The sequence below is a fragment of the Vigna unguiculata genome, chromosome 5 (genome assembly GCF_037176805.1).
Source record: "Vigna unguiculata cultivar grain cowpea cultivar isolate G323 ecotype 2 chromosome 5, ASM3717680v1, whole genome shotgun sequence".
NCBI lineage: Eukaryota > Viridiplantae > Streptophyta > Magnoliopsida > Fabales > Fabaceae > Vigna > Vigna unguiculata.
In genome coordinates, this window is record NC_140796.1 from 15,227,405 (window position 1) to 15,299,493 (window position 72,089).

The window sequence follows — 72,089 nt, forward strand, 5'->3', positions numbered from 1 at the left end:
AACCCAACAATCAATAACCAGAGCCCGCCTGCACTGGCATCACCCCTGCCGACCCCCCCTTACGAGGCACCATTAACACCATCTCTGGTGGTTTCGCAAGCGGAGGCTCCACCTCTTCTGCCAGAAAAAGACACCTCCGCCTTATACAATCCATCAACCACATCACCCATTCCCATCACAGACGTTGTATGCCTCCTATCGTATTCACAGACGATGACTTCCACGGCCTCGACCACTAACAAGACGACCCCATGGTCATCACTATCAAAATTGAGAATTATGCTGTTAAGAAAATCCTTGTTGATCAGGGCAGCTCTGTTGATATCCTCTATTGGGCCACTTACCAAAAACTCCAACCTCCTGAAACTGCCATGGTCCCATATGACGAGCCAATATATGGCTTTTCCGGCGAACAGGTATCCACCCGGGGCTACATAGACCTCCACACCGTCTTTCGGGATGGAACCCAAACCAAAACCATCCCCATCCGCTTCCTTATTGTCGATGCGCCAACATCTTACAACATCCTCCTAGGCCGTCCTTCCCTCAATACCCTTGGCGCAGTCGTCTCCACCCCTCACTTGGCCATGAAATTCCCTACCCCATCCGGCGACATCCTGACCATACACTGCGACCAGCGCTTAGCACGCGAATGCTACATGGCAAGCTTGCGACCACAACTCCCAATCCAAAGAACCAACCATATCTAACGACCCCCTGGTTCCAACATAGCCCTATTCGGCGAAGACCTTGACCCCAGAATAGGCCGGGATGTCCGCCTCGAACCAGTTGAAGACACCACTCCTCTAGAGCTTCCCAATGGTCACTCTATTAACTTAGGCACCGGTTTAAACTCTGACGAGCGTGCCACCATCACACCTATCCTCATCAACAACACAGATCTTTTCGCCTGGTCGGCCGCCGACCTCCCTGGAGTAGACCCCTAGGTGGCATCCCACAAGCTGTCCATATATAAAGAAGCCCGCTACGTATCCCAGAAAAAACGCAAGCTTGGTAAAGAGCATAGGCAAGCAGCCAAGGTCGAAGCCGACAAGTTACTAAGCGCAGGATTTATAGAAGAAGCTTAATACACCACTTGGCTTTCTAACGTTATATGGCGGATGTGCGTAGACTACACGGACTTGAACAACGCTTGTCCTCGCGACGCCTACCCCTTACCCAACATTGATCGACTCGTAGACGGCGCGGCAGGAAACAAGGTGCTTAGCTTTTTGGATGCGTATTCAAGGTATAACCAAATCCCCATGGCCGCAGCAGATATGCACAAAACCGCCTTCATCATGGACGATGCCAACTACTTCTATAGGGTCATGCCCTTTGGCCTCAAAAACGTCGGGACAACTTACCAACGGCTAATGGACAAGGTGTTCAGTCACCTAACGGGGCACTGTGTCGAAGTATACGTCGACGACATGGTTGTCAAGTCCCCAAGTCATCACCAACACGCTGAAGACCTATCAGCAGTGTTCTCCGCGCTGCGCCAATATAACCTCCGCCTCAATCCTGACAAATGCGTACTCGGCGTTGACCGGGGTAAATTTCTTGGTTTCATGTTAACCCAACGCGGCATGGAGGCTAACCCTGAAAAATGCAAGGCTATCATCGAAATGCGCAGCTCCACTACTGTCAAGGAGGTTCAACGTCTCATTGGCCGTCTCACAGCCATCTCTCGCTTCCTATTCAAACTAGCCGAACAAACCCAACCCATAATCCAACTCCTAAAGAAATCCACCTGGTTCACATGGATTGATGATTGTGAACAAATCTTCCAAAAAATCAAAACAACCTTAACCTCACCACCTATCCTCCACAAACCGGACACCAGCCAACCCCTGCTGGTATACATCACGGCCACCGACTACACCGTCAGCGCCGCGCTTGTTCAAGAAATAGAAGGCACACAACATCATGTGTATTTTGCGAGCAGAACATTGCAAGACCCCGAAACCAGATACCGAATGGTAGAAAAACTGGCCCTATCTTTGGTCCACGCGGCACGCCGTCTCCGCCCATATTTTCAGAACCACACCATAACCGTTAAGACCGACTACCCAATCCAAAAAATATTACAAAAACCAGATCTAGCCGGACGCATGTCGTCATGGGCCGTGGAACTATCAGAATTCAACATCTGCTACGAACCCCACGGCCCCATCAAAGCCCAATGTCTTTTGGACTTCGTCAACGACCTACAACAAACACCCATAGACGACCAGTGGACACTGCATGTAGATGGTTCCTCAAATCCAAGGGGTGTCGGCGCCGGCATCGTCTTAGAAGGGCCCAACGTCATCCTCATCGAAAAATCCCTTCATTTTGCTTTCAAAACGTCCAATAACCAAGCCGAATACGAAGCCATCCTCGCTGGCCTTTCCCTAGCTCGCGAAGTAGGCGTCAAAAAGTTAACGTGCAAAATCGACTCCAAACTCATTGTAGGTCATCTAAACGACGAGTTTCAGATCAAAGACCTCATTCTTCTACAATATTACCATCTGGTCCGTGCAGTCATTCAATCCGCCTTCGAACAAGTCCGCGTCGAACATATCCCAAGAACCGACAACGTCAGGGCCGACATCCTCTCCAAATTGGCCAGCACCAAGCTCAAAAGCCGCCACCGATCCTTACTACAGCAAACATTGTCCACACCTTCCATCACACACACTTGCCAAAACTTAACCCACACCCCAGCTAATAGCGTCACCCCCTCCCAAAGCTAAAACTAGACCACCCCCTACATTCAATACCTCAAAACCGGCAACCCCCCCCTCGACGCAGATAAAACTTGGCTGGCTAAGGCCGCCAGGTACATCATGATAGGCGATGACCGCTACAAACGCGGATACGGCCAACCCCTACTTAAGTGTGTCACGGCAGAGCAAGCCCAATATATCATCAAAGAGCTACACGAAGGAATTTGTGGTTATCATTCCGGTGCACGCACCATGGCTACAAGAGTTCTCAGAGCCGGATACTTCTGGCCCACTATAGAAGCAGACTGCTAGGATCATGTCAGGAAATGCAAGCCATGTCAGAAACATGACAACCTTATTCACCAGAAACAGGAACAACTACATCACATACTATCCCCATGGCCATTCGCTAAATGGAGAATGGACATCCTCGGTCCTTTCTCACCCGACAAGGGGCAGGTAAAATTCCTAATTGTAGCCGTCGATTATTTTACCAAATGGATCGAAGCCAAGCCGCTAACTACCATCACGGCCTAGCAAGTCCAGCAATTCGTGTGGAAGGACATTATATGCAGATATGGTTTACCACATACCATCATCACAGACAATGGCCGACAATTTATTGACAAAGAGTTAGCCAAATTCTACACCGGCCTAGGCATCAAGCACATCACAAGTTCTGTAGAACATCCACAAACTAATGGGCAAGCAGAGGCAGCAAATAAAGTCATCCTCGTAGAGCTGCGCAAGAGGTTGGATACCGCCAAAGGCCGATGGCCTGAAGAGTTAATAGAAGTACTATGGGCTTACAAATGCACCCCCCAATCATCAACAAACGAATCCCCATTCAGCTTAGTCTACGGCGCAGACGCCATGATACCAGTAGAAATTGGCGAACCATCCCTGCGCCGAGAACTATACGACCCAACCCACAACCACCAGAACATGGCCTTACATCTCGACCTCCTACCCAAACTCGGAGAAAAAGCCCAGATACGCAATCTAACTGCCAAACAACGAGCTGCCAGGAAATATAATGCAAATCTACACCCATGATCATTTGTCGTCAGAGACCTAGTATGGAGAATGGCCAGCAGTGCTAGAAAGAAGGATGGCAAGTTCTCCGCCAATTGGGACGGCCCATACCGCATACGAGAAGATGCAGGAGGAAGAGCTTATCGCCTAAAACAATTATCTGGGGAAGAGATTCCCAACACATGGAATGTATCCCACCTCAAGTTCTACTTCAGCTGAATGTGTATTGTAATCGAACCAATACTTGTAACCCCGGGTGTACTCTTTTTCCTCACTTGGTCTTTTTTCCCTAAGGAGGGTTTTGGCCAAGGAGGTTTTAACGAGGCACCCCTATTCGATAAATAAAAAGAAGGGTTCCCTACTTTACGACTCTCTATGTGTTTTTTCTCATGCTTAATTCGTTAAAGTTTCCCACCCTTACCACAAGTAAGCGGCCTGGGTCGAACACCCTCAACTTGTGCTTAATTCGTTAAAGTTCCCCACCCTTACCACAAGTAAGCGGCCTGGGTCGAACACCCTCAACTTGTACTTAATTCGTTTAAGTTCCCCACCCTTACCACAAGTAAGCGGCCTGGGTCGAACACCCTCAACTTGTGCTTAATTCGTTAAAGTTCCCCACCCTTACCACAAGTAAGCGGCCTGGGTCGAACATCCTTAACATGCAATCGATTGCATCACACATACACCACATATCATCAAAACCCGACATACACAATAACATACAGAACCTCAATCACATTTAAACATAAGTGCAACAATGTACCAATGTAACACAATGTACCAAATATTACAGACAGAGGATAAAATAATATTCCCGCATTAGTTACAACTGAGATCCTATTCCGCTGCATTAGGTGTCACCTCCTCGGCATCGCCCACCTTCTTCTCGTCCTCTACCATCTTCTCCTGTGCCTCCTCATTCCCACTCTCCTCATCCTCCTGGACTAGCTTCCCATCAATAACATCCTTATTACATCAAACCTCGAGTCCGTTACGTCAACATCTTGATGGAAAAAAGCCGTCTGCCGCAATCCCTTCTCAAAACCATTGATGTGCTCTTGTATGATGTTGTTCTTCAGATCATCAAGCTCACCGACAACTCCATCATACTTGTCCTTCAAATCATCGTAGTCCTCCTCCAATTCCCCTATACGTTTATTCAGCTTTTCCTCAGAGTCCAAGCAACGCACCCTCCATGTTGCCAACCTTTTCCTCTCCACTTCCCAACCTTCTTTTGCCTTTTCCAATGCACCCTTTTCCTCCTCCAGCTTATCCACCTTCCCCTGCAACTCCTCCCATTTTTCCCGACCACCCTCCTTCACTTCCCTCCTATAAAGCGACCCAACACGCCGGCTCAAAACTAAAGCCTTGCTCCCAAATTCCACCATTGTTCTCACAATATGCTCTGCGTCCATGTTGTCAATAGAGTTTACGATAGTGTTTGGGAGGGTAATCGAGATATCCTTCCTCACGGATATCTCCGGCAACTTGATCAGCCCAGCTTCCGGCCCCTTCTCCCCGCTAGCCGACCCCATTCCAAGCAGGGTCGCCCTTATTTTCTTCACATCTCTTCCCTTCCCGGGTCGAGGCGGAAGCTCAGCCTTCCTCTTTGTCCCGCTGTGGACGTGCACCTCCACCACCGATTCTTGTAAGTTGGGAACATCAGTCTTCCCAGCCGCCTTGGCCTTAGCAGCCATTTCTTTCCTCAATGTCTGAAAAAGCGCCAGATTCTTCTTTCCAGACTACGTCATATGCCCTACAATAACACATCACAACTCGGATCAAAACAACTTAGCATTATTAACACGAGCTTAAGTAATAAACAGATACCTTCGATATCTATTATCGGGTGCACCGAATTATAAACCCTAACTAGGCCCTTAGTGGGCAACTTATCGACAAACTTCAACAACATCCCCACCACCTCCTTATCACCAGCCGATAACTCCTCCACTCCCATGTCTTTATACCGGGAAGGATTGCTGGTCCAACTAAAGGGAAACTTGGTACTCCCATTCGCATTCAAAAAGTGAGCTTTGCCTCCTTCCTTGACGACGACCTTGAAGTACCCATCCTTGAAATGCTTGAAAGACTGGGAGAAGGCATCCAGTCTGTTGATGCTAGGGCGACTTATCAAGGATAACCAAGTAGCCTGCCGCCGAGGTCTGGTGTCGTAAAAATACAAGAAAGCGTAAGGAGTGGGCTCCAAGTATAAAGACTGGCACAAAAGGCGGAAGGCCTGCAGATAGGCCCAACTGTTCGGATGTAACTGTGGGTGCCACATTCAACGCCCGCAATACGCCCATAATAAAATCGTCTAGCGACAATCGCACATGAAGTTGAGAGAAGTGGCACATGTACATGTAGAAAAACTTTTCGGTAGCCCCCTCCTGCCCATGGCATACCCGATCGATAGCACTGACCCTCTCTAGAGAAACAATGTCCCCACTGACACCCTTGGAGATAAAAGGTGTGCAGTTCAACCAAGAGTTCAGTAGACGGGACCACCTGAACAAAGACGATTGATCGCGAACATCAGTAGCCACCCACCCGTAGCCGCCTTTCGCCGGCCAGTTGCTCTCCTCCAACTCTTCGGGGGATCCTCCCGAACCTCCCTCACAACCTCCATTGGCATCCCACTTGTAACAACCCCAGAACTCGTACCCTCGTCATCAAGTCGCCTATCTTTACTCCTCTCTGACTCGGTACTCTCGCTACTACTAGACATAGACATGCTATCGAGAAGATGTAGGTTGCAATTGGGAACTAGTCGGACAGTATAACGCGCACAAAATCTCTGAATTCAGGATTCTCACAAATGAAACAAGTAAGCCCTCATCTGTTTTCAAATCCATATTTATAGTCCACGATCCCAAACGACGAAAACTCTTCCCGCCAAAATAATGCCCCAGACCAATCGACACCATCATTGCGAAGGATATGACATTTAAAAACGACAACGCCAAAATTTTTTGGATTTGACCACTGACACCCCTTCACTTACCTCCTGACGGTTACCACTTTTTAGCCTTAACACTGTTCACCACACTTAAAGATTGGGGGACTGGTGTATCACACCTAGCCAGTTCCGCTAGCATACCAACACATATCACCCTTGACCGACAACCCATATCGGACAAGGCTGGGGGACTGGTGTATCACACCTAGCCAAACTCGACCAAATAAGTAAACAATGTGTATATCAAGACAGCCAAGTATCCAGCCTAGGCCGAGTTAGCCTAACCTGTACCGGTTTTAACCTATACATCTGAAGGAATGATTTGCACCTCGTATAACCAATATAGAAGTCGTCAAGGTAGGTAGCCGGTCCGGGCCGCCTACTCTAGGCCGACAGCTCTAAAAGACAGTAAAATAGAAGCTACCTTTAATAGGTCTTAAGGGCTTGGGTTAGGGTCCAGGCCCACTCATGGCCCAAGATAGGACCCAAGTCAAGGTCTGGCCGATGGGATAATCAAACATAATTAATGCTCTATAAATACAAATGGACCCCAGTAATTAAAGGTACGCATTCATTAATCACTGATTTGACTCTCTGAGAGCTTTGACTTACTTGAGCTTCGGAGACTCTTCTACAGGTAACCCCTCCTGGGTTCAAGCTGACATGTATCAATCGGGAAGAAGCCAACTGAAGAGATAGCGGACTACATGGTAAGGTGACACTTGTGCCTAACTTATCTTATTTGTTCTCTGCAGGAACAGGTGTATTCATAATTAATATCAAACTACAAGGAGGGAAACTAAACATTGATTAAATTATGTGCCAGAACGAATGACACAATTAGAGTTGTTAACCATCTGGCCTAGTATGACCCACGGGTTGGTCACTTAGTGAGTCATGTAATGTTCCTACTGAAAATTACTTAATTTAAATAAATAATAACAAGATATTTAAGTCTCGCATGAACCTATCTATTCATGGCACAATATCTCCTTATCCAAGTCTCGCATCACTACGTACAAACAACACACACAAACCATTGTCTGCAGCGCTATCGTCTGACACTGCCTAAGTATAACATCCCGGTCGGATATTACTATTTTAAATAAAATAAAATGAAGTTAAAATAAAATGCATTTAATAACCAAAGTTATTTCCCAAAATGCGGGAAAATTTCAAACTTTATTAAAAGCACTAAAAGACAAAATCAATAAATGCGTTCAACGCCTACAAATATAAAACAATTTATAGTAACTAATTACAAAAGTAATCCATAAAATCCATAAAATAATTTCATGTAAAAATTCCCATGTTGACCCCACTCCGACTCTAAGTATCCATATGCTCACCTGCATCAACATTAGAGATGGCAAATAAACCCGTTCCTATGGATTATAGGTAACTTAAGGAGAAGCAATTTAAGCATAAGGTGAATTAAATTTAAATGCATACATATTAATATGGTTTTGCTCCCAAACGGTTATATTTGATTAATTTGTTGGCTAATAGCTGAAATGATCATGTATTCATCATTCATCATCAGCAATGGTTTCCCTTTCTACGGGTAAGTGCACCAGTAGTGATGGTCATGCATCCAACAAGAGAATAAGGTCCTGCACTAATCTATCTCAGCCATTTAATCTAAGCATCAGTGATAACTTAAAGCGTTTATATATTATTAAATAAAGTAGGATGATAAAAGGAACAATGTTGATTCCAAATGCTGTCAAAATTAGTGAAAATAAGAAATGAATAGACTCTAATATCTTACGTTAGGTTGTGGCCTATATAGAGAAGTTAGTAGGTCGTTAAACCATGGATCAACAAGATGGAATGCAATATGAGCCTGAAAAGCAAATTATAAGAAAAGAGATTTGCAAACAATATCAGTTGTTGCCATTATTGATGAGTTACATACTCACCAACCTTGATTTCCTGCAAAATGATTTAGTCCATAAAACTAATCATGCATTTTCACTTTCATATTTACATTTAAGCTTAATGCAAACACTGGTTCAAAACCATTACCTTCTTCATGTACTTTTCTACAAGCCAAGGCACTTGTGATTGACTCTTGAAGCCACCAAAAGTTGTTCCCTTCCATACATGCCTAGTCACCAGCTGGAAAGGCCGAGTACATATTTCCTAACCTGATGTTGCAACCTCCACAATAACTTATGTCCCCCAACCCTGTAATTTTTAAACAACCTTGAACTTAGATCCTTAAACTTAACTTTTTTAATACTTTCTGCTATCAATGTTCAACTAACTTTGTTAATTTTAGATGTTTTAATACTGTCACTAATTTCAGTTTGATAATCTAAAGCTGTCAGCACTAAAATTGTTTCACCAAGCCCAAAATATGTGTCAGAAACATCTTTACTTTTTTAATTTCGGTTAACAACTCTAAAATCAACTTTGATTGTTAGGCAACTATCAGAAGTTATAATCAACAATTTTCTTGTAGTGGAAATGGGCATGCTATAAAATCTTAAAGAACTTTCAATAGAAGGGCAAATGAACAAGAAAAAAGATGTTAGGGACCAACCATCCATGATATGGAACAAGAACTGAGGAATGCCAGATGTGTCCCACCAGGTTGTTCAGCAAAGAGCTGTTTGAAAAGCTTCCATGGCTACTATTCAATGCAGAAAGAAAAACTTTACCATATAGAAAACACAAACATCCTAAACAATGTGTGAGACTCATAACAAAAGTAACACATCCTAAACAATGGACATTAGAACATTGTTAACAATCTTGTTGAAATGTTAGTCAGATAGAAAAATAGAATGTCCATGATCATATTTCGGTTTCCTTATGTTTTACTACATACGAAAATAATCTTGGCCAATAAAAAGTTAAAAGAGAACTAAAACTCTAATTTATCCTACATTTTTATATTGTTAACGTTGAAACATTTTGAGACATACATCATGGGATTTCCCATACAAGATTAAAAGGCATTAAAGATCTAGATTGTGTATCACTTAATTGCCTCAATAAATTGAAACCAAGAAACACAAATACTTAGTCTCCACTGTTGTATCTTGAAATTCATAAATTTATTACAACATAGAATATATAGGACTATACAATATAAGTAAAACAAAAACCATAATCTTTAAAAGACTCTGGATGCAAAATACATTTTGCATCCTAGACTTTAAATTCTGCTGAGGTACTCACCTGATAAATCCAAGAGCTAAATTTCTGATGAGCTTCATCAACTAGTGCTCTACAGATTGCCTTGGTGGGCACTTGTGCATCAAATAAATCAAAAAACAAATATAGAGACTATAAATGTAGTATTAGAAATATAAAAATCATAGAAGGAAATTGAAAGGTATGTAGTAAGACAACTAGAAAATAGCAAACCATGATACTTTGTTAGAAATTTTTGTGAATATCTCGTCCATTTAGAGTTCATATAAAGAATTCTATTTTATATAAAACTAATCTCAGATGTTTCTAGATTCATGGAAAGAACTTACTGATCTTGAAATGATAGCTGGAGGGGATCCATTAGGCCAGAATACATATGTAGTAGAAGCCCGTGGAAGAAATCATATCATTGACACATACATTGTACTAATTTAATTTGTTATTGGAATGAGTTATATGTGCAAATAAATCACACACCTGATCTAGAATACAGATAGCTTTGCTGAATAGGTATATCAACCTAGGAAAATTTTTAAAATAGCGAAATACTCTCCATCACACCCTTAGAAATATGTCAGGATATGAATAAAACTAAAATATAAGTGAGAAAATATATCAAAGAAACAACAAAGGATATAAGAAGAACCCCAGTCCATACCCACACTTCAATGGAAGAAAATGGAGATGGCTCTCCATAGGCTCAACTTCTATCAATTCTGTCTTCAGACCTTTCCTCACACCTATAGCTGTCAAACCAGTGACACAAAGTGTAGTTAGCCATCCTCCAACTGCACAAGTTCAACAAGTCTCATCTCTCATCATGAAATCGGAATATTTAGACTCTATTTACATAAACTTCTCCATAAAAATTTATAGGTGAAAACATTAATAAGACAAAATGAATTGTGTTCAAAATCAACTTGAGGTGCAACCACTCTGATAGACAATGCGGTGCAACCATCAGAATTATTAATCGAACTTGGCACTGTGTCTATGCATTTCTTCAATTGACTAGATAATAGAGAAAAAAATGTTAGGTCAGATTACTGAATATCCCCAAGAAGAAAACCCATAATCTCTTCGGTTTCAGTGGACAATACACTAGTGAGGCAACTTAACCACACTTCTTCTGACATTTTCACGCTCATTAAAGACATTTTCGATTCAATTGATTCTTTCTTCTCTTCAATACTTGTAGACCCACCGATTAGATGAAGGAGAGATGTTTGGTGTTGAAGAGACGAAGTGTTACATAGACAGGAAGGCGATTGTGGTGATGATGGAGGCGATGGTGATGACAACGGAGGCGGTGGTGGTGATGACAGAAGCGGTGGTGGTGACGACGAAGGTACCGAAGAAGGCATTGAGAATTTGAAAGTCTCAGAAAACTTAGAAACATTAAGAGGAGTCAAATTTCGCAAAAGAAAACTAATAAAAAATTAATTTTTTTAGCAGCTTTTAAAGAAAGAAAGAAAGAAATATTAGCGGTTTATTTTTCCTGCCACGATCATGTAATTTTGTAACGTTTTTTCGAACCACTAAAACTTAACTACCACTAATGGATTAATTTTTTGTAGTGTAGCTTTTTTTCTTATTGTTCAAAGGTGAGTGGTGGTGTTGTTTACTACGAACATGCACCGGTATGTGTGGGTGAAGTGAACCAATGGTGTTGTAGTGTTATTTAATGGCATTTTGCACCAGTGTGAGTGAAGTGAACCGGTGTTGGTGAGTGGTTGTGAGGGGTGGCGCACCAATTACATAACCAGTGCGGTGATGTGTATGTGTGGCACCAGTTACGTAATCGGTGCTGGTGCAATGAAAAGAGTGACACCGGTTATGTAATTGGTGTTGTGTGTGTGTGATGATTTTTTTAACTTGTTTCGTGTTCTTGTAGGTTGGCCGGAGTTCATTAGGTGCTTCATAATTGGTCAAGGTGGTGGCCCGGAGTTCATAAGGTCCTCCATAGGTGGTAAAGGTGGTGGCCCTTGTTGACGATGTTCGTTGGTCGTGGATGTCGTTGGAGTCAAGCTTGAAGATTTGCGTAAGTTTGGTAAAGCAAGTTACTTAGTGAAGGTTCTGCGCTGGTAAAATGGAGTGTTTGTGTGTGATGGTTTATGCAATACCTTCTCCATTTCGTGGCTTACGTAGGGTGTTTTTGTTGGCACTTGAAAAAATATAAGTGGTTATTGTAATCATGATGGTGTTTAGAGGAGACCAGATTCAAATTATGTTTGTCTTCTCTGTATATTGTTTTGGTTTGCATCTACAATGTTGGGATTCATATACTACACACCTCATTTAATTTTATAACTTTTTTCCCATTAATACAAAATTATTTTTTTTAAATTCGTATTATTTATTTGTAATTATTTTTATAACATCAAATTACAAAATCATTCTCTTTTTTAATCAAGGATATTTTGGTAACTTTCAAAATCTATCTATTTTCACAATTTATTTGATCTATCACATCAATCAAATCTCACACTAACTTTCATCAAATTCATCTCCAAATCCACTCACTTTACCCTCTAAATATACTAAAAAAACACATATATGTCCACACAAATTCATCTTCACACTCTCCCTCAAATCCATTTACACAAAAAAACACACCCTAAGTAAGCATAATATTAGTATCCAAAACGTGTTTGGCTTCAACTAATCCAAACCCTCAATGTGAAGCGCGTATGATTGACAATGAGATTTCACTGTTAAAGGAGAACCTAATTGAATAATCAATAAGGCCTTCATCCCAAAAGTCTATTAGTTAATACCATTAAATAAACTTTTGAATAGCAAACAACGTAAAAAACCCACACCATAAAAATCTCTCAACTTAAGAAATCACCTTCCTTAACTCAATTGTGTTGCAACTTTCAACGGTACCATTCGAATGAAACAAATTGTAGCATACTTGCAATTATGCACGACTTCAAAGGGAAAATGAGCTTGTGTGCATGATTGCAGAAGAAACGCACTATGTTTATTATTGAGATGAAAAAATAGAGAACATGGGATGCAAATGAAGAGAAGACGAACGAGTAAGAGATGAATAACAAGGGCAAGAAGGAAGGAACGTGAGATGAATAAAATGGGCACAAAATTATTTTTAATGAATAGGTGTAAAATTATTTATTCTTTTAAAATAGGTTTAATTAATCTTTTAATCTTTATTTTTATCCAAAAATACCAAATTTGTCTCTCAATTTTTTTAAGTTTCAATTTGATCCCCATTTTTTTGAAGAATTAATGCAATGTGGTTCTTTTTGTTAAATTTCTTGAAATGGGTCAAGGATTTTTCATCAAAATTGAAGTTGTTAATAATGATTATTTGTTTTATTGATGTAATTAACATGATCATATTGCCAATTTTGATAAAAAATCATTGATTCGCTTCAAAAAATTTAACAAAAAGAACATAATTACATCATTTTTTTTTTAAATCAGGACCAAATTGAAACTTAAAAGAAAAGTGGAGGACTAATTTGACACTCTTAAATAAAAATAGGGACCAAAAGAGTAATTAAACCTTTAAAATAATAATAAACAATAGATGGCGTTTTTTACTTACACTCTATCTATGGATATTACAATACATGACACTTAAATCTACAAATGCTCTTTGATGGTCTTCCTAAAATTATTATTTTTTTACAAAATATAAATCAACTATAAATAGTACTTTTCTTGACCGATGAAATACTATCTGTGTAGTCATTTTTTAGCGCTTATTTCATAAAGCATTTATCTTTTGATTTTGTGTTTTTTATTTAGAGCACTTATTTAATTAAGCGTTATCTAAAGGGTATTGTCTATGTTTATTGATAATTTTGACGTAGTGCGAACTTGGAATGATAGTGAGGAATAAGTTATTGATTGTTAGCATGTCAAAAATAGTGTGAGATGGATGAAGTATTTTAATTTCTTAACCTGTTTAGATTTGTTCTACATAATCGATAGTCTAAACGAGTTAATTATGAAACGAGATGGACTGACTTGTATAGCTCGTAACAACAAAAAATTCATAAATTTTAATTTTTAAGTAAGTTAAAACCTTTTTTTTTTTTGGTTTTATTGTTCTTTTAACGACTATACCTTTTTAGTAGCTTAAAAAATAATTTATTTTTATGTTTCTTTGTTCTTAAAATATTTAACTTAGACAAGTTTATTAGATGTAAATATTAACCTTATGTTTACTTTGTTTATTTCAATTATTATTATTATTATTAATGAGAGACTCGTGGGGTATAACGAATATGCGAAACATTAAAATAAGATTATTGTTGCATCATCTTTATCCACTTTTTTTTCGAAATTTTTCTTATGCGAGTTGGTCCATAGCTCCACAGGTCAATTATTATATGAAATGGGTTAACCTAACCTACTTCTTTTAGTTCAAATGAAATGAGTCAAAATAGGACGAGCCAAAATGGGATGGATAAACATGCATTATCATCCCTATAATTAAAAACCATTTTTGACTTTACCAATTAAATATGGATCCCTTAAATAACGACTACAAACTAAAATGTGTGTCGGTGGTGAAATATGTGGTGTGGAAACAAATTCAAATATTCAAACATAATATAAAACAGGTTAAAATCAATTCAAAAGAATTTAGAGCATGATAAAAAAAATTATATTTCAAATCTAATCTAAAAAAATGATTATAGAGGTGTCAAAGTAAGCCAATCTGGCTCACATGAGTTAGGTAATCACATATTAAGCTAAAAATGAGTCAATTAAATTCCATTCATTTTTTGTGAGCCTAAAATTTTATAATAGGACTCGACCCACCACAAGTTAGTGGATTAGTAGGTTGACCCACTTAGGTATGTTTTGTTCTTCCAATTTATTTTATATATTTATTATAGAACAATTAAATGTTAGGGATCATAATCATGCACACGAGCAATTATAAGACAAAAGTAAAATAACAAGAATACAAAGGATGTATGTGGTTTAAGTCAAAATTATCTACGTCCAAGACTGCACTAGATGGTATTTCAAATTTGATTAATTAGGTTTACAATTACATGAAAATTTATAAAAATAGAGCAAGTAAATGGGTCAGACTCAATAAACCTTTAAAACTCCACATACTCAACAATCTCCCACTTGCGGACTAATCACATCAACTGCACTCCAAAATAAATTTTGTAAACCTCAAAGACCTCCAAACTAGTGTGATGCCTTCTCAACAATTAACACAAAGGCCAGTGGAAGCTACACAAAGCTTCAACTTCTCAGTAGTAACCACCTTGGTTAACATATCTGTAGGATTCTCTAACCTAGGGATCTTCTCCAAGAACAAAAGGACCATAACTAATTAACCCTCTTATGAAGTGATATCTCAATTGGATGTGCTTTGTCTTTGCATGGGATACAACATTTTGAGCAAGATGAATGACATTCTGACTGTCATAATAGAGAGTACTGATACACTGCATCTTCAACCAAATCATTTCCTTACATGCTTCTGAAATAGCCATGTACCCTTCTTTTGTGGTTGAAAGTGCAACACCTTTTTGAAGTCAAGACATCCAACTAATTGTTGTGCCACCAACTGTGAAAATAAATCTTGTAGTACTCTTCCTTGTGTTTGAACAACCTCTCAAATCTGCATCAAAATATCCTTCAAAAATAACATCATTCTTACTAAAACATAATGTAGTTTTAGAAGTACCTTTCAAGTTGCGTTGCAACCGCTTGACAACTTGTAACATCCCGACTGGATATTACAGGTTTAAATAATAAAATAAGAAAATAAAATCTCATTAATTATGAATCCATTTCCCAAAAACGCGATAAATTTTAATCTTTTATTTCACCATGACAGTAACTGAAATCCAAAACGAGTAAATATCCATTACAAAATTAAGGTCTGATAATGAAAGAGTTTACAAATGACTTAAAATCATAAAACATAAATCCATGATGACATATCCCCAGTCTAGCCCTGCTTCGGCGCTACGCCTCACCAGATCCACCTGCAGCATCATTTGTTCACGTATACCGCATATACGATCATTGCCACACACAAACAGATAGGGTGAGCTAACAAAATAAACATATTTACAATACAGTTAGATTATTACAACACAATCATACCAAAGGAATTCCATCCTATGATTTCATAACACATGGCCACAACCATGTTAACTGTGTTCTACGTCTTCGAGTGAGTACCCCAAGGTGTCTTGCTACCATACCTATCGACCACAACCGATAAAGCACGTGTGAAAAACCATGTTACGGATCATACACCGTAACGCCAGGTGAAGTTCCCAAATACGAACATAGTTCGTAATGTCCCAAGACTACCAAACTCTTTAGTTAATTACTGAGGAAGACAATCTGTAACATCCCTACTGGATATTATGAGTTTAATTAATATAAAAAAAATACATAACTTCATTTAATAAAACATCATTTCCCAAAAACACGGGAAATTTAAAACTTTTATTTACTCCAATAATAATCCATAATCCATGGAATAAAAAAATACTATTATAATTATCCAAAGGTCCAGTAATATCAATAGTTACAACTTATTTGAAATCATAAAACAATATAAAAACTTCGAGAAAATTCCCAAGCTAGCCCACGCTCTAAGCCTATGCCTCACCAGAACCACCTGCAATATCATCTACTCTCGTGTACCGCGTACACGATCATCGCCAAACACAAGCAGATAGGGTGAGCTAATATCAAACATGGCCACCTACAATTCCCTTCCTTTATCCCACATGGCCACAATGTTTTGATATCATAAGCACATCAAAGGAAAACCACCCTTTGATCTCACATGGCCACAACCATGATTTGATATCCAGAAACATCAAAGGAATCTCATCCTTTCCTTCCACATGGCCACGACCATGTTGACCGTGTTCTACATCTTCTTGTGAGTACACGATCATCGCCAAACACAAACAGATAGGGTGAGCTAATATCAAACATGGCCACCTGCAATTCCCTTCCTTTAACCCACATGGCCACAACCATGTTTTGATATCATAAGCACATCAAAGGAAAACCACCCTTTGATCTCACATGGCCACAACCATGATTTGATATCCAGAAACATCAAAGGAATCTCATCCTTTCCTTCCACATGGCCACGACCATGTTGACCGTGTTCTACATCTTGTGAGTACCTTAAGATGTCTTGCTGCCACACCTATCGGCCACAACCGATAGAGCACGTGCGAGAAACCATGCTACGTGTAAGACCCGTGAAATTTAATTAATTAAATAAATAATTAATTAATAAATGCGGATAGGAGAATTAATTATGACATTAATTATAAGTGGAATGATGTGGAAAAGTGCTAGCTCATGTGGTTGAGAGCACTTTGATTGTGTGAGAGGACTTTGGTTCGAGTCCTATGTATGTTATTTTGTGTGTTATTCATTGTTATTTTAATATTGCCTAACCCGATGGTGTAATAATATGACAATTGAATTAGGATTATTAGCATGAAATTTGAATTGGTTAAGTGGTTTGATATTGATTTGGGGAATTTCATGGTTGTGGGTTCGAGTCTTGGAGAACTCATATTAAACTTTAATTTTTGATATTTTTGGCTTTGGTTTGAATTTGAAGAGTTGAGAAACATCCTAGTGGAAGGGTAGAATAGATGTGGCTGTGAAGCAGACCATAAAGGGACAATGAATGGGAGTTAACCACCATTAAGTGGTAATCTCGTTTTAGGTTAATAACCTAGGTTTAGGCACACTTTAAAAAGGAAAAAGTGGGTAAAGAGCAAAGTTTTGGCAACTGAAAATACACCAGTGAGAGAGAGCACGAAATTTGGAGTGTCTGTGATCTTTGGGGTTGCATTGAGAGAGAAGGCTAAGGAGCCAATTGGTGAAGGGAGGACACTAAATCGTCAAGCTTTAAGCAGAGAAAAACCAGGTTAGGGGAGTTTATCGCGATTACATTGATGTTTGGTGTGAACTGTGTGAAAATAATATTTAAATTATGCATGCACTGTGTTTATTCTGACCTTTTGTTGAATTCTGGAAATTTTCCAGAAACCGCCTGGCAGGCTATACGTAGCCGCCAGGCGGCTCATCTATTTCTGCGCATATTGTTGTGTTTCTGGGTGCAGCGCCTGGCGGTGAATCCCTGTACCGCAGGCGACTCAAACTATGTGACTATTCTTGGTGTTTCTACATGAATCGCCTGGCGAGATTGGTTGTGACCGCCAGGCGGCGCGGGTTCGATACTCGTTTTAGGGTTTTCCTGTGTGTTTGGCGTGAATTGTTCGGAGAGAAAGCAAGGGGTGGGTCTTAGGAGATGATCTGGTGCGGAAATGTCGTGATTTTGAGTGTGATTAAGAGCGAAATTCGATGAAACAGTGATATGGTGGTTTAGGGTTAGATAAATGGAGTTTTGCTGCTGGGAGGCTTACGGGTGTGTAAAAAGGCTTTGGAGAGTTTTCTAATGGATGTGTGTGTAAACTGAATGTGGGCATGGGAAATTCATTGGCTTGGATAGTGTACATTTGCGAGAATGAGTAATGGATGGAGTTGTTGGTATGGTGGTTCTGGCAAATTACCAGAAGAGTAAGCACCGCCTGGCGGCACGGGGCTTGCCGCCAGGCGCCAGTGCAGTGGTGGTACCGCTACGTGTTTGGGCGATGTGCTCTGGCTTAAGTCTAGTTTCAGACTAATTGGGAGTAGAAGATTGGAGTTGCGCGGCTTGGTAAGGATGGGTGGGAAGGTTCTTGAGCATGAATTAGAGAGGGGTGAGAGTAGTTGGGGAATAAGAGTATTAGTAACTACATGTCTTGCTATTATTATATCATAATATGGAATGTGGCTTGGAATGAATTGGGCACAAGATGATTAAAGACTGGAATAACTGTTGTGAGAGAATATAACTTTAGATTAGTAGGGGAAATGGGAATAAATAAATAGGGGCTACAATGACTAGAACTAAAGTTGAGTAATTAGCAAGGTGGAAATCATTGTAATGTGGTAGTGCTGAATAAGGTGGAATATGAGAGGAACCAAGTCATACTGTGGGCGGTCAGAAATGAATGAATAGGAGTGAATTGGATAGTAAGTTAGTCACTATGTAGGTAATACCATAAACTGGAGAAAATAGCTTAATCCATGAGGGTTAATTATTAGTTCCATTGGTGTAGAGTGGTAAGGAAAACCAGTACGGTAGCATCACTGAGATGGCGCCTGTCGGGGACTGGTAGACCGCCAGGCGAGAGCCACAAGGTTCGCGAGGTCTGGTACGAGTTCGCCTGGCGGTGGATGGAATTGCGTCAGGCGGTTATGTGGTGTTTTGTGAGGATTGAGCATGGATGCGCCTGGCGGTGTGGACTGTTTCCGCCAGGCGGTGTTTTCAACTGATGAGGATTTTCAGGCGCTTGGCGCCTGGCGGTACGCGTCCCCCGCCAGGCGGTCTGGAAGTTGTGGCGCTAGCGGTACGTGTCCCCCGCTAGGCGATTTGGCTGCTGTAAGTCCTAGTTATTGGACTTTGTAGGGTGTTCTACTAGGCTTTTAGTGGTGCTTTAAAGGTAAGATTGTTGGGTTCCTTGAGTTGAGCTCGGAACGTATCCCTTAAGTTGAGCTCGGGATAGGGGGTAAGCACGTAAATTCCTCGAGTTGAGCTTGGAATGGCATCCCTTGAGTTGAGCTCGAGATGGCGGATGAACACGAGAAACCCTTGAGTTGAGCTCGTGTTGGCGAGTGTTGCCGGTGTGAGTGTGCTGGTTGTGGCCAGTACGGATGGGTCCAGTTAGATTGCCCTCCTCAATTGTTGACTGACGAGTTTGGTAGTCTTGGGACATTACGGACTATGTTCGTAATTGGGAACTCCACCTGGCATTACGGTGTGTGATCCGTGGCATTGGTTCCCGCACGTGCTCTGTCATTTGTGGCCGATAGGTTTGGCAGCAAATTACCTTGAGGTAATCACTAGAAGAGGTAGAACCTGAATGGTCTGGTTGTGGCCAGATGTTAGATAATTGGTTAAGAGATGGTACTTTGATATATGTGGAGCTTATATCTGTTAAATTGATTATATGATATCTATGATGATGTATGTTGTTTTCATAAGCTTACCCTATCTGCTTGTGTTTGGCGATGATTGTGTACGCGGTACACGTGACCAGAGGATGTTGATGCAGGTGGAGCCGGTGATGCTTAGTCGCGAGTGGGGGTTCTACTGGGGAAACTTCTTATATTTACTTTATTTGGTTTTGGAAACTGTTGTAAACCCTGATGGGTGAAACTATAACATTGTTGCTTTGGTTTATGGAATAGATGTTTATAAACTTTATGCGAGCATTTAATAAATTTTAAATTTCCCGCGTTTTTGGGAAATGAGGTTATTCATAAATGCGATGACTTTATATATTTAATTGTTTTATTCATTTAAACCAGTAATATCCTGACGGGATGTTACACTACGGATCACACATTGTAACGCCAAGTGGAGTTCCCAATACAAACATAGTCCGTAACGTCCCAAGACTACCAAACTCGGCAACTATTTACTGAGGAGGGCAATCTATTTGGACCCATCCGTACTAGCCACAACCAGCACACTCTTACCGGCAACACTCGCTAACCCGAGCCACAACTCATGAGTTCCTCGTGTTCATCCGCTATCCCGAGCCATACTCAAGGGACGTCATTCCGAGCCACAACTTAGAGAATGCCACATGCTTAACCCCTATCCCGAGCCACAACTCAAGGGATACGTTCCAAGCTACAAGTCAAGGAACACCAGCAAGCCCACCTTTGAGATATATTAGAAGTCTTATAGACCACGCATCACAATTCAAACACCAACCAATCCAATACAGCATAATCGATTGTCTTGAAACACACAATTCCTCCATCCTTCGCTTAAGCTTGAAGCCTTTGCCTAAGTACCCAAGCCTACCTCGCCTGAGCGAGCACCTCGCACAAAACAAACCTCGAAATCTCGCTTGGGCGAGCGTTACTCGCCTGGGCGAGACCACCTTTTTCTCAAAATCCAAATCTCTTGCCTAGACGGCGAGTTAAACAAAACATCAAATCATTCCTTGAATTCTCGCTTAGGCGAGACACTCTTTCACCCAAAACAGGTTTCGCGCTTGGGCGAGATGCCCAAGCAAAAACACCCAACACTCACGAGTTCTCGCTTGGGCGAGGCACACTCGCCTAAGCGAGATGGCCTGTCGCCCAAGACCAGAATCCTCTGTCTGAGCGAGACGCTCGAGCAGAAATAGTGTTTGCGTCTCTGCTAATCTCGTCTAGGCGAGCCTGGCTCGCTTGAGCCAGAATTGCAGACTTTTACACTGTTTACGCACGTAAGCTCCAGCAAACGTGTCCAAATCACACTCCAACTCATACCAATCATTTGAAACAATGCAACAAACATATGAACATAACTTAGACACAATATGGTCCCAAAAAATTCCAAGTTTGCACAATAATAACATATATAGTGCATAAGCCTAACATATTCATACATTTGGGTAAGAATTTCAATAAAACAATACCAAAACAACCAAACCCCTAATTCATCTCATATGCAACACGAAATTCATGGCATAGAATCATCAAAATCATGCAATATTATAAAAACATACAATTTACGGGTTTAGCTCCCCTAACCTGGAATTTCCTTGCTTAACTTTGAAATTGGAAAGCCCCTTTCTTATCCTCAATGGCCTGCCTTATCACCACTTCAATTACCCTCTTCTAATTCACTCTCCACTCACTGTTTTACCTTGGATTCGTGTACCTCACAGAGCTCTCTGAAAACCAGCCTCCAAAACCCCTCTTTTCTCTCAAAATTTACCTTTTAAAGGGCCTTAATGTGGTTAATGCCAGAAAAAGAAACTGGTTTAATAGTAAGGTTAATTGTTATTCAAGGCCATTATTTAGTTATTTTTCAGCCCCTTTTTGGCTGCCCCTTTTGCTAGGGTTTTCTAAGCCTTTTCACATTCAAGTTCCAAGTAATTGTTAGCAAAAAGATAGTCAAATTTGGGTTCGCCAAGGTTCGAACCCATACTCAAGAGATACGTTCCGAACCACAACTCAAGGAACACCAGCAAGGCGACCCTTGAGATATCCCAGAAGCCCTTTAGATCACGCACACCAAAGCTAACAACCCCAATTGCTTCACGGTATCGCCTGGCGTAGCACTTTAGGCGCCAACCGCATCAGGCCTCCAGACCGCTTGACGGGGGACGCGTACCTCCAAGCGCTTGGCGCCTCAAAAACACCCATGTTGCAGTTCTCGCCTGGCAAAACCACTCTCACCGCCAGACGCACGGGGTCCAGGAACCCACTATTTTCGCATCTATTACCTGGCGGATCCCACTCTGTCGCTAGGCGCTGCATCAGTATAGCAAGGATTTCTGGTTTAGGTTCTCTATCTCTGATGGCACACTTTCAATAGATACTAACAGCAACTATAAACTTTACCAATTTAACTTATCAACTCCCAAGTGATTTAACCTTACTACCCAATCTTTTTCTTTTACTACCATTTAGATTCATAACCCACGATTTCAAATAAGGAAACTAACACAAATCCAACCTAGCCATATCACAATATACCATTAGAAAGTTTAAATCTCATACACTATATTATGTACTCCAATTTTTTCCTAAGTCTCTGCCAACTTCCATACAACATATCCATCATACTTCAACAACATCCACACTACAATTCCAACTAGAGCCAGTCCCCACATCTTACCACTCTACATTTCAATTTGCCTCCTCACCAACCCAATCTCATGGTTTTATTAACCTGAAATCCACTATTATAGCATCCAAACCTGGCCAAGACAATTTATAGCTTAGTGGTCATACATAACCTTGTTGCACTCATTTCCTATACTTTTAGCCTTCAACCATCATATCTAAAATTTCCCCTTGGCACTCACACACACCACTTTACCTCTCCATCTTCCCTGCTCACCGTAACACATGAATCCAATTCTCTAATATGGCGCCTGGCGGCAGCCAAGGTGCCGCCAAACGGTTCCTGTAGTTTTTAGGAACCCTAAATTCCTCCAGGCCTTGTGAACCCTAACCCCTGCACACAACTCTGGTTTCAATCAATTTCACAGCTCCATAGCATACGATTCTCATTCCAAACGCATTCATTCACTCTTTCCAATGCGACTAAACTACCAATTTATCATTAGGATAACAGAACCCCAATTTCCAACCCTAAAAATATCTTCCCACTATTCCATTCAATCATGTCCTCAAATATATGAAAGTGAATGTTATTTGACATAAAAAACATCCTTTACGATTACAGTTAGCTTTCCCTTCGATTAGAATTTTCCCAAAACCCAGAAAACCCCAAAATTGTGCCAATATGGCTCACGTCGCCTGGTGGTTATTCATCACCGCTAGACAGATCAAACAAAAACCCAGAACTGGTGCATCAGTCACGCGTTGCCTGGCAGTTGGGAGTTTACCGCCAAGCAGTTTCTCTTCAGGAACCCAAAATCAACATAAAAATGATGAGTCACCTAGCGGCCATTCATCACTCGCCAGGCGGTTTCTGGAAAAATTCCAAAAACGCGAATTTCACACAATTTTAGACAGTTTATATGCATCTATTCGTCATACAGTTCATGCAATTATACAATACATAATAAAAGTACGGTTCCAGCTTCCCTAACCTGGTTTCCTTAGCTTAAATTCAAGTTGTTGTGAATTCCCTCTTGATCACCAATGATCTTCCTTTGACCTTATCCCAAAATAGCTCCTTTCTTCACTTAATCCTCACAGCAACTCTCTAATTTCGTTCTCTGTTCTACAAGCACAATGGTAGCCACCAAAACACTCTCCCTCTCCCTTAATTGGTCACTAATTGTCGTCTTAATTGGCAATGATGATGAAAAACGAAAATTGGTTTAATGTGGTTGCTAATTGCCATTCAAGGGTTCATTATAAGCAGTTTTTCTAGCCCCTCTTGACTGTTAGGGTTTTCCTTGCCCTTTCCCATTCATGCCAAATGAAATTTTGGCAAAAAATAAAACTCAATTTGATTCTACTAAAGTTCGAACACATAACCAATCAATCTGAAAGCAATTGTATAACATATTCAACCAACTCATGTTTTGTGATAATTCTCATAATTCTATAATTATATTACCACTCCACATGATCAAGCATAACTATAAAAATAATTATAATTTAAATAGTACATAAACGACATACATAGGACTTAAACTCAAGTTCTTTCACACAATAAAGTACTCTCAACCAATTGAGCTAGTACTTTTCCTCGTCATACAAGTTAGATTTTAATGTCATAAAGGCTCCCACTACCCACATTTATTAATTAATTAATTAATTAATTAATTAAATTCCACGGGTCTTACACAACTTCCCAATGCTTCCTTCCTAAATTATACATGAATCTGATAACAACTCCAACTAGATGAGCAATGTCTGGTCTAATGCATACCAAGACATACATTAAGCTACCAACTACAAATGCATAAGCAATCTTATCCATTTCTTTGTTGTCTTCATCTATTTTAGGTGATTGATCTTTTTTTAGATTAAAGTGAACTCCCAAAGGTGTACTTATGATCTTGGCATCTTGTATATTGAATTTCTCTAACACTTTCCAATATACTTCTCTTGAGAATATTAGAAAACCATCAAATTTGTTTTTGTTGATGTTCATGCCCAAAATCTATTTTGCAACACCCAAACCTTTCATCTCAAACTCTTTAGCCAAATATGTATTCAATCTATTAATTTCATCCATATTAGAGCCTACAACTAACATGTCATCAACATATAATAATAATATAATATAGGATGGACCAAAATCTTTCATATAACAACATTGATCCATGGCACACATCTTGTGCCATTTCCTATTCAAAAAACTATTAAACTTCAAGTACCACTGTCTTGGTGCTTGCTTCAACCCATACAAACTCTTGGTCAACTTGCAAACCATGTATATGTTCTCATCAAGGTCGCCAAGTGAGAATGTTGTCCTTGTAAGACCCTAGAAAATTAAATTATTAAATAAATAATTATTTAATAAATGCGGGTAGTAGAAGCCTTTATGGCATTTAATGTTATTTATTATGACGTGGAAAAGTACTAACTTAAATGGTTGGGAGTACTTGATTGTGTGAGAGGACTTGAGTTCGAGTCCTATGTATGCCAATTTTAGGATATTTTATTATGTGCATTATTTTAAGGTTATGATTGAATATGAGAAGTGATAATGTAATCCTAAAATTTTAGGAATTGTTATGAAACATGAATTGGTTGAATTGGTTTACTTTGTGATTTGTGGGATCAAACATTGTTGAGAGCGAAATTAACCTTTTTATTATTTTTGCTAAATATAATTGTGGTCTGAATGTGAAAGGGTGGGTAAACCCTAGAGATAATGGGCAGCCAAGGGAGGCTGGGAAAACAGTCCATAATGGTCTTTGAAAGGCAATTATAGAAATTTAAAAAAGACATTTTCGTTTTTACCATTAACCATAGTTAAGGTCATATAAGAGGGGCAAAATAAGACAATAGAAGGGTTTTTGAGACTAAAAAACCTAGAGTGTTAGAAGGGGTACGGATTTTACAAGAGATGAGAGTTGGTCTGGGTTGAAAGGAGAGCTATATTTTACGGAGAGTCAAGGCGGGTTCCTGGGCATCACGAAGCTAAAGTAAGAGTCAATTGGAGCAAGGATTTCCAGGTTAAGGGAGTTCTTTTGCATGTATTTTACATGATTATTGAGAATTTTCGTGTATTCTGTAATATGCATGATAAAATGTACCTTTGCCATGAAATTTTCATGTCAACATGTTGTGAATTTGGGGGATTGATTATTTTGATATTGTATGAGTAAACCCTTATAAGATTGTATGCAAATAATGGTTTTTTCTGTATTGTATGTGGATTTTGGTTCAACTTTGAATTTTGGTAGTCCTTTTGGTGTCCAAATTACGTTTTTATTTGTTTATGCTCTATGAGGGATTGCTTGGTAATGTTGAAAGTCGGAATTGGGCAAATGGTTTGGTGTCTACGTGCAGGACAGAGAGAATGTATGTTATTCTCGCTCAAGCGAGCAAGGCTCCCCTAGGCGAGAATGGCAGAAACTCAAAGCCCTAGTTTTTGTTTGAGTATCTCACTCAGGCGAGAGCATCTCGCCTAAGCGAGAAATCGAGAAGTTGCAAAGTTGTGCTCGAGGGTCTCGCTCAGGCGAGGAGCTCATGGTTTGGGCGACAGAGCACCTCGCTCAAGCGAGAGGTACTCGCTTGAGCGAGAAATCGTGACCTAATGAGTGTGTTTTTGCTAACTCGCCGTCTAGGCGAGAGACCTGGATTTTTTTTAGCGTAGGATAATCTCGCCCAAGCGAGATGGGCTCGCCTAAGCGAGACTTCGCAAGTAAGCCACTGTAGCACGCTCACTCAAGCGAGAGAGGTTATCCTAAGTGAGATAGGCTTGGTCGCTTTAGCTAAGGCTTCTAACCCAAGCGAGTTTAGTGTAGTTTGTGTGTAATGTTTGTACGCATTGATGCGGACGTGGATCAGGAGATGTTGTGCCATGAATGGGTAGGTTCATGGATGGTGGTGAACACGTGATGGTATGAGCGAGGAGGTTCATATCCAGTTACTCTCATGTTGGGATACGAGTGAGGTAGGTTCGTATGTTCCGGGCTCACATTTGAGAGATGTTGCGTGCGGGGAAGTACGTAGAAGGTGGATCACGTGTGTTAGACTATGGGCGGACAAGTCCATAGAGTAAGACTACGAGCGGGGAAGTTCATAGAGGTAGGACCACGAGCGGGAAGGTTCGTGTGAGCATCATACATCCTGAGTCCATGGTTAACCTTATTATGTGAATTGAAGGTTGAAAGACTTGGGGTATTAAGAACTTGGCCAAGGTCTAACTATGATAATATAACTAGGTGTATTTATAGTGTTTAATTGATGTGCTTTCTTTTATTATTGAGCCCACCCTTTTTGTTTGTGCTTGGCGATGATCGTGTAATTCTTTACACGGGAGCAGTTAATGATGTAGGTGATGCTGCCAACACTTGAGACGGAGAGAGGGGCTAACTTGGGTTGGAGCTGGGGATTTATTATGTTACTGCTATTTTATTGGATTTTGGAAAATTGTAATAACTTTATTTACTATTATTAAATAGCTTTGGCGCGTTTAAAGATATTTTGAATTTTTCCCACGTTTGGGAATAATAAAAGGTTTGATATTTTCTTTATTATGTTACAGTCTTCACATCTAACTGTTCTAGATGTAGATCCTTTGCAGCCACAATGCTTAACACAAGTATAATGGTAGTCATTTCAACTATAGAGAAAATCTCATTGTATTCAATACATCTTTTCTACTGAAATCCTTTCACTACTAACCTTGCCTTCTAGCTCTTGCTACCATCATGTTCTTCCTTGACCCTAAACACCCACATGTTCTGCAACGCCTTCTTTCCTATTGGTTGATCTGCTAAACACCAACATGACTCGAATATGACTCGATATCCCTGAACATCCAACATGCCTACAATGATTAACATTCTCTTGAGTCTTGGAACATATCTAACATCCTTTAAGGTCTAGACTATACTAGTAGAAGTTCTAAGATTTTTATCTTCCATGCCTAAAATGTCTAAAGTTTTATCACTTGCTACATGAACTTTGCTAAAATTTTCAGTTTTGAAATTTTTCATTAAGTCTTTCAAGGATAAGCATGGAAAGATGCACTAGAATCCATGATTCAGGATTCAAACTTGCTCTCAACACAACATATCAATGCATTATCCATGTCTTCTTGTGCTGCATTCAACGGGTTCTCATGCTCTTTTCTTTAGTAGAAGTAGGGGCAGTACATTGATTTCTAATGTGACCATTCTGTTGACAATTCCAATAGGTAATATCCTTGTGAGTTTTGGACTATCCTCGCTTCTTGGACTTTGATATGTCATGCCTAGAACCTTGCCCTCTTTCGGTGCTTAATAAATTAGTGTAGAGATGACAAATAAACACGTCCCTTTGGATATTATCGAACCCATCCCCATTTTGATAGGAAGTCTCTACATTAATTAGGTGTAGGTATAGGTATAGGTATGGGGAATACACGACTTTTTCAATTAATCAGTTTAAAAAGAAACAATGCAAATTTTGGAATTTTACTGTTAATCTTTGAAAATTCCAAAAAGAACTCGTAGTGTACTCCGAGAGATTTTACTCGATTAGGCCTATAAGTTTTCCTCGATATTAAGGTTTTCCTACATTTAAAAGTGTTTCTACTTATTTCTCTCTTTTCTATTTTGAAAATCCTACTATTTTACATATTATTTATAGAAGGAAGATTTTATCTTGAGTTTTGTTTCTACTTGTTATTTTTGTTATCTTCCTATTAGATTGATTTCTATCCTCATCGATTAAAATATCATAAATTTATCTTTGCCTATCATATTTTCTAATCTAATATATTTGACTCAAGTTGTAATTGATTTCACTTCCCATATTCAATAAAGTATAAATGGTGATTACATCCACTTGATTTTAATTTAAAACTACTCTTTTATATATATATATATATATATATAATTTAAGCTACTTTTAAAATACGCAAATCATTTTTATTTAATTTAAACTTATATTTATAAATATATATGTGAAAACAAATACAAAATATCATAATTAAAATTTGATTACTTAATTTTTCTATAAATTAATCAGTCTTTTAGTGTAATGTTATTTTTATCTTCTATTTTTTTCTTATTTTTCTTATGTCATATAATGCTACATTAATATTTCTCTTTTTCTCCCATTAACTCCTACTTTGGTAGAGTATTAGGAAAGCAGGGAATTAGAGTTGGTAGTTTAGATTAAGAAAGAGACAAGAAGAAGAAAATTATAGCATCTCCTCCTTATTTCATACCTTTTTTTTTTATTTGTTTCGTTCTTTCTATCAAATTTTATAATTTTCAAAACATTTTTTCTTAACCTCTACCAAATATTTATACATTTAATTTATTTTTTGTATTTAATCTCTCTTTTCTTTTCTTTTTTTCTGTATTTTCGTCTTTCAACCATTTTAACTATTAATAAATGAGAAGAAATTTGTGAACAACCTCTAATTCTAAACTTGAGTTGAAAAATTGTTTCTTGAAAGATTGACATTAGTTTGAAAGTGTCCATTAACTTTCGTGAAAATAAGCTAGAAATTTCATTTGCTTAAGGAGCATTAAAATATGTTCATACTTGTGGAACATTACGAATTTGAGTCAAATTAGATTACATAAAATCCAGTTTTTAAGTGTAGGTTAAATTGAATCAGTTTACCTAATTTTTCAGTTAAATGAATTCAAATTAGATGAAATGTGAACAATAATTTTTTTATTATAATTATTGTTTATTTGTATGTATTACGTAAATTGATAAATTATTTTTTTAAGAATTAAAATATTATTTAATGATATTTTAATAGTTAAATTTTTAATTAACTTGTTTGTTTAATTATATAAATTGACATTTTAATTTTTAACTATTATATTTATAATAATATTTAATGAAGTAGATGAACATGTTAATCATACTACTACAAATAAATGAGTAAAAAAAAATTTAAAAATAAAAATAAAAATTATACTATAATAAAAGAAATCTATATTTATTATACTATAATAAATGTATAAAAGAAATTAAAAAAAGAAAAAAAAAAAACTCATCCATCTTAACTAAGTCGTCTCCGTTACAAAATTGTTTACTTTGACTCATTGGTCCACCTTGACATTTCCGGAGGTGGATAAAGTTTAGTTTAACATGGAAGAGTCAAATCTTAAAAAAGAGGAGTAGCCATTGACTTCATATAACGAGTAGATCTTATTCTATAATGGGAATAATGGGTTTCAGTAGCTACCCAAACCTGTCCTTTGTTTTGTTCATGCTGTGTTCTTATGTGTTGGACGTTGGTATTGCCACACAAATCATCACTTCATCACAATCCATCAAGGACTCAGAAACTCTAAGCTCCAAAGATGGTAACTTCACTTTGGGGTTCTTCACCCCTCCAAACTCCACACACCGCTACGTTGGAATTTGGTGGAAGTCTCAATCCACTGTCGTATGGGTTGCTAACAGAAATCAACCACTCAATGATTCTTCAGGAGTTATTACCTTTTCTGAAGATGGCAATCTTGTGGTGCTGAATGGACAGAATCAAGTTCTTTGGTCCACATTTGTGTCAAACACATCAACAACCAATACAAGTGCACAGATTTCAGACGAGGGGAAGCTAGAACTCACAGAAACCACAACGGGCAAGAGCTTATGGGATAGTTTTCAACAGCCTTCAGATACAATACTTCCCCAACTCAAAATTTCAAGCAATAGAACAGGTAGGGGAGTAAGACTTACATCATGGAAGAACCCTTCTAATCCCTCTGTTGGGAACTTCTCTTTGGGTGTTGTTGAACGCGGGAAAATCGTTGAAGTGTTCATTTGGAATGAAACTCGACCATACTGGCGCAGTGGTCCCTGGAGCGATGGGGTCTTTACAGGGGTAGACCATACGGTTAGTGCGTATCGAAATAGTTTTTCTCTTGTAGATGGTGAAATCTATTATAACCCACAAAGTGTATCTGAATTTGATATCTACGTTCTGAATTCTCAAGGCCAAGGTGAAAAAAAATATTGGGATGATGAGAAGAAAGAGCTACAAGTTTTGTGGACGAGTAAACAATCGGATTGTGATGTTTATGGTGTGTGCGGGTCGTTCGCAATCTGTGATGCAGAGAGTCAAGGAACAAATGGCTCACCGATATGCAGCTGTTTGAAAGGGTTTGTGCCAAACAACAAAGAGGAATGGGATGCACAAAACTGGACTAGTGGATGCTTTAGGAGCACACCTTTGCAGTGTGAAAGAGTGAAAGATCAAAACACAACTATAGATACAAATGAAGATCAATTTTTGGAACTGCAAATGGTGAAAGTTCCAGATTTTTCTGAATGGTCTAGGGGTGAGCCAGAGACATGCAGAAGCCAATGCTTGGAAAATTGCTCTTGTGTTGCGTATTCTCATGATGGTGGGATTGGTTGTATGTCTTGGACTGACAATTTACTAGACATCAAACAACTCTCTGATCGAGGACTTCATATATATGTTCGTCTAGACTCTTCTGAACTTGAACATGGTATGCTTCGTCTGCTCAAGCATTTTAAACATAGTTTCTTTTGTACGGAATTCCCTATATTTTTAGATTAATACTTTTCCTTAACAGATGAAGGGAAAAATACAACAATTATCATTTCAGTAACAGTGATAATAGGAATTGTGATCATTGTCACTTGTGCATGTGTAATGTGGAGGAGGAGTTACTGTCGGCCAAGTAAGACACCATCTTCCGAATTTAGCCTATAATTTAGTTTTGTTTCTATTCGTAAAGGAGCTAAGGCTGCATTTTCTTTATCTATCTAGCTAAAATATGGTCCTCAATCAAGTCAGCAATGAAAAGAGGCAAGAAAGGTTTCTTATGTTTCAAGAATGATGAACCATTAGAACAAACAGGCAACAAAGTATTTGAACAACTGTCACGAGTTAAACTACAGGAGCTGCTCCTGTTTGATTTCGAAAAGCTTGCAAAAGCCACAAACAACTTCCACCAGACAAACAAACTTGGGCAGGGTGGTTTTGGTCCTGTGTACAAGGTACCTTGAAACAATGTTATCATATTTGAATCCATTAATTGTTTATTGTTGTCCTCACAACTTTTTTTTTTTTTTTGCAGGGGAAACTGCAAGATGGACAAGAAATAGCAGTTAAAAGACTTTCTAGAGCCTCTGGACAAGGTCTAGAAGAATTCATGAACGAAATAGTCGTGATTTCCAAGCTTCAGCACCGCAATCTTGTAAGACTTCTTGGCTGCTGTATTGAAGGTGACGAAAAGATGTTACTGTATGAATACATGCCAAACAAAAGTATGGATGTGCTTATTTTTGGTTAGTTCTATGATTCCTTCTCATATATATCAAATTCTGTACTTCTATGATTCTCTTTGTTTAGCACACAAATAATGTAAACAATCATTTCATAACCAACAAGTTTTCTTTAAACCATGCTAATGAGTGGTTTAGATGACCCTGTTATTTCATCTTTTAATGTTATGTTCACAAGAGTATAATGCTGCCATTACTTTTTAGATCCAACAAAACATAAACACCTAGATTGGAGGAAGCGCTGCTCTATAATAGAAGGAATAGCTCGAGGTTTGCTTTATCTTCATAGAGACTCCAGACTAAAAATCATACACAGAGATTTGAAGGCAAGTAATATCTTGTTAGATGATGAACTCAATCCAAAAATATCAGACTTTGGTATGGCTAGAATCTTTGGAAGAACTGAAGATCGCGCTAACACTAATAGGATTGTTGGAACATAGTAAGTATATTTTCTTTATCCATTATCTGAAGAAAAATATTGGAATGTTGCTGCTAGAATTCATGAAATGAATGCAGTGGCTACATGTCCCCTGAATATGCAATGCAAGGACTGTTCTCAGAGAAATCGGATGTGTTTAGCTTTGGTGTTTTGCTGCTAGAGATTGTTAGTGGAAGAAGAAACTCAAGCTTTTACGATGATGAGCATTCTCTTACCCTTTTAGGATTTGTAAGTCACAATAATTTCTAACTCAATAATAGGAATCTTTGCCAAGAGCTAATTGTTTTTGTTTTCATTTCAGACCTGGGCACAGTGGAAAGAAGGCAATACATTATCTTTAATAGATTCAGAAATATATGATCCTAACGATGATGAAGATATGTTAAGGGTCATTCACATAGGACTTTTATGCGTACAAGAACTTGCTTCAGACAGACCCACAATGGCAACAGTAGTTTCTATGCTTAACAGTGATGTTGTCTTTCTTCCTCCTCCAAGTCAACCTGCATTCATTCTGGTGCAAAATGTGGTTAATTCAGAGCCGTCTGAAGAAAATCAAAGACTTTGTTCCGTGAATACAATTAGTATTACAGAAATCTATGGTAGGTAGTTGACACGTTATCGTATATCAATCAATTTTTATTATATATTAAAAGTATTTTATTTAATAGTTTAAATTTTATTTATTTTATTTTATTTCTACTTAAAATAGAATATATTTATTTTAATTAATATATACCTTAAAAAATAAAATTATCATTTCAAATGTGTTCACTTAAATTTATAAGTAAAAGTGAAAATAATATCGTAAAACCAATATAGATGGTTGTACTTTTATATTTTCACATTAATCTAAAAGTGTGTTGTTTAAAATGTATGACCACACTTCTATAAATGTTACTTAAAAGAATAAGCAATACAAAAGTAATTGTTGCATTAAGGAGTTGTCAAAATGTTGCCTATACTATGATAATTTAGGCAACAATTTCTTCATTGTTGCATAATAGGTAAAAGATTTACAATTTCATGGTCTAAAAAAAAAAAATTAAAATACCTTTTTGTCCCAATTTTCGTCAAGTTTTTTCAAATAAGTCCTAATTTTGGTTTTGTGTTCAAATAGGTCCCAATTTTCGTCAATTTTGTTCAATTGAGTCCTTTTTTGCTAACACCGTTTAAATCATTAATGGCCATGAACAGTGACTGTCACGTGTCACTTCGTGGTTTTTTCGAATTATTTTTATTTTTATTTTTATTTTATTTTAATTTTTAAATTTTTTTTTAAATGTACACGTGTCAACCAAGGAGTGTGCCACATGTCACTTCGTGGTTTTTTTGAATTTTTTTTAAAATTTTTTTAAAATTTTTTTAAATGTCCACATGTCAACCCAATAGCATGCCACGTGTCAAAGTCAATGTTCTAAATTCAATTTGGTTCCTATATTTGTTATTTTTGTTCAATTAGGTCCCAATTTTTGTTAACATTAACCAATTTGGTCTCTCTCCAAATTAAAATGAAATTTAATTTTTATATTAAAATTCACATTTTTTATTAAATATTTTTATATAATATATTAAAATTCACATCATTATAACTTTGATATAAAAATTAAATTTGGTCACATCTTCGATAGGGACTAAATTGGTTAATGTTAACAAAAATTGGGACCTGATTGAACAAAAACAACAAATATAGGGACCAAATTGAATATAGAATATTGACTTTGACACGTGGCACCCTACTAGGTTGACACGTGGACATTTAAAAAAAATTCAAAAAAAAATAAAATAAAAAATTCAAAAAAAATCACGAAGTGACACGTGGCACACTCTTGGGTTGACACGTGTACATTTAAAAAAAACCACGAAGTGACACGTGGCAGTTACTGTTCATGGCCGTTAATGATTTAAACGGTGTTAGCAAAAAAGGACCCAATTGAACAAAATTGACGAAAATTGAGACATATTTGAACATAAAACCAAAATTAGGACTTATTTGAAAAAACTTGACGAAAATTGGGACCAAAAAGGTATTTTAACAAAAAAAAAAATTGTTGTCTATAGTATAGGCCACGACCACTTACGCAATGACTGCTAATTCGTTGTCTAAAGTTTAGACAACGATTTAGTTTAGGCAATGGTTTTTTAGCTTTAGGTCGTAGTTTTTCACTATTGTCTCAAGTCATTTTTGTTGTAGTTTGCACAATATGTTAGTTCAAGAGAAAACCAGACTCAAGAATTTAGAAAATCACTTTGTTCATTATGTGAGGAGTCAAGGAACTGGAAAGAAATTTGTAAAGAAACATGAAAATGGTAAAGGACCATTAAATATTGACGAGTCCTTAACCAAAATCCAGAAGGAAAATGATAAATGACATTTCTACGAAAAGTTTGGACATTTCTAGAAGAACTGCATAAAACGTAGAGCTTGGTTCGAAAAAAAAAAGGTAAGCATAATGGTTAGGTATGTTTTGTATCAAACTTAACTGAAATTCTCCATAATAATTGATGGATTGATTATGGGTGTACATAAAGTTGTTCCCTTGACAAATGTCATTTCTACGAGAAGTTTGGACATTTCTAAAAGGATTGCATAAAGTGTAGAGTTTGGTTAAAAAAGAAAGATAAGGATAAAACTTACATATGTTTTGTATCAAACTTAACTGAAATTCCCCATAATAATTTATGGATTGATTATGGGTGTATGTAAATTTGTTGTTCCCTATGTTGTAGAATCACACAACAATAAAGAAGAACAACAAATTAAGGATCTCGGAACAATGAGCTGGTAGTAGAATAATCATGTGGTTTATCTACAAGATTCTGAATATGATTTAAGTATTGATAATGATCTAATCATTTTCAAAAGCTATTAATGGTGATAATTCTGATAATGGTTAAATGCTATGAAAGATTACCTTAAATCAATGACACAAAATGACATGTGACCTTGTGGAATTGCTAGAAGGATGTAAGAGAGTTCTATGTAAATGAGTCTTTAAGACTAAACGTGACTATCATGGCAATATCGAACATTATAAGGCCTAACTAGTTGCCAAATGTTTTACTCATAAAGATGATATTGACTATAAGGAAACATTTCGCTTGTTTCTAAGAAAGATTCTTTTAGAATTTCATGGCAATAGTAGCTCATTATGATTTTGAGTTGCATCAAATGAATGTTAAAACTGTCTTTCTGAATGAGGATTTAAAAGAGAATGTTTATATGGACCAACTAGTTGGGTTCACTGAAGAAGGAAAGGAATTCATGGTGTGTAAACTTAAGAAATCAATATATGGACTTAAGCAAGCTTTTCAACAATGGTATCTTAAGTTCAATGATATTATAATGTCCTTTGGATTTATGTGACACTACGAGGTTTTTGATGTATAAGTTTCTGAAATTTGTGTTTTCTTCTTTATGTTTATGCTTGCAAATTATGATGAAGAAAACAAATTATGTTATTTTTATTGAAATGATACTATGTTTGAATCTATTATGAACTTCTCATTGTAAAGTCATATTAAGGAGAAAAAGATGATACAATAGTACATGGGTTGGAACATGTCAACTAAATGACGTGCAACCATCATGACTTGTTATTTTTGTATCTTTGATTATGAATAATGACGAAACCAGTTTACATAAAGTCCTTTAATGCACATTATGTTTATGTATTAAATCACCTAATGTTATGACACCATATGAGTCAAATGAGAGAATGTTGGAATTAATTCTATTATGTGACTCATTTTAAATATTATGATGGACTCATATGTGATTTGATAAAATATAAGGACATATCGGTTATTATGGGAAGTTATAGTAAAATAAAATAAATATAAAATAAAGTCTAGTCCAACTTGATGGATTTTGGTTTATAAAAGGAGATTAGGGTTCTATCTTTAACCATAAGATTCTTTCACTATAAGCTATAAAAAAAGAGTGTGTGAGAGGAAAAAGAAAGGTAAAGAGATAGATTGAGAAAAAGATAATGAAGGGAAAGAATAGAGCATTCTCATTGGATCTCTCATAAATCCAGGTTAATATCATATTATGATTTATATGTGTGAATATGTGAGAATCATGAATCTTTAGATCTTACAATAATTTTCTGGAATGATTTATGATCATACGAAAAACTACAAATTAATTTACAGACTAGTCTTAATTGAAGAAAAAATAGTTCTTGAATTGTGTTGACAATATAGACATTTAAATATAAGTTTCCAATGGAAGGCCTCATGGTAAATTGAATGGCTTAGTTAATTTTTCAAAATTTGACCTGAGAGCATGTTATCATCAAGTAAGAATAGACACACATAACAATGCTTTCAAAACTCATAGCGGTCATTACGTGTATTTGGTTATGTTATTTGGGCTTACCAATGCCTCTCTAACTTTCCAAAGATTAATGAATTCTATTTTGATTAAAATTCTAAGAAAATTCTTGTTACTTATTGATGCATTATCTAGACTTGAAGATAATTAATCACTAGGGGCTACCAAACACTTCTCAAGTAATGGATTTCATGTTTCTCAATTAAAGAAATAATTGATGATTCTTGATGTAAAGGAATCAGAATTCATTCTTGACAGAACCTTTGTAAAAAAGAGGGGATAAGTAGTGACAAGTACTGTTGTAGTGGAAAATTCAGTGCTCCAAAGATGCAACATGGAAGTATTAGTATGATATTCTAAAAAAAATAAAATCACATTTTTGTAATACTTGAGGAAAAAGACTTTTTCAGAGAAAAAATTGTTAAAGTATGCATTTTTAATAGTTAGTTAAGTAGCCATAATTAAATTATTTGACTGATGACAACTAACTATATATATAAATAGTTAAATTGGGCATGAGAAAAAAAGACTTTAACTTTGGATTGACAATTATAATTTTTTTTTCTTTGTATTTTCTCTATATCAAGAAAGTTTCAAGATCCTTTCTAAATATAGAACTTCCTACAATTTAATGTTCTTTGATTTTTTTTAACTAGCTTTCTATATATTATTTTAGGTTTGATAGACTTTTAGGTGATAATAAATTAACTTTGAATTGTATGTAACTTTTAAGTTGTATCTCTTAAATTACATTTATCCTAATGAGTCGTAAAAAAAAAAAAAAAAACAAGGACTGATAACTTATGTCTGTAATTTGTCAACGGAAAGGGAAAATTAAAATATTACTAGAAAAGAGGAAATAAAAAACATTAAAAATGTGTTATAGCATTAAGACAATGACAACCACATCATTCACTCTGGAAAAAGAAAATAACATGCTAAAGAAAAATGACAATTTCAAGTGACACTTAACCTGTATTATCATAGTTAAGATTGTACAATCTCTACCTTCCAGACAAAGGCTGGAATAAATATTTGATGTGTATTGAAATGTAAACTTTTGTCAAAGTATTATATTCTTTTCCTTAAAACATCAAAAAATGTAAAATTTGTATATTATTTTGTCTTACTCACCTCTTATTATATTTATAATATATTTATGAACGTACGAGCTCATGCACAAATTAAAATTAATGAGAAAATAATTTAATATTATTATTAACAACTTTTTCATCTCAAACAAATCTGTTAAAAAGACAATAAATTATTGCAAGTAAAATTATACTAATCATTTAAAAAAAAAACTTGAAGATCATTTTTTTTAATTAACTACAAATAAATATAAAAGTTGATTACGCAAAAGAAACAAAAAAAACAAAAAGCTAAATTTAAACTTGTATTTGCAGGCAAAAAAAGTATAAAAAAATACATAAGATACGAGATTAAAGTTTGTTTAATTTATTAATAAATTGATCGATCTTTCTACTCTTTTTTTTCACGGTAGTTAATCATTTTGAACCCTCAATAAAAAATATAATAATATAATAGTATATAATAATGATTATTTATTATATAAATAACTACAAATAATAATAAATATTAAAAATAAAAGATGTTTATCGGAGGTTCTATGATAAAAGACTATGTGCATTATAGACTGAAGAGTAAAGTACAACCCTATTGTTACGCTTAAAGTCAAAGTCATTGTTTTATCAACAAAATTATATAAGTCACACTTAAAACGCATGTTCCATGTTCAACTTTCTCATGGATCATACATTTTCTTTGACTTAATTATACATATAGTAAGGCACAACAAAGTTTCTTTTAAGTATTAGACTTAAGTATGTATAGTAAATATTTTAATTTGAAATACATTGATTATACACGTGAAATACATTGATTATAAGAAAGGATGGAAAAAAAATCTGTTTTGTCTGAACCGATCCATTTGATTTAAACTTATCTATTAAAAGTTCATTTTTTTAAATCTGGATTTTAGGTTAGATCCATATTTCTTAACTTTTCAAAACAGATTTTTTATTTTACTTTTATGAATTTTAAATTTTGAATAGCCTAAATTTATTATTTGGTTCGGACTAAGATCCACACATATCTGAACTACTTCATTTAATAACCAAATTATAAAAACTCTTACCCAATTCAAAATTCTAAAAATTTCGACATCATTTAACGATATATAATTTAATACAACCACCACCATGAAAAAGTACATTAAAGTTTTATTCTTTTTTCTTCTAAAATAAACAAGAATAAATTAAAAAATATTAGCCAATTATGAAATATTCATTATTAATATACAGGTAAATTTCTTTTGCATAATAATCGATATACGTTTCATAATCTAGTAATAGATTTATTTAGGTGATAGAACTGTGTGACAATCTTCTTTACTAATTTGAATTCTTCAAATATAAAGATTCGTATAGTTGAGTTTTATTGCCACCAGTAGTTGAATCTTATTATTTAGAAATTTAGGTGCTTCCAATAAAAAATCAATGCTAAATCAAACATTTTATTCACGTGGTCAAATGTGTGGATGTAAGAGATGGCCTTTGATGTGCAAAACATATTTAAATTATTTTAAATCAAGAGCAAGTGTTTTAAGAAAATGAACACCGAAAATCTTTTTTTTTTTCTTCTATTCATATAGTATCATAGGCTTTCATTATTAGGTAAAGGTTAAATTACTATTTTAGTTCTCTAGTTTGTTAGCTATTTTTAAAATTATTCTTCAATTATTTAGTGTCTCAATTTAGTCCTCATGTTTTCAAAAGTGACTCAATTTAGTCCTTTCTGTTTAAGTTAAACAAATGTCGTTCAAACAGTACTGTGGTGGCAAAATTCTACTGATATGTGTCAACGTTTTTAAGAAGCAGGAACAATTGACGTGGCATAAGTAGAAAATGAGTAACTTTGTTTAAAAATGTGAATCATGAAACCCTAAATGTTGGCAAGGATCCTTTCTAAATTCATTCTTCCCCTCTGGTTTGTTGCTGCACAAAATTCTTGTAAAGCATTAAGTCACCAAGATCCTTTAGTTTAAAAGTGTTTTGAAGGTAATTTTTAATAGAATGAATACAATTTATGTTAGGACTAGGAAGAAAAATATCATCCACATATACAAGAATAATAATGAAATTAGTGCCAATTTCTCTTGTAAAAAGAAAATAACCATATTTTTATTGACAAAAACTGAAAGAAATAAGAGTATTGTGAAACTTATGAAACCAATTCCTTGAGACTTGTTTTAAACCATATATAGACTTATGCAAACAACAAACTAAAGGGACATTGGATGTAGGAGTAAAATTATGAATATAACCTAGAGAAATGGTCATAAAAATTTTCTTCATTAAGATTTCCACATAGAAAAGCAATATTAATGTTTAGTAGAGTGAGATGGCAATTAGGAGAAAAGGGAAGGGATAAAGAAGACATAAGGTATTTTTGGCAACAAGAGGAAATGTTTCTTGAAAATCTATTCCATATTGTTAGGTAAACCTGCGAGTCACTAATCTAGCTTTGTGTTTAGCTTTGGTAGCCCATGCTAAAATTCAGTGGAGACACCCTCCCCGAAATTTGGCAGAGTCGCCTTAGACCAAAATTCAATCAAGTTCGCCCTGACCGAAATTTGACTGAGTTTTCCTTGGCCGAAATTCAATCAAGTCAATGTTGCTGTCGAAATTCGACTGAGGCGGTCTAAGCCAAAATTTGACTAACTCGGCCTAAAAAAATCATTTAACTCAATCTAGACCTAAATTCGACCATGTTAGTATCATCCAAAATTTGGCAAAGACGGCCTAGGTAAAAATTCGGCTGACTCGACCCCGGTAGAAAGTCATCGAAGTTAGACCTGACCGAAATTCGACGAGTCACCCTTGGTCCAAATTTCGCTAGGTCACCCCGAACTGAAATTTGATCAAGTCGTCCTTGGGAGAAATTCGACTGTGGTGTCTCCAACTAAAATTCGATTAAGTCAGCCCTGACTGAAATTTGACCGAGTTGCCCCCGACCAAAATCGACTGAGTTTGTTTGTGCTGGAATTCTAAAGAATCGATTCTGACTAAAATTCAACCAAGTTGACCCGGATCCAATTCAGTTTAGTTCGCCCTAGTCGAAATCACTCAAGTCGACCCGACTAAAGGTCTATTGAGGAAGTACTATTGTTACTTGACCGAAACAGCCCTTACTGAATGTTGATCAAGTTGGTCCTAGGCAAGGTTGGCCGAGTTGGCCCGATGAACAAACTTTGGTCGAGTAGGCTTCAACCGAATGTCAAATCAAGTCAACTAGGACCCAAGGTCGAGTCAAGTTAGACTATATCAAAGGGTTTGGCTGAGTGAATCTAAGTTGAAGGGTCAAGATGAATCAACCAAACCCATATCTAATAAATCTAATAGTTAAATATATTAGATTGATCTGATTAAATTTATTTTTATTGACAAAGTAGATTAAATACAATTTTAATCCAATTTAAATTAGATCGAAAAAAATTCAAATTTAATTGATGCAGTTAAAATGCATATTCATTTTAATAGATTCAATCCATTTTATTAGATCTAAACTGAATATTAATAAATTCAATCCATATCCATCCTAGCACCGCCTTCTCCTTTTTGCCTTCCAAGATATTGGTTCCTCTCCTCTTTCTTGACTTTCACCGGTAACATCAATATTGCATCGTCCTCCTCTTTGGCTTCCACCACAATCGCTTCGACTACCATAATTGATATTGCCTCCTTCAACATCACCACCTCTTTCCCCTTTACTACCTTCTTCTAAGATCCTATCACATTCGTAATTCCACTTCGACTTTTAACGAAAATACAAAACGCATTGAAATCATGCTTTCATAGCACGATTTTATATATATTATTAAAATCAAAGTCGTACTCTTAAATATTACTTCATTTTGAAGTCTCTCCAGCTTCATAATTCTTCGTTTATGCACGTTCTCCCATCTCCTCCATTAACTATTACAAATTTTTATTACAAAGAATGAATTTATTTTTATAAATACTATTAAGTCCAAAATGATAAATAAATTACATTTCAAAATCTTTTATCATGAAATCTATAAAAAAAAATTACTTCTCAAAATAACGACATATGTTATCAGAAAGACAAAATCAAAAGTAATCTTGAAAGACTTCGATCCTATAAGTAAAAGATACTTTAGCACAAGGATAAGAGTTCTTTGACGTGGCACGCTATAATCCGCAACAAAATACCACGTTTTTATTCTGTCTGGAAACAATAGTTTCTTATTAACTTTGGACTTTTCATACTTAAGAAGAACATGTTTATATTAAAATGCTCACTTTTCGTAGGGTGTAGTACAAGAAAAACTGCCACTTATTCCATGACTATTGGTTTCTTTCCCTAGGGGTAATTTGGGATTTTGGTTGACCTTAACATTCTCTAGCCATGGAGGTGAAAAGCACAAACCAGATAGAAGCAGCCATGGATTCCGATTATGACAGAAAAGCTGAAATCAAAGCATTTGATGAGACAAAAACTGGGGTCAAAGGTCTCGTAGATTCTGGGGTCAAAAAAGTCCCTCGTATGTTCCATTCCGGTATTGACATAACTGAAAACATAGTCACTGACTCAAAGCTGAGTGTTCCTGTCATAGACCTGCAAAACATACACACCAACCCTGATCTGCGAAAAGAAGCTGTCACAAAAATTCGCAGTGCATGCCAGGAGTGGGGTTTTTTCCAAGTGATCAATCATGGAATTCCAATTCCTGTTATGGATGAAATGATTGATGGAATCAGAAGGTTTCATGAACAAGATGCTGATGTAAGGAAACAGTTTTACTCTCGATATTTGAAGGACAAAATTCTATACTTTTCCAACGCCAGCCTGTACATGGACAAATTTACTAACTGGAGAGACACAGTTGGATGTTCTATGGCTCCCAATCCACCCAAACCCGAAGAATTGCCTGAAGTTTTTAGGTAATGAACTAACACAGTTTTTAGATTTTTCAGTGGTTTAATGGTTGCCCTTTTTCTTTCTATTCTTAGTTCAGTATCTAGGTGCATTCTTTGGATGGAGAACTAGTTTTCAAGTGACTGAAAAATTCATGTCTGATACATTTTCCATGTACTTGCAGAGACATAATTACTGAATATTCCAAGGAAGCAATGGCACTGGGTTATACAATCTTTGAGTTGTTGTCTGAAGCTCTTGGCCTTAATTCATCTTATCTCAAAGACTTGAATTGTGCAGAAGGACTTTTCATTCAGGGCCATTACTATCCACCTTGTCCTCAACCTGAATTAACTTTGGGAACCTCCAAGCACACTGATATGGCCTTCATTACAATACTTCTACAAGACCAACTGGGTGGTCTTCAGATTCTTCATGACAATCAATGGTTAAATGTTCCTCCTGTGGATCGAGGTCTTGTTGTAAACGTAGGAGATGTTCTACAAGTAAGTATCGTTGACTTATAATGATTAACGTGGGAAAACCATGTTTTATTTTCTAGTTATACAAGTGATTTAGAATGCAATCAACCTGTTAATTACAGTCTGTGAGGAGTATATTTGTTAATTTTGTAGCTTTGGTTTCAGCTTATAACAAATGACAAGTTTTCGAGTGTTTATCACCGGGTCTTGGCAAACCGTGGAGGACCAAGAGTTTCAGTGGCTACCTTCTTTTCAAATTCACACGATCCAGAAAAGGGTATAACAAAGGTTTATGGTCCAATTAAAGAGTTATTGTCAGAGGAAAATCCACCGATCTATAGGAACAGTTCCATAGGAGAGATCATGGCTCACCATTTTGCTAAGGGGCTTGATGGGAACCATGCTTTGAACCCTTTTAGGTTGTGAAGTGAACAGATTTCGACCGAGAAAAGAAAATAAGTTTGATGAAATTCAAGTGCTCCAGAATCTCATGGAGATGGTTGTATAATGTGTTATTTGTATTTGCTTTCGGTGTCTTAATTTTCCATTACAAGTTACATATCTGTAAAAGTTCTGTTGCATATAGAATAAGATAAATTATGTTAGCAGTTCAGATTTAATACCTTTTTATCTGTTTACTTTTGCTTAATTCATGGTTTACATTCAAAATATAACCCCTCCCTTCACATGTTAATAAAGTAAGAAAGCCTGGAGAAGGATAGTGTTTGTAAATATATATATATATATATATATATATATATATATATATATATATATATATATTAGGGGTAGCAAAACGTGTCAGCTCGGCCCATTTTGGCCCGATCCGTTTGTGACCCGTAAAAAAAGGGTCAGGTCGGACTGGCCTGTTAAATAGAAACGGGTCAACAATCACAACCCGTCTTGTATTGGACGAGCTAACGGGTCGGGCCGAGCTGGTCTGTCCATTTTTTTTTTAATTTTTTTTTCTTTTTTTAAAACTTTTTTATTTTATTTTTTATTTTTTAATTTTTTAACTTTTAAAATTGGTTTATAGTTACATATAAATTATTATTAAAGACATATTTAATCAAATAAAATACTTTTAAAATTTTTAATTGATTAGTTAATGTTTTTAATTAGATAAATTAAAATGATTATTAAATTTACATATGAAATTATTCAGTTATACTAATAATTGAAATTTAATTTGTAGGTGTTAATGATTTACATTATAATATTATTATATATTTACATATTTAAAAAATATAATATAAAAAATTAATCTTTTTAATTACTTTTATTTTATTTTATTTTTTTAAAACGGACCAACAGGCTAGGACAGACTGGCCTGACATGTTGACGAGCTGGACAGGACAGACTAATACGGGTTGACAGATTGAAATTTTCATCCCAATCCGTCCCTTTTGCCACCCGTAATGTAATATATATATATATATATATATATATATATATATATATATATATATATATATAGAAATGGAAGTAATACAAGAAACAAAATAAAACTTAAACCAAAATATTTACTTATTAGGGCACTGAATTTGTAAAAGAAAAAAAGATTAGGTACTCAAAATAAAACTGGTTTCATATATTAAGAACTTCAAATTTATTTACGGGGAAAACTATATAATTTATTATGAATGGATTTTCTGTAAAAAATTTCTGCCATCAAATAATTATAAAAAAAAATATCATCATTAAGAAAATAACTAGGAAAGTCAACAAATTTATCACTCTTGATATTTTGCAATTTGATGACCCTGTTTAGAAAATAAAATATATATGAAATAATGGCAAATTTAGAAAATGAGCTGTTAATATTATAATAAAATAAATATATATTTATAATCATGTGATCATGATATTATTTTAAATGACGATTTTATTATTCTGTCCTTTCTAAAGGTATTCTAATATATGGTCCTGAAATATATTAGTTATAGATTATATGAGTTAGATATGATTTTTTTAATATCATTCGGTTCATGTTTTTAATTATTTAGAATTTGTACAACTTGTGGGTTATTATTTGGTTGGTATCGTTTATGTTATAAAAGATTATTTTTAGAGATGTAAAAAAAATTGGTACTCATGAGTATTTTTGGATAAAGTCTATAATGGGTTAGAAATAGATATTGGAAATAGATATTCGTGGGTAACATGTACGAGTATCTTTAGTACCCGCATGTTAATGGGGCGGGTACAAGTATCATAGTATCCGTACTCGTGGATACTCGTACCCACTATACTTTAATTTAAATTAAAAAGATATAAAAAAGCATGATTAAAATATTAACATATTGATTTTGAATGAGTTATTCTTTCATCAATTAGTTTTAAAAAAATATATTTCTTTGTAAATTGTCATTCAACACTATTTAAATGGATTACTTAGACTTTGTTTAAAATTTATGAATGTTATGTATTGTATATTATTTGAATTTATGATTAAAATATGTTGTTAAATTTTTATTTTTATATTTTTTTAAATACCCGCTGGTACCCGTGGATATTAAAAACTTCTGCGGGTACCTGCATAACGGATACCCGACGAATATGGGTATGGTTACGAGACGAATATTTATTTAACGGGTAGGGTATAGGGGAGTTACTACTTGTACCCATCTGTCCTGTTGACATCCCTACTTATTCCTCTTTATTTGTATATCATCAATGAAAAATATTAATGTTTACCTTTTTGTTTCTCAATACTCCAAAGACTAGTATGTATGTTTTGGAATCGACATAAATACAAATTGTATAGAAAGTTTTCACTTTCTACGTCGATTAAGGCGAAAATTGGCACAAAGAGTCATATATGCCAAAATGGGAAATCCCTAAATCGTTATCATACGTACCAATCTGCCATCTCTACCCACTGTTAGTTCCCACAGTCCCTCTGGTATATAAGATTAGGGCAACGAGAAAGGAGAAGCAGGGAAGCCACCATGGAAGTGAATTTGACACTTCCCATTTACGTATTGAGCTGAAACCCTTTCTAGAGAAGCGATTACATGTTGTAGACAAGGTGTAGTTCGCCGATGTGGTAAAACAACGACAATTGGAAGCTTTTCAAGTCCTTGTGTAATTAACAGAATTAGAATTATATTTGAGAAGCTTTGAATGAACCGTTGATAGTTATAAAAGTACTAGCTTAAATGGTTGAGAGTACTTGATTGTGTGAGAGGATCTGGGTTCAAGTCTTAAGTATACCATTTATGTGTTATTTAATTGTTTTTTATTTTAACAATATGCTTGATCATGTTGAGGGATAATATAATTTTAGGATTATAAGAATTATCATGAAACATGAGTTGGTTGGATGATTGTGCATTAATTAGAAATTGGCATGGTTATCATAAAATTAGTTTTGGAATGAATATGAAAAGCCAGAAACCTTAGGAGCAACCAATGAGGCTAGAAACATAACCACTAAATTATGTATTGAATGAAAATTAAGGTCATGTTAATGCCAATTTTCGTTTTGGCCATTAACCTTAATTATGAACCAATTAAAGTGACTAATTAAGGGTGAGAGAAGGGTTTTGTTGAGGCTGCCATTGTTATGAAATTTTGAGAGAGAGAGAGAGAGAGAGAATTCAGAGTGGAATTGGGCTGTGAGTGAAGCATAGAGGCTAATTTGAGAGAACCAATGCAAACCATTTGAGAGCAAGAAAGAATTAAAGAATATTCTGTTATAGAATAATCCTTTTATTGCAAAAGAATCTGAACGTTGCATGCCATAAATATAAATGCTACAGTTTCAAGATTTATGGGTGAGGTGCATCCGTTTAGATTTTCAACTTGAAAGGTTGGCTGTTTTTTTTTTTTACGTTGCAAGGATATTCTTTTTACCGTTGCCATGCATTCATTTTTCTCCATAAATGCTATAATTTTTCAGCCTTCACCATTCATCACTCACACCTATAAATAGGTGGTTTTGGTGCTCTCTAAAACACACAATCTCTCAATCTTCTCCTTCATTCTTCAAACTCTATTCTCTCTCATTTTTCTCTCTTCTTTTATCTGGGTTAAATACTCTTTCAAGAGTACTTGTTTGCTAGTTCTGAGATCCTCGGAAGATCCGAGAAGTTCCTGTTGTATCCTGGGGGGCTTGCGCAACACACCGCGGATAAGTCCTTAAGGGCAGTGAATTTACACGCCTCAGGAAGTACCTTTTATTCGTGATTTGTCAGTTCTTAACAACAATCTTAAGGACTTATGGCTGACAACAACAACTCTACTACTTTGGAGAATCAAACTAGTTCCGGAACTCCGACCGTTTTTGCGAAACCATTTCCGGATGTATCAAAAATTGAGGTATTCTCTGGGCAGAACTTTCGACGCTGGCAAGAACGTGTGTCTACTCTTCTAGACATGTATGGAGTAGCTATGGCTCTTTCAACTTCAAAACCTGACGAATCGAGTGCTAAACAAGTTGAAGATTGGACTTATGCAAACAAGGTATGCCGACACACCTTACTTAGCGCCTTGTCTAATGATTTGTTCGATGTGTATTGCTCATATAAGGAAGCGAAAGAAATTTGGGATTCATTGATTCTCAAATATACTGCTGAGGACGTCGTCCGACAAAGGTTCGTCATAGGGAATTACTACCGTTGGGAGATGATCGAAGAAAAAGACATAAAGACTCAAATCAATGAATATCACAAGTTACTTGAAGATATCAAAGCAGAGAACATACTCCTGCCTGATGAGTTTGTTTCAGAACTTTTGATCGAGAAATTACCGTCATCCTGGACTGACTATAAACAACAGCTGAAACATAGACACAAGCAAATGACGCTTCAAGAGCTCATTACACACATCATAATAGAAGACACCAACAGGAAGGAGAGTGTTACTGCAAGGGCCAAAGCTTTATCCGCAAAGGCAAATGTGGTAGAAGACAAACCTGCTTTAAAAAGGTACGAGAAAAAACCTGATCACAAAAGAAAAAATAACTTTCGAAATTCCCGTCCCAATGGATCTAACCCCATCTTTAAGAAAAAGGGTAATTGCTTCGTATGTGGGAAGCCAGGCCATCATGCACCTCAGTGCAGGCGCAGAGCAAGAAACGACAATCCTCCTAGGGAAAATATAGCCCAAGGGGAAGATGATACTTAGAGATGGCAAATAAACCCGTGCCCGTGGGTATCACCCGAACCCATCCCCGTTTTGACGGGGAATCCCCGCTTTGACTGGGTATGGGTATGGGTAATACCCGAAATTTTCAACTGGGGATGGGGATGGGGATGGGGATATATATATATACCCGCCCAAATACCCGTCCCCGCTTAAATTACTAAACTATTTATAATTTATTAAATAATCTAAAAAATATATATAAATAAATAATATATTTACACATAAAATATAATATAATATAATATAATATAATATAATATAATATAGTATATATACATATAAATAAAATATACTTTTATATATATATATATATTTACACATATACATGTAATATAATATAATATAATATAATATAATATACATATAATATATATACATAATAATATAATATAATATATATAATATATACGTATAAAACAAATTAATCATTTAACTAGTGAGATTTTTTATAAACAAATTTATAACATTACAAATTTATAAAAATTTAAAAGAAATATATATATATATATATATATATATATATATATATATATATATATATATATATATATATATAAAAGCATAAAATATCTACGCATATACATATAATATATATACATAATAATATAATATATATTATTATATAATATAATATAATATATACTTAAAATAAATATATATCTATATATATATATATATAAACATAAGATATCCACACATATAATATATATACATAGTAATAATAATATAATATAATATATATAAATAATTATATATATATATAAACATAAGATATCCACACATATAATATATATATACATAGTAATATAATATATAATATAATATAATATAATATAATATAATATATATATATATATATATATATATATATATATATATATATATATATATATATATATATATATATATATATAACATATTTCTCATTCTCTTTGTTTTTTGTTATACACTTTATTTACTCTCTCAATTGTCTGGTTTGTTTTTCAAGATTTAATTTTGAAGGTAATTTTTCTTCTTCTTATTACATAATTTTTACTCTCTGTACATGGTTATGTTCAAATAGGTGTTCCTCAATTTCATTCTATGAAATAATTTTTAGGTTACACATTTGATTATCTTTATTTATTTATTTATTTTCATGAAAATGTTTGACTCTTATTTTGTAGCTCTTCTTTTTGTTACTTTGGTTATACACTTTTTTACTCTCTTTTAATTGTTTGGCTTGTTCTTTAAGGTTTAAGTAGATCTTCAAGGTACTTTTTTCTTTTATCATAATCTTAATTATACATTTTTTTTTCCGTTATGTTATGTTCAAATGGATATTCTCAAATTTGGGTCACACATTTAATTATCTTTACTCCTTTATGATAATTTTATTTATTATTTATTTTTTGTTTCATGATAATGTTTAATTCTCAATTTTAAGTGCTCAATTGCATAAATCCTTAATTTAATTCAAGATCAAAAGATGAAGAATCTATGTTTAAATTTGAATTATTATTAATTTAATTTTGTTATTTGTGCTATTTCGTTTAAGTGGTATAATATAAATTTTTAATAGTATAAAAAATATTTGAAATATTTTTAAACTTGATTATTGGTTTTCCTTTTATATTTTGTTAAAAAAGAAATTAACCTTTTTACTTTGTTTGATTTTTTTTTGTTACGTATGTTAGTTTCTAGAGAAAATGAGCACAGGAGATCAAGATTTGCAGGTACCAAGTCCACCACAGTGTTCACAACAACCAACTCCCTTTCAAAGTTCCAATAATGACAGTCAATCTCCATTGAATCCATCTACGCAAACACCTTCAGAAGTTCATGATGAAATACATTCAACAACACAAGTAGAGCCTGAGAAAGGGAAATTGAAAAGTGTTGTGTGGGAACACTTTGAAAAGATAAAAGTTGATGGAAAATACAAAGCTAAATGTAACTATTGCAAGAAACTGCTTGGTAGAGAAACAAAGAATGGAACAAAGCACTTGCACCATCATACAAACATATGTATTCAAAAGAAGGCTTTAGCAAAAGGAAAAGGGGGACAAAAAACACTTTTTTCTAAGATTTCAAGTGGCAAAAAGGAATTGGCTAGTGGAGCTTATAATGAAGAAAATGCCAAGAGGGAACTTGCAACAATGATTATATTGCATGAATATCCATTGTCAATAGTGGACCATATTGGTTTTATTAGATTCGTGACAACAATTCAACCATTATTTCAACTTCCTTCACGAAATACGATAAAGAAAGAGATACTCGGCATCTATGAACATGAAAAACAAGTTGTTATGAAGTTGATAGATACAAATAAAGGAAGAATAGCAATTACATCGGATATGTGGACTGCAAGCAATCAAAAGAAAGGGTATATGTCTATCACAGCTCACTATATTGATGACAATTGGACATTGCAAAATATAATTTTGAGGTACACCTTTTTTAATTTATAAATTTTCCAGTAATTTTTTTTATGCACCTCTAGAAAGATTATATGTCTTACAAAATATTGCTTAATTTATAGGTTCATTTATGTTCCCGCACCTCACACAGCTGATCGACTTTGCAATGTATTAGTTGATTGTTTGTTCGATTGGAATATTGATACAAAATTGTCTACTATCACTTTAGACAACTGCAGCACAAATGATAGCATGATTGAAAAAATTAAGGATAAGTTGAAGTTGGACACACTCATTAAGAAAGGGTCTTTGCTTCATATGCGTTGTTCAGCACATATCCTTAATTTGATTGTGAAAGAAGGGTTAGCCGTCCTAAAAGAAGGGGTGGAAAAAATTCGAGAAAGTGTAGCATATTGGACAGCAACTCCTAAAAGAATGGAAAAATTTGAGGAAACAGCTAGACAATTGCGAATTTCTTTCACTAAAAAGTTAAGTTTGGATTGCCCAACTAGATGGAATTCTACTTACAAGATGCTTGATATTGCCATATGTTATAAGGATGTGTTTTTTAGGTTAAAGCAACGTGAAGCTCAATACACTTCTTTGCCAACTGATATGCAGTGGGAATTTGCAAAGGATGTTTGTCGAAGGCTAAAATTATTTAATGACATCACAGAAATCATTTCTGGCTCCAAATACCCAACTGCCAACATCTTTTTCCCAAAGATTTGTGAGATCAAGATTGCAATAAATGATTGGGTTAAATCTCCTGAGATAACCATTCAAAATATGGCAATACAAATGTTAAAGAAATTTGAAAGTTACTGGAGTGTTATTCATGATATATTGGCAATTGCTTCAGTTTTAGATCCAAGGTACAAGATGGACATGTTAGAATATTATTTTTATAAATTGTATGGTAATGATTTTGATCTGAAACTTAGTAGGATTCGTCAAATGTGCTATGATTTGGTTTTGGAATATCAATCAAAAAAGAATGAAACTTCTTCTTATAGAGCTACATCATTGGAGTTGGGAAAGGATGTTGATAATGATGCGAATGAATTTTTAGAGTTTATGGCAAAAAAGAAAAAATCTAGAACTACAGTTATGAAAACAGAGTTGGATTATTACTTGGAAGAAGATAATTTGCCGGTTACACAAGAATTTGATATCCTATCATGGTGGAAAACAAATGGGTTAAAGTTTCCAACCCTTCAAGCAATTGCAAGGGATGTTTTAGCTATTCCAATAACAACTGTAGCTTCTGAATCTGCTTTTAGTACTGGTGGTCAGATATTAACTTCTCACCGTAGTCGACTTCATCATATTACTATAGAGGCTTTGATGTGTACAAGAAGTTGGATATGGAACTCAAACCATCTAGGTAAGTTACTCAAATTTATTAATATTTTTTGTTAGTATTTTTTGTGAATTCTCATCTAATATTCTACATTTGGTGTTTGTAGGTGTTAAAAATTTAAAAGGAAAAGATGTTCTCATGAGTGAAAATGAATCTGATGAAGAAGGTACATTATATTCTAGTAATTAAAATTTTCAATTTCAATTATTATATCATATCTAATTTTTCATTTTTTTTCTATGTGTAGGTGGATCGAATGCAAATGAAACCACTGATCATTTGTAAAATTAATAAATATTTTGGTTATTATAAAATTTTAGTAATGTGTAATTTTTTAGCTTTTATATAATTATTTGAATTTTATTTAGTTGTTATTTGATACTTTAATTTGAGATTTATACTATTATAATATTTTTCTTAATATTTGACATCATGAAAATCAAAAAGAGTATGTTATTTTAATATTGAATATTTTGATAGTATCATGATTCCGTTGGTGTGATTTTTAAATTTTTTTTATAAAAAATATTTAATTGATATATGGAACAATAAAAAAATGGGTATAGGTATGGGTATAAGAAAATACCCGTTACCCGGTGGGGATGGGGATGGGTCAAAAGTTGTATACCCGTTGGGTTTGGGGATGGGGATGGGGATGAATTTTTATTATGGGGATGGGGATGGGATCATGATACCCGTACCCGCCCCGCCCCGTTGCCATCCCTAATGATACTATAGTTGCGGTCGTTTCTCAAGTAAATCTGATTACCAATGTGAGCAAGTGGGTGGTAGACTCTGGTGCTACCAGGCACATTTGTGCAAACAGGAGTGCTTTTACCTCCTACACTAGTGTAGGGGATGGAGAAAAACATGTTTATCTTGGTGATTCCAGGACAACTCCAGTCATTGGAAAAGGAAAGGTTCTTCTAAAACTCACATCTGGGAAGACTCTGGCCTTGAGTGATGTGCTACATGTGCCCTCTATCAGAGTTAATCTAATCTCTGTAGCACTACTGGGAAAAGTGGGGGTTAAAGTGTCATTCGAATCTGACAAGATTGTAATGACAAAAAATAATGTTTTTGTGGGGAAGAGATATTGTGATCAAGGTCTCTTTGTACTCAATATTTCAGAAATTATAAATGAATCATGTTCTTCTGCTTATATCGTTGACTCATATGATATGTGGCATGCTAGATTAGGACATGTGAATTCCTCGTATGTTATGAAATTGCAACGACTAGGATTAATTAATATGCATGATAAACAAAGTGGTAAATGTGATGTATGTGTAGAATCCAAAATAACTAAGAAAACATGTTATCCCGTAGAACGTCAAACAAAATTGTTAGGATTAATTCATACTGATCTAGCTGATTTAAAACAAACTATGTCTAGAGGTGGTAAAAATTATTTTGTAACCTTTATAGATGATTATTCTAGATACACCAAAGTGTACTTAATCAAACGTAAGGATGAAGCCTTTGATGTGTTTTTAACTTATAAAGCAGAAGTAGAAAATCAATTGAATAAGAAAATTAAGAGGATTAGATCAGATAGAGGTGGTGAATATGTTTTATTTAATGACTTTTGTGTGAAAGAAGGTATTATCCATGAAGTAACCCCACCATATTCACCTGAGTCTAATGGAGTAGCTGAGAGAAAAAATAGAACTCTTAAGGAAATGATGAATGCCATGCTTATTAGTTCTAAAGCACCAGATAACCTTTGGGGAGAAGCCCTTCTTACTGCATGTTTTTTACAAAATAGGATACCCCATAAGAAAACAGGTAAAACTCCCTATGAGTTATGGAGAGGGTATCAACCTAATCTTAAATATTTGAGAGTGTGGGGGTGCCTAGCTAAAGTAATGTTACCTGATCCCAAGAAAAGAAAAATAGGCTCTAAAACCTCTGATTGTATGTTCTTGGGTTATGTTGAACATAGTGCTGCCTATAGGTTTCTTGTTCTTAAAAGAGATGTGATTGAACATAATACTATTGTGGAGACAAAAAATGTTGAGTTTTTTGAACATATATTTCCATTAAAGGTTAGTGATACATCTGAACAACCTATAAATACTTATAGTGATGCCATGAGTGAGGGTTTAAGAAAAAGTAAAAGGCAAAGGAAAGAAACTTCTTTTGGAGATGACTTTTATACTTATCTAGTTGAAAATGATCCAACAAGTTTTTTAGAGGCTACTAGTGCTCTTGATGCAAAACAATGGGATAAGGCTATTAAGACTGAAATTGAATCAATTGAGAAAAATAATACTTGGACCTTAGTAGATTTGCCTAAAGGAGCAAAACCCATTGGTTGTAAGTGGATCTTTAAGAAAAGTATCACCCTGATGGATCCATAGATAAATATAAGGCAAGGTTGGTAGCGAAAGGTTTTACTCAGAAACCCAACATAGATTACTTTGATACCTTTGCCCCTGTGACTAGGATTTCCTCTATTCGAGTTTTTTTAGCTCTAGCAGCTACCATAAACTAGTGGTACATCAGATGGATGTTAAGACTGCTTTTCTGAATGGGGAATTAGAGGAGGAAATTTATATGACTCAACCCGAAGGGTGTGTTGTCCCTGGTCAAGAAGATAAGGTGTGCAAACTTTTAAAATCTTTGTATGGGTTAAAACAAGCACCAAAACAGTGGCATGAAAAACTAGATAATGTGTTACTTTGTGATGGGTTTTCACCTAATGATGCTGATAAATGTGTGTACTCTAAATCTGAAAATGGTGAATGTGTCATTATATGTTTGTATGTGGATGACATGTTAATTTTTGGTACATGCATTGATATAGTCTCTAGAACTAAATTGTTTCTAGGATCTAAGTTTGAAATAAAAGACATGGGTGAAGCCAATGTGATTTTAGGTGTTAGAATCATAAGGAAGGGAGATAGTATATTACTATCCCAGGAACAATACATTGAGAAACTTCTTAGGAAGTTTGGATATTATAACTTTAAATTTGTGAGTACCCCTTATGATGCTAACTCTAAATTAATGAAAAATAGAGGAGAATCTATTTCTCAACCTCAGTATGCCCAGATAATTGGGAGCTTACTGCACTTAATGAGCTTTTCAAGACCTGATATTGCTTATGCAGTAGATAGACTGAGTAGATACACTCAATGTCCTAATCAAGACCATTGGGATGCACTTGGAAGGCTTATGAGATACTTAAGAGGTTCAATGGATTATGCCATTGAATATAGTGGATTTCCCGCTATACTAGAAGGGTACAATGATGCTAACTGGATCTCTGATTTAGATGAGACAAAATCCACTAGTGGTTATGTATTCACACTTGGGGGTGGTGCGATTACATGGAGATCAGCCAGGCAAACAATTATTGCAAGATCAACAATGGAATCTGAGTTTGTTGCTCTCGAGATGGCTGGTAGTGAGGCTGAGTGGTTGAAAAACTTCTTAGCAAACATTCCTTTAGGAATGAAACCAACCCCATCTGTATCTATACATTGTGATTGCCAATCGGCAATAGCTATAGCTAAAAACAAAAACTATAATGGAAAGAATAGACATATACAATTGAGACATAATCTGGTCAAGCAGCTGCTAAAGAGTGGAACTATTTTTATTGATTATGTGAAGTCAGAACGGAATCTAGCAGATCCCCTGACAAAACCCCTGGGAAGAAATATGATTTTAGAAACATCGAGGGGAATGGGACTTAAGCCACTTGCAAACAAACAAGTGATGGTAACCCAACCTTTGTGATTGGAGATCCCATGAATAAGGTTCATATGGGTAAAAACAAGTCACTTGTTAGTTCTGATAGCACTAAATTGATTTTTGTCAATTATGTCCATTCCTATGATGTATGTGAAAGTGCTAAAGACTGCGTTATTGAGAGGTTAAACTTTGTAAATTAAAATTTGGTGTGGTATAAAAAATTTTAGTTTAAACAAAGTTTTAATGATTTTCATATCCCTTACGGGTGGTGTATGATTTGCAGCATACACTTGATGAAATCACCTATATGAGTGTCAAGTGGGGCCGCTTGTATGAGATCTTGGCATGATCTCTAGAGCACTCATGAACACCGGGCACGCGCATGGCCTAGTAAGTGCAACACAGCGTTAACAGCAAGGATTGTGGGGGTGTATTGTGATTGATAAACTACTAACACACATCAAGTGTCTTTGGTTCATATAGCTTGCTATACCAATTACACTGTGTGTTAAGTTTATTTGTCTAGGACTGGTTCATATAGCTTGCTATACCAGCTTCGATGCATTTACGTCCTATGAGACCCAGAATTTTCTTTCAATCTTTCTTTTCTTATCTTTTGCAATATGTGGGGGATTATTATAGAATAATCCTTTTATTGCAAAAGAATCTGAACGTTGCATGCCATAAATATAAATGCTACAATTTCAAGATTTATGGGTGAGGTGCATCCGTTTAGATTTTCAACTTGAAAGGTTGGCTGTTTTTTTTTTCGTTGCAAGGATATTCTTTTTACCGTTGCCATGCATTCATTTTTCTCCATAAATGCTATAATTTTTCAGCCTTCACCATTCATCACTCACACCTATAAATAGGTGGTTTTGGTGCTCTCCAAAACACACAATCTCTCAATCTTCTCCTTCATTCTTCAAACTCTATTCTCTCTCATTTTTCTCTCTTCTTTTATCTGGGTTAAATACTTTTTCAAGAGTACTTGCTTGCTAGTTCTGAGATCCTCGGAAGATCCGAGAAGTTCCTGTTGTATCCTGGGGGGCTTGCGCAACACACCGCGGATAAGTCCTTAAGGGCAGTGAATTTACACGCCTCAGGAAGTACCTTTTGTTCGTGATTTATCAGTTCTTAACAACATATTCAAGTTTAAGCAAGAAAGTCCAAGTTAGGGGAGCTAAGCACGTTAATGTTTATTTTTGTGAATAATTGCATGATGTATGGTATGAAATGCATGAATGTTTCCTATATCTGTTGAATTTTTGTGTTTCTGGAAAATTTCCAGAAATCGCCTTATGGGTTACTCATAGCCGCCAACGACGCATACCAATTCTATGCATTCTTGATTCTTGAACATGAACCGCCTGGCGGTAAGCTGTAATATCCCGGTAGGATATTACTTAGAAATAAATAAAATAAACGAGACATAAATAAATTCCTCATTTATTAATAAACTATTTCCCAAAAAATGCGGGAAATTTAAAACCTTAAACTTCCACCATAAAATATTAAGAGTCATAATAGTCCAAAATCCCTTTTACAATTTAAAGATCCAGAAAAACAGTAAAATTCGATAATTAAAATTACATAGAAATTATATAACAAGATTTATAATATTCCCATGCCATGGTTCCCACTCTCCGCCACTATGTGGATTCCGGCTCACCTGCAACATCATCTGCTCCCGGATAACAAGTTACACGATCATCGCCACACACAAACAGTTAGGGTGAGCTATGCACACAGATATAAATAAATATGAATTACTCCCACCCGATAATTCCCAAACATTTAATCATCATTTACAATAAAATATCCATTCCCCACTCATAACACTATGAGTTCATGCATGCACTCTCAATTACTGGGACTTTATGTGCTTCCACGACCCTCCTCGCTCGTGGTCTAACCTACAAGCCTATCCCGCTTGTAGTCCTGCTTCACAGACTCCTTCATCCGTCATCCGAACTCCTCGCTCGGATCCGAACACGCATACCCGCCTTTCCTATGAACTCCCTCGTTCATAGCATTCCCAAGTTGAGCATAAAGTGAACTCCCTCGCTCCCTTATCCCAACGAGAGTACCTCCGGTGAACTAAACTGTTCACGTTTCGCATGCGGTCCACCCATCATGATCTCCTCGTTCGCGACTCAACCAAGCACATCCCAAAAACCTGTGGACTTAGTCCTTCAAGCCTAAACATCACTCACATAAGCATAAGATTCCTAGAATTTAGTAATAACAAGCAAACCAGCTCAAACATAGAAATCACATCATTCTCGCTTAAGCTAGGGATCTTCGCCCAGGCTAGCCCATCATCCTCGCTTAAGCTAACCCACCTCGCCTGAGCAAGCGTGAAACAATGGCTGCATCACATCAACTCGCTTAGGCGAACCCGGCTCACCTGAGCGAGTTCTACATCGCTCAAAAACACACAGACCCTCGCCTGGACGAGGATTCGACGTAAACAACATCAGGTCTCATCGCGACCTCGCTTAGGCGAGCCATTCTTGCCTAAGCGAGAGTACTTGTCGCTCAACACCCCAAAACTCCTCGCCTGGACGAGAAGTCGCGCTCAACACGTACAGGTTTCATCACGACCTCGCTTAGGCGAGCCATTCTCGCCTAAGCGAGAGTATTTGTCGCTCAACACTAACATAGGTCGCCTAAGCGAGCAGCGCGAACCAACAACCAGAAACGAGGTTCTACAACTCTCGCTTAGATGAGATGGACTCGCTTGGGCGAGACTTGCAGAGTTCCATCTCTGTTCGCGCACACAATTTACCTAAACCATGTCAAAATATAGTTTAATCAATCCCATACCATCTATTCCAATAATCAAACCATGTGAACATGCTTTTCATCCATTTAAACTACCAAAACACAAGGTTTAGGCATCCATAACCATTCAATACCTAAAAACCCTCATTCCCAAAACATATAATGCATAGAAGGGTTTTGCAACTTAAAACCACCGAGCCAAATCATTACTTTGATCACACATACACGAATTCACAACACTCATATTCCAATTGAGAAGGCAATGACACAAAACCATAATACATATCATGTAATTTACACACATAAAGGACAACTCTCCTAACCTGAAATTCTTGATTAAAATTTGGGAAGATGAAGGTTCCTTGTTCAGCTAGGCCTTGCGTCAACCTTACTCCCAAAGTAGTCTCTTGTGCACCCAATATTCACCACTCCCTCTCAAAATTTCGTTCTCCCCTTAAAGCCAAAAACCCCCTGCTAGGGTTCCCTCTACCTTTTCAAATTCACTCCAAGCTAAATTTAGGAAAAATAAAGTTTACTTTATGTCCATCAAGGTTTGAACCCGAGACCATAACAACACAAATTCAATACACAACCATCCAACCAACTCATCTTGAGTGATAATTATCAAAATACTAGGATTATACTATCACTCACTAGGCACAATATATATTATCAAAATAATAGTAAATAAATAGCACAAAATTTGGCAAACATAAGACTCAAACCCAAGTCCTCTCATACAATAAAAGTACTCTCAACCATTTGAGCGAGTACCATTCCACGTCATACCAATTAATATTTAATGTCATTAAAGTCCTCCCTCTCGCATTTAATAATTAATTAATTATTAATTTAATTAATTTTCACAGGTCTTACATAAGCTCCCGACCGCCAGGTGACGCGTCTCTTATCACCCATTTCTGGGTTTCTCTAATGAAGGGTCTGGCGGTGGTGATTGACCTGCCAGGCGACGCGAGCCCTGTTTGCTCGATTTGTTGATTTTGGGGGTTTTGGGTTGAGTTTGATCGAGACAAACAATACCTTTAAATGTTAATTGATCATTGCATGTTCACAGACTTTGAATTATACGAGAATAGAGTTTCAAATCAACGAAATTGCTATGAACTCTAGTTTAGGATTGAAATCCTTGGGTTGGAATGTTTTGGGAATACTTAGTGATTAAATTGCTTTGGAAAATGATAATGAATGTGTTAGGGCTGTGAATTATTATATTCATGTGCCAAATCAACAGCAAGTCAATGTGTGTTGATGTGCAGTGAGAAAATGGGGAAAGTGACCTAGAGCATTTGAAGTATCAAAGAAATTTTGATTATGTTGGATATGGACTAGGAGAAAAGGAAATGCATGGGATGGATAGTGCAAGGGTGATAAACCATGACTGTTAATTACAATTGGGTATTGTGCTAGTGCATTTCAGGTTAACTAAACCAAAGTGAGATTTTGATAGGAAGGTAGGTTGTCATTTAGAAGGCGTTGTTAGTGAGAGTTGTCTAAGTTAGAAGTATAGTGCAAACGTGGGAAAGTTACAATGGTTATGTAGTTGAAAACTTAGAGGCCTAGGTACTATGTGGAGTAATTGATAGAGTATAAGTCTGTAAGAGTAACAGTGACAGAATATGAGTTTGTAGCGTTGAATGTAAGAGAGTTTAAGCATGGAAAATCTCGAACTTATGAACCTAATGAGACATAGGTACCTTGGTAACGAGATAAACACGTTAGAATTGACGTAATTCACTTAGGGAAGTTCAATATGGGTTTGATAACAAGTTTAAAGTGTGCAATTTCGACCTATGTGCCTAGGGAAACCAGAACTACAAAAGTATTGGTATATCACCTGACGGTGGGCTAAGCTTCGCCAAGCGATAGTGGTAAAATCAGAGAAGGCTGGGAACATGTGGTGCCTGGTGGCAGGATCAGTTCCGCAAGGCGATAGATGCAAAGTGAGTGTGTGCAGAGGAGCTTGGTGCCTAGCGGTACGCATCCCCCGCCAGGCGGTCTGGAAGCCTGTGCGCCTGGCGACATGTGTGCAGTGCCAGGCGATGTTGATGAAGCAAGGGTGCTTTGTTTTCTTTGGATGTGCATGGTCTACAAGTTTTGATGATGTCTCGAAGGTCGGCTTGGTGGGGTTCCTTGAGTTGTGGCTCAGGATAGGGGTTAAGCACGTGGCATTCCTTGAGTTGTAGCTTAGAATGATTCTCTTAAGTTGTGGTTCGGGATAACGGATGAAAACGAGAAACTCTTAAGTTGTGGCTCGGGTTGGTGAGTGTTACCGATGTGAGTGTGCACGTTGTGGCGTGTACGGATGCGTCTAGTTAGATTGCCTTTCTTAGTATTAAGTTGACGAATTTGGTAGTCAGGGGACGTTACTATTATTATTCGTATTGGGAACTCCACCTAGCGTTACAGTTATGAACCGTAACAACGTTTCCCGCATGTGCTCTACCAGTTGTGGCTGGTAGGTGTGGAGGCAAGACATATTGAGATACTCATCAGAAGACGTAGAACACGGGTGACATGGTGGTGACCATGTGTATGAAATCAAAGGATATGAATTCCTTTGGTGTGATTGGAATTATATGATTTGTATGCATATGCTGTATTCTATTAGCTCACCCTATTTGCTTGTGTTTGGTGATGATCGTGTATGCGGTATACGGGAGCAGATAATGTTGTAGGTGGATCTGGTGAGGCCTAGAGACGGAGCGGGGATAGACCGGGATTATCATAGTTTTGATGATTTTACTATGTTTTGATTAAATTGTAAACTTTATCAGACATGGATATTTTATGTGAATTTTATGAGCACGGACTTATGGTTATAAAGTTTATTATATGATAATTGGAATAAAGTTTTAAATTTCCTACCATTTTGGGAAATGATATTTTAATAAATGAAGTTATTTATTAATTCTTTATTTTATTATTTAAATTCGTAATATCTGGTCGGATGTTACACACGTTAGAGGCCACCCACTCGTATCCGGCCCTTGCCGGCAAATCGCTCTCGACCACCTCTGCCGGATCCACCCTAGTCTCAAGAATAACTTCCATCGAAATCTCTCTCTCTCAGGCGAGATGGTCACTACCCTCATACCCTGACTCTCCACTCCCACTACCTGAACCAGGCGTAGACGTACTATTGCTATCACTAGACATACTTTATACAAGAGAAATATGACGACAAAAAGAGGATATATGTCGGACAAACACAAATGCAAGTGAGTCACTTTTCTCATAATTATGCAAATGAAGCAGAATATGCTATTCTTGCCATCAACCAATATTTATAAGACAAACTACACTCCCAAAAAGTTTTCCCGCTCAAATGTTAAGAATACGAAACGTCGCAACTAATGGTGATCATACAACTCCCTTCGAGGAAACCCCTGACAACATAAGTCTTTTCACCTGCTCCAACTTACTTCTGACAAAGTCTTCTCGACGTTTCTACTTCTCCAAACTGGGGGACTACCATGCACCAAGGAATACCAAGAAAAGGGTAATTTTTCTTGCAAAAAACATGAAACGCAAACCTTTGACAAGATTTATCTTGCCAAAGGCTGGGGGACTGGTATACTATACTAGGCGAATAGGGCCGACATCGCTAGCTACCAAACCCCAACCGCCAACGTATAACCTTAGCACAAAAATGAATATTGGTTAACTACACAAAAAGACGACACATATATAACAACTAAAGCTGCCTACTTCAAATAATGCACATGAGTATGGGCTGCCTACTCCAAACTTAGGAGATAACAGCTAGACTTTTGGTACCAAGTCACAAACCTGGTGTTTAGGCCTGGGCCAAGCCCATGCAGCCCAAACAGTAGCCCAATACAGTAAAGAAAGGGCCAACCCATAAAGCAGGGTCAAACATAATTAATAACTCTATAAATACATGTGGACCCCAACAATTAAAGGTACGCAATTCATTAATTCACTAATCTGTGATTTGACTTGAGAGAGCTTTTGCTGACTTGATCGTCAGAGTCTTTTTCGCTGGCAGTCCCAAAAATGTCCAGTTCGCCTACTTTACCAGGATGTATCTAGATGAAGAGTAGAGGAATACCCATCCTGAAGATTTGACAGTTGGGTAAGATTTAATTTGTACTCCCTGATATTCTGTTATTATTTCCGCAGGAACACACACACACACACACACACACACACACACACACACACACACACACACACACACATATATATATATATATATATATATATATATATATATATATATATATATATATATATTTGGCTTTCAAATTCAAGTTAGTATTTGATTTTCATGCTTAATACTTGATGTGGATTATTCCCATACTTGATTTGTGATTCTTGAGGTGTTAGGAGATATCTTTAGAATCTAGACATGAAATTGAATACCTAATGGATGCTTGCATCTAGGAATAAAACTTGGTTCATTAGTAATCTTAGACTATTAAAATTAATGCATGATTTTACTTGTTGAGGATTCAAGGGATTGAAATTTGATGAGTTATCATAAGCTCAAAGGCCCTAGGAATAAAATTTGAGTATTCTTGTGAGTTGATTTTAACATGAGTATGGAATTGAGATAATTTATAATGTATGAGAATGAAGTGATTAAAGTCAAATATTAACAAATTGTAAATACACCATATTAATTTTTTGTTGCACAACAATTGTTTGATAAAAATACAAACAAGAGTTTTCATTGTATTTTTGAAAACTTTGTAGTATATCCTGTGTTATTGAATGTGAGAGTTGTCATATGTTGAACAACTCCATTAAGAGATAACGATATTTAGCACTTGTTATGAGCATCCCATTTTCTACTAACATTAATATTTGTTAAAGGTGAGGAGGAGAAGAAAGATCGCAAAGGAAGAGTGACAAAAAGGAGAAATTGAGATCCATAATACTTTTAGAATTAAATGTATTTTAGTACAAACTTTTAACATATTACGAATATATTTTTAAGGTACATTTTTGAAAAACATGTGTTTCAACAAATTAATTTCAAAGGAGTTTTAGTATTATAAAACAGAATATACAAAAATACATTTTTATTACGAGTTAAAATTACTTTATGCATTAATTAAAAAATATAATTTATATAAATTGTTTTTACTGAATAACTTGTGAATATATTAATTTTAATTTATTAGAAAACTTACTTTTTAAGATTCTTTTAAGAAAAGTTTATTTGAAGATATCTTGTATCAAGATAAAGTGTGTCCAACATCATTATTATCTTATTTGACATTAAATATTGTTAGTTTATTACACATGCCACAAAAACAATCACGTTTTTATTCTGTCTTTGAAAACTTTGGTTCATCGTTATTTCTATTATTCTGTCCCTTTCACCAAACTTTGTTACTTGTAGAATGATACTTCTTTGTGTTCTTATTTATTTAGTATAAGGTAAATTTTATAAGAAATTATTATTTTTGTTAAAATAATTTTTCGGTTACAATATATTTCTCATTTATATTTTGAATATTTGATAGCTTTTTTTAAATGGAATATTAGTAAATTATAAAAATTTTAGTTAAATTTAAAAATAATACTTATTTATATATTTTTCCTTAATATTATTATGTTGTCTATCTTAATTTCTCTCTATAATATTAAAAAAAAAAGTAATATCTCTACAAATTCAATTAAATTAATTATTATTGTTGGTACGAGTGATTATAAGGTGTCTTATATTTTATTAAAGACAAAAGAAATAAATAATTAACTAACCATTCTTTGAACAGAATTTGTTTTTTTAAAAAAAGGTTTTATATTAGTGAAGATTAGTTGATATTCATTTGTAAATAATTTCTTTATTTCTTTAAATTATTATTTTTAACTTGTGTCTAAAGTTTATGAAAAGCTGACTTTTTTGTTTTTTTATCTTCCCCGGTTTACATTTGATAATGATGAAGTTTGTTCAAACTACTATGTATGATTCTTTCCCCTTGTTGACTACCATAATCTCTTCCTTTTCTCAGTTCTGCAACTTGTGTTTGAGGTAGTCAACGCTGTTCTTGTAGTTGTTCTATCTGGATATGGTGATCGAAAACTCAAACCAGTTTGAGAAAATAGATGATTCTGCATATGATAGAAAAGCTGAACTGAAAGAGTTTGATGATTCAAAAGCTGGAGTTCAAGGGCTTGTAGAGTGTGGAGTTACAAAGATCCCTCGCATGTTCCATTCTGTGAACTTGGATTTTGAAACCTCAGCCACTGATTCCAACTTGAGAGTTCCCATCATAGATCTCAAAGACAGAAACTCAAATCTTCATGCAGAAGTGATTCAGAAAATTCGAAGTGCCTGCCATGAGTGGGGATTGTAAAACTTAATTAAGGATCTTTAAGATTTATAATTCTCACGATAAATCATAATAGAGCACTAACCTTGATCCATGAGAGATCCTGTGAATATGCGTTCTTCAATTTATAATCTTGTGTGCTCTTCAACCACCGTTTTCCAATCTATCTCTTTGCCTTTCTTTCTCTTCTCACACGTACTTGATGGATTACAGTGAAAAGAACCTTATGGCCAGAGACAGAACCCCAATTCCTTTTTTATAAACCAACGTCCATCAAGTTGGTTTTTATTTTATCTTTATCTTTATTTTATTATCACTTCCCATAATAATAACCAATAAGTCTCTATATTTATTAAATCACAATTGGGCCCATCATAATATTTCAAATGAGTCACTAATAGAATTAATTCGTCAATTAATTCTAACATTCTCCCACTTGACTCATACGATGTCATAACATTATGTGATTTAATACATAAACATAATGCGCAATAAAAGACCTTGCATAAATTGGTTCCATCATTATTCATAATTAAAGATACAGACATAATAAGAGTCATGGCGGTCACACATCATTTGATCGACATGATCCCTTCCATGTACTACTATATCATCCCTTTCTCCTTAATATGACCTTAAAAACGAGAAGTCCATAATGGGTTCAAACATAATGTCATTTTACAAAATAATAACATAACATAATTTGTTTTCTTCATCATAATTTGCATGCATAAACATAAAGAAGAAAACACAGATTTCAGAAATTTATACATTAGGGAGCTCAAAGTGTCACATCAACATTAAAAACATTAACATTCAACATTTAACATTCACTAGTAGACATAATGCCCATATTCTTTACATGACCAGCATACAATTTGGGCGGTAACCCTTTTGTTAAAGGGTCAGCAATCATAAAATCTGTGCTAATATGTTCTATTGACACTTTACGTTTCTGAACTTCTTCTTTAACGGCAAAGTATTTCAACTCCATATGTTTAGCACCTTTAGAATACTTGTCGTTTTTAGAAAAGAAGACTGCTGCGGAATTATCACAATAAATTTTCAGCGGCTTGGAAATACTGTCGACTACTCCAAGTCCTGAAATAAAGTTTCGCAACCAATTAGCCTGAACTGTGGCCTCAAAGCATGCCACAAATTCAGCTTCCATGGTGGATGCAGCAATGACAGACTGCTTCGCACTTTTCCATGAAATCGCTCCTCCGGCTAAAAGATACACATAACCAAATGTAGACTTTCTTGTATCCACGCAGCCGGCAAAGTCTGAATCTGTATAACCTATCACCTCAAGGTGATCAGATTTTCTATAAGTAAGCATGTGATTCTTTGTTCCTTGTAGGTATCTTAAAACTTTCTTTGCAGCTTTCCAATGCTCCAGACCTGGATTACTTTGGTATCTACCAAGCATACCAACTGCAAAGCTAATATCTGGCCTCGTACAGGTTTGAGCATACATCAAACTCCCAACAACAGATGCATAAGGGATATTTTCCATCTGTTTCCGTTCCAAATCATTCTTTGGACATTGCATGAGACTAAACTTGTCTCCTTTTTGTATTGGAACAGGAGATGCTGAACATTTATCCATTCTGAATCTCTCTAAAACTTTATTAATATATGCATTCTGAGACAAACCTAACAATCCTTGTGATCTGTCACGGAATATTTCTATTCCTATCACATAGTATGCCTCACCCATATCTTTCATTTCAAAGTTATTAGAGAGAAACCTCTTAGTCTCACTTAATAGACCAAGATCATTAGTCGCAAGCAAGATATCATCAACATACAGAATCAGAAATATAAACTTACTCCCACTGACCTTCAGATATATACACCGATCAACGGTGTTTTCCTTAAATCCAAAGGACACAATAGTATCATTGAACTTAAGATACCATTGCCGAGAAGCTTGTTTAAGTCCATATATCGATCTCTTAAGTTTACACACCATGTGCTCCTTTCCTTCTTCAGCGAACCCCACCGGTTGGTCCATATAGACATCCTCTTCTAAATCCCCATTCAGAAAAGCAGTTTTAACATCCATTTGATGCAACTCAAGATCATAATGAGCTACTAATGCCATGATAATTCTAAAAGAATCTTTCTTAGAAACAGGCGAAAATGTTTCCTTATAGTCAATGCCATCTTTCTGAGTAAAACCTTTGGCAACAAGACGGGCCTTGTAACGTTCAATATTGCCTTGAGAGTCACGCTTAGTCTTAAAGACCCATTTACACCCAACTCTCTTGCATCCTTCTGGCAATTCCACAAGGTCCCATACGTCATTATGTGCCATTGATTTAAGCTCATCTTTCATGGCATCTAACCACTTATCAGAATTATCACCATTAATGGTTTCTGAAAAAGAAATTGGATCATTATCAATACTTAAGTCATTTTCTGACTCTTGTAGATAAACCACATAATCATTCGAAATAGCAGATTTTCTATCTCTGTGAGATCTTCTTAATACTATTTCTTGTGGTTGTTCTACTATCGGTTCATTGTTAACCTCGGGATCATTAATTTGTTGTTCTTCTTGATTGTTGTGAGTTTCTACAACATGTGGAACAACTCTTGATAAAGAAGTACTAGTTATAGGAACTTGTACTCTAACTTCCTTAATCTCCACATTTCGTGAAGCTTCACTCCCACTGGTTTCGCCATTTTCAATGAACCGAGCATTTTCAGTTTCAACGATTCTAGTACTATGGGTAGGACAGTAAAACATGTACCCCTTTGATTTTTCTGGATAATCATAAATCCTACAATCTTGCTCTGATACCACATGTAAAACTTAATTAAGGATCTTTAAGATTTATAATTCTCACACGATAAATCATAATAGAGCACTAACCTTGATCCATGAGAGATCCTGTGAATATGCGTTCTTCAATTTATAATCTTGTGTGCTCTTCAACCACCGTTTCCCAATCTATCTCTTTGCATTTCTTTCTCTTCTCACACGTACTTGATGGGTTACAGTGAAAAGAACCTTATGGCCAGAGACAAAACCCCAATTCTTTTTTTATAAACCAACGTCCATCAAGTTGGTTTTTATTTTATCTTTATCTTTATTTTATTATCACTTCCCATAATAATAACCAATAAGTCTCTATATTTATTAAATCACAATTGGGCCCATCATAATATTTCAAATGAGTCACTAATAGAATTAATTCGTCAATTAATTCTAACATTGGGGATTTTTCCAGGTGATTAACCATGGAATTCCTATCAGTGTTTTGGATGAGATGATTGATGGAATTCGTAGATTTCATGAACAAGACACTGAGATAAGAAAAGGGTTCTATTCTAGGGATGTGAAGAAAAAAGTTTTGTATTATTCCAACCTTAGCTTGTACAGTGATCAATCTACTAATTGGAGAGATACTTTTGTTTTGGCTGCTGCTCCTGTTCCACCTAAACCTGAAGAACTACCATCTGTATGCAGGTGAGAATTTTATTTTGATAAACTTTTAAGATTTTTATTAAATAACTATATGATAATTATGATTCGATGAGTTAGAGATATTATGTTGTCGGCCAGAGTTAAGGTAGATTTTTAGTCCATAATTGACTACAAATTTCATCTTACAAGTTTTTATAAAATTAAGGTAAGTTTAAAGTTTATTTTTTAAAATGATATCAGAGTCCTTCAAAGTTGTTTGTTGGATTAATTGTGACACCGATTATCTGAACGAAACACTATTAATATCTAATTTCAGATTTAAAATGTATATGTTCGGCATAAATAAGGAATATTAGATCATGTTGACTAAGGTAATCAAGTTTTAGTATATAATAAAATACAAACCTACTTCACAAGTCAGTAATATCGTACTGGCATAACATTTCCTAGTCAGTTGTGACAATTGTTGGTACATTTCAGTGTTAATTAATCTTTTGCAATATGAGTTTATTTGAGTTATTTATCTTTGATGAGTGAACTACTCTTTGGCAGGGATATTTTGATTGAATATTCAAAGAAAATAAGGGATTTGGGTTTTACAATCTTTGAATTATTGTCAGAGGCTTTGGGACTTGATGCTTCTTACCTTAAAGAGTTGAATTGTGGTGAAGGGCTCTTTATCTTAGGTCACTACTATCCAGCATGTCCTCAACCTGAATTAACTATGGGCACTTCCAAACACACAGACAGTAACTTCATGACTTTACTTCTACAAGACCAACTTGGTGGTCTTCAAGTTCTTCATCAGAATCAATGGATCAATGTTCCTCCTGTGCATGGAGCTCTGGTTGTAAACATGGGAGATCTTCTACAGGTATAATAATTCTACATTATTACTGTTAAATTTTAGAAACTCGAATGCATTTGATAGTTTCTTTTTCTAAGAAATATGCAGATACTATTGGAAACCATAAAAAAGAATATTAAGCATAAGGTTTTCTGATTTTGGTGAGTTTTACTGACACCAGCAAACGGGTCAAATACGGCATCATAGAAAATTGGGGTAGCACCTATGAAAGATATTTGTGACACTAATAATTTATCAATGAAAAATGGATCAAAGAATTATTTAGAATGATTTAAATATGTGCAGATGTAGTCACTAATAGAATGATTCAAAGTATCTTAGAATGGTCTAAGATATGATAGTATATTTCTTCATCTATGACTTTCAATGCTTCAAAGTATCTTATATATTCCACCACCCTTTCTTGACTTCTTCAGTTCGTTATGATTTATCTTAGCAAGACTAATGTGACAAATAATTTTTTTAAACAAGTAGTTGAGTCTTCTATTGCTTTCCTTTTGTACTGTTTATATATTATTCAATCATATCTTGAACTAATACTTATTTAATTAAATGTTAATCTTTCTAACTTTTTTGTCATATCTGTTTCCCTGTAAACTAACTAATCCATATTGATGAAACATTGTAAAGCATGATGATAGATTTTATGAGTTTGTTTGATACTGGTGCAGCTAATTACAAATGAGAGGTTTGTGAGTGTGTATCACCGGGTGTTATCAAAGAAGACAGGTCCAAGAATTTCTGTGGCAAGCTTCTTTGTGAATTCATCTGACCCATCAAAGGTGTATGGTCCAATTAAGGAACTGGTTTCAGAAGAAAACCCAGCTATCTACAGAGACACTGCCATAAAAGATTACTTGGCACATTATTATGCAAAGGGCCTTGATGGAAACTCTTCCTTGGACCCCTTCAGGTTCTGAATTAAACTTGGGAGTCCACTCTTATTTCTCATGAATCTTGTTGTAATCTTTATTATGTGGAAATTTACATCTCGTTTTGGTGTATTAACTAAATCCTTTTGGAATATATGATTTACTACATGTACTAGTATTGTTTTTGTTTTTATGCTTTTTAACTATGAGAAGAAAGACATCCAATAACAATTCTCTACCTCCACCTCCATTTTTCTTTTAGGAGAAATTTATCTTTGGTGATCAACAAAAGTGGGAATTTATTTCAGTGTTGAAACTATCTTGTGAAGTAATTGAAAATGGATTTACTAAATTTTCTAAATTGTGTTTTTTTTTTATCGTATAGAATTTGACAAATAAGATAGAAAAAATCAAATTCTTCTTTTATGTAACGTGTTTAAAGTCATTATTAAAATTACAAACCATTTAGTACCATATATACTAAAGTTTTATGCATACCCTCAAATATTATATAATAAATTAAATCAAATGGATGAACAATCTTTATATTTATTACTAGAAATATATGTGGCACAATGCTACTTTATAATTTTATATATATCACGTTTAAATGATTCAATGAAAAGGAAAATAAAAGAGGGAGCATAGACTTTAGAACAAAAATATGATAGATATCATAGACCAACAATAGAGAAGTCAAATTTGAGAAAACTAAAGTAGTGCATGACTAAAGACAAAACGTACCCATTTGTCTATTAATACTAATCTTAGTTTCCAAGTTATTAAAGTAATACAATCCTTCATGATCCGTAATAAAACTAATCATCCTTACAGTTGTACGATCTTGAAAAACACAATAAGTGAAAGAGAAAGTTATAGAATAATTTGGGTCATGGACAAGGTTTTGAACGAAAATAATATTATTAAAAATTTTGGGGAAAAAAGACGGGGGTAACAAAAGAGAAGCACAGGGGAATTTCTTCCTACACCCAAATATTTCTTTAAATTTTCAATTATATCCCCGTTGAAATTAATAGATATTTTTTCGTGTTTTAATTGTAGTTCTGGATTTTATAATTTGTAAATATTCAAATTACATAATTTTTAATACAAATTTACATTCTGAATTATAGAATTCGTAATGCAACTTTAAAGGATAATCTAGAATACATTTTATATTATTGGAAGCCCTACTTCAGTTACAGACAAGATCAATTTAGAGTATATAAGACAAAAGCATGAGTTTGAGCCTATCTTGTATCAGAGTCATGAGTTTAAGCCTATCCTAACGAAATTTGTTATTTGTTAAGTCTATTATTTCACTCGCTATCAGAATGCTATCGGACCACCCATTTATGTTTAGTTTCACGCTCGAGTCACTGGCGGAACTTTACTTTGACACAACGGAGCCACAGCTCCCCCAACTTTTTTTTATATATTTTAAAAATATATTTTTTATATTATTTATATTAATTTATTTATAAAAAAAACTTTTTTAAAATTTAAAAATAACATTTTTTTTGCTCTGTTGTAATTTTTTTACTTTTTTATTTGTTTTCTCTCTTTTTCGTCCCTCTCCATCTCTTACTCTTTTCTTTTTTCTATTTCAATTTTCACCAGTAATCTCTTATTATTTTTCAAAATCAAATTGTACAACAACAAAATTAAGGAGTTAAGGAACATTTAAGACTAAATAATTTGTCATTTTGAGTAAGTTCATTTTTTACTTTTTTTTTTCTAAAGTATTATGTTTTCCTCTTGTAAATGGTTTTTTTACGCTCTAGACATATCATGCTCTAATTGTTGATCAAAGTTTTCTTTTGTGTATATAGAGTTACTTTAGGCTTTGAAGTTGGATAAGGGAAGAACAATATTAAGAATCTACTATAAAGTAAAGGAAGCTAATCATTCAAAAGTAATTAATTTTCTTAAAATATTGAGTCTTGATTTTGAGATTTAATTTGGGGGTATTCATAATTTTATTTTTTCCAAAATAGGTGAGAGGTGTCAAATATATATTAGAAAGAATTGATTCTTTTTTTCAAGAGAAAGACTTGTGATGAAGATGAAAAAAAATGCATTTACGTCATCTAAACTTGAGAAACTT

General features: G+C 35.4%; 4 protein-coding genes across 28 annotated transcripts; 3 read left to right on the forward strand and 1 right to left on the reverse strand.

Moving 5' to 3' along the window:
- Positions 1 to 7,855: 7,855 nt before the first annotated feature.
- LOC114185641 (uncharacterized) lies at positions 7,856 to 11,297 on the reverse strand. 25 transcript variants are annotated; one of them, XM_085673037.1, is made up of 8 exons: positions 11,075 to 11,297; positions 10,529 to 10,658; positions 10,347 to 10,390; positions 10,200 to 10,258; positions 9,895 to 9,965; positions 9,254 to 9,340; positions 8,158 to 8,895; positions 7,856 to 8,054 (listed from the first exon to the last, which is right to left on the reverse strand). In XM_085673037.1, exons 1-5 carry the CDS (start codon positions 11,232 to 11,234, stop codon positions 9,936 to 9,938), a joined length of 423 nt encoding a protein of 140 aa, XP_085529163.1. In that variant the 5' UTR covers positions 11,235 to 11,297; the 3' UTR covers positions 7,856 to 8,054; positions 8,158 to 8,895; positions 9,254 to 9,340; positions 9,895 to 9,935. The 25 variants fall into 25 exon arrangements, 3 of the variants coding, with proteins under 3 accessions (XP_085529163.1, XP_085529162.1, XP_085529164.1); XM_085673036.1 differs by having other exon boundaries at positions 9,254 to 9,343; XR_003604870.2 differs by having other exon boundaries at positions 8,158 to 8,318; positions 8,477 to 8,551; positions 8,628 to 8,640; ... (1 more) ...; positions 9,254 to 9,343; positions 9,895 to 11,297.
- An 18,380-nt stretch (positions 11,298 to 29,677) lies between these two features.
- On the forward strand, positions 29,678 to 32,921 carry LOC114185640 (G-type lectin S-receptor-like serine/threonine-protein kinase At1g11300). The gene is made up of 7 exons (XM_028073493.2): positions 29,678 to 31,049; positions 31,137 to 31,244; positions 31,334 to 31,563; positions 31,644 to 31,854; positions 32,056 to 32,293; positions 32,371 to 32,521; positions 32,595 to 32,921. Exons 1-7 carry the CDS (start codon positions 29,750 to 29,752, stop codon positions 32,901 to 32,903), a joined length of 2,547 nt encoding a protein of 848 aa, XP_027929294.2. The 5' UTR covers positions 29,678 to 29,749; the 3' UTR covers positions 32,904 to 32,921.
- Positions 32,922 to 41,980: 9,059 nt separating this feature from the next.
- LOC114185564 (1-aminocyclopropane-1-carboxylate oxidase homolog 1-like) lies at positions 41,981 to 43,688 on the forward strand. The gene is made up of 3 exons (XM_028073377.2): positions 41,981 to 42,619; positions 42,778 to 43,099; positions 43,241 to 43,688. Exons 1-3 carry the CDS (start codon positions 42,084 to 42,086, stop codon positions 43,499 to 43,501), a joined length of 1,119 nt encoding a protein of 372 aa, XP_027929178.1. The 5' UTR covers positions 41,981 to 42,083; the 3' UTR covers positions 43,502 to 43,688.
- Positions 43,689 to 64,395: 20,707 nt separating this feature from the next.
- Positions 64,396 to 70,289, forward strand: LOC114184028 (1-aminocyclopropane-1-carboxylate oxidase homolog 1-like). The gene is made up of 4 exons (XM_028071256.2): positions 64,396 to 64,818; positions 68,031 to 68,284; positions 68,795 to 69,116; positions 69,782 to 70,289. The coding sequence occupies exons 1-4, from the start codon at positions 64,543 to 64,545 to the stop codon at positions 70,028 to 70,030; spliced, it is 1,101 nt and encodes a 366-aa protein (XP_027927057.2). The 5' UTR covers positions 64,396 to 64,542; the 3' UTR covers positions 70,031 to 70,289.
- Positions 70,290 to 72,089: the final 1,800 nt, after the last annotated feature.

What these genes read in the sequence shown, in the direction of transcription:
- LOC114185641 (XM_085673037.1), bottom strand. Translation starts at nt 11,234, where the DNA reads ATGCCTTCTTCGGTACCTTCGTCGTCACCACCACCGCTTCTGTCATCA. An exon ending in ATCTCTCCTTCATCTAATCG is followed by an intron (nt 10,659 to 11,074) that starts GTGGGTCTACAA and finishes GAACTTGTGCAG; the next exon opens with TTGGAGGATGGCTAACTACA. An exon ending in TATCTGTATTCTAGATCAGG is followed by an intron (nt 10,259 to 10,346) that starts TGTGTGATTTAT and finishes TTCTTCCACGGG; the next exon opens with CTTCTACTACATATGTATTC.
- LOC114185640 (XM_028073493.2), top strand. Translation starts at nt 29,750, where the DNA reads ATGGGAATAATGGGTTTCAGTAGCTACCCAAACCTGTCCTTTGTTTTG. An exon ending in GAGGAGTTACTGTCGGCCAA is followed by an intron (nt 31,245 to 31,333) that starts GTAAGACACCAT and finishes TTATCTATCTAG; the next exon opens with CTAAAATATGGTCCTCAATC. An exon ending in CTCTTACCCTTTTAGGATTT is followed by an intron (nt 32,522 to 32,594) that starts GTAAGTCACAAT and finishes TTTTCATTTCAG; the next exon opens with ACCTGGGCACAGTGGAAAGA.
- LOC114185564 (XM_028073377.2), top strand. Translation starts at nt 42,084, where the DNA reads ATGGAGGTGAAAAGCACAAACCAGATAGAAGCAGCCATGGATTCCGAT. An exon ending in GAATTGCCTGAAGTTTTTAG is followed by an intron (nt 42,620 to 42,777) that starts GTAATGAACTAA and finishes ATGTACTTGCAG; the next exon opens with AGACATAATTACTGAATATT. An exon ending in ACGTAGGAGATGTTCTACAA is followed by an intron (nt 43,100 to 43,240) that starts GTAAGTATCGTT and finishes CTTTGGTTTCAG; the next exon opens with CTTATAACAAATGACAAGTT.
- LOC114184028 (XM_028071256.2), top strand. Translation starts at nt 64,543, where the DNA reads ATGGTGATCGAAAACTCAAACCAGTTTGAGAAAATAGATGATTCTGCA. An exon ending in TTCGAAGTGCCTGCCATGAG is followed by an intron (nt 64,819 to 68,030) that starts TGGGGATTGTAA and finishes TAATTCTAACAT; the next exon opens with TGGGGATTTTTCCAGGTGAT. An exon ending in ACATGGGAGATCTTCTACAG is followed by an intron (nt 69,117 to 69,781) that starts GTATAATAATTC and finishes ATACTGGTGCAG; the next exon opens with CTAATTACAAATGAGAGGTT.